General features: G+C 43.6%; 2 protein-coding genes and 2 long non-coding RNA genes across 4 annotated transcripts in view; all 4 read right to left on the bottom strand.

Annotated features, from left to right (window-relative positions):
* Positions 1-776, bottom strand: part of LOC140134269 (uncharacterized) — a 7,588-nt gene extending 6,812 nt beyond the window's left edge. The window contains exon 1 of the mRNA XM_072154849.1: positions 623-776. Within this exon, the coding sequence (XP_072010950.1) occupies positions 623-737 (115 nt within the window). The 5' untranslated portion in view covers positions 738-776. The remainder of the gene's footprint in view (positions 1-622) is intronic.
* A 14,223-nt stretch (positions 777-14,999) lies between these two features.
* Positions 15,000-49,395, bottom strand: LOC140133625 (uncharacterized). Its single transcript, XM_072154039.1, has 8 exons — positions 49,278-49,395; positions 45,554-45,598; positions 44,321-44,419; positions 44,046-44,223; positions 43,625-43,692; positions 41,773-42,709; positions 41,594-41,631; positions 15,000-15,690 (listed from the first exon to the last, which is right to left on the bottom strand). The coding sequence occupies exons 1-8, from the start codon at positions 49,390-49,392 to the stop codon at positions 15,605-15,607; spliced, it is 1,566 nt and encodes a 521-aa protein (XP_072010140.1). The 5' UTR covers positions 49,393-49,395; the 3' UTR covers positions 15,000-15,604.
* On the bottom strand, positions 18,181-19,046 carry LOC140134268 (uncharacterized). The gene is made up of 3 exons (XR_011856170.1): positions 18,962-19,046; positions 18,348-18,446; positions 18,181-18,250 (listed from the first exon to the last, which is right to left on the bottom strand). It is a non-coding gene; the product is annotated as an uncharacterized lncRNA (long non-coding RNA).
* Positions 49,396-54,775: 5,380 nt separating the features above from the next.
* LOC140134267 (uncharacterized) lies at positions 54,776-69,864 on the bottom strand. The gene is made up of 8 exons (XR_011856169.1): positions 69,650-69,864; positions 69,036-69,134; positions 68,381-68,938; positions 66,782-67,459; positions 65,121-65,237; positions 62,559-63,345; positions 61,210-61,273; positions 54,776-55,330 (listed from the first exon to the last, which is right to left on the bottom strand). It is a non-coding gene; the product is annotated as an uncharacterized lncRNA (long non-coding RNA).
* Between the last annotated feature and the right edge of the window lie 2,225 nt (positions 69,865-72,089).

The following is a 72,089-nucleotide window of genomic DNA, read 5'->3' as shown; positions in this document are numbered from 1 at the left end:
TAAGCATGAAGTAGGGTCATCTATCTCAGGATATTTCCTTCTATCACAAGTCTTATCTCTAAAATAAATTTTAATATAAATTTTAAGTAAATTTTAATATGACATTATCCAGGATGAAGGATCCAATATAAGAGTCATGGGGGTGGAGTAGTTACTGATCCTGGGATGAATAAGTTGTCCTGGCACTAACCCCATCAGCTCATATACAATATTTCCCAATCCCTCAATGCTTGCTGCCCTGGGGGATTGGTGGGAAATATTATGTATGAGCTGGTGGGGTAAGTGCCGGGGCTACTTATGTAGTGATATAAGAAAATATACCAATATAAAATATATGGGGCGGCTTAATTTTTACTTTAATGGGTTGTTAACTTATACAGGTATCAACTACCATTATATCAAAAATAATAAATGCAATAATAGCACCAATGATAAAATCCATATAGACGCTCTGACACAACAATTACGGATCCCTGGATAACGGACAATTACGGGTAACTGGTCTGTTTTAGCAAGTTTTTGCATTATCCATAAAATAACAATAATGGTGTGAAACCTAACTAACATTGTGTAGTTTTTAGCACTAACCCCACATTCAGTATATATCTGGTATAATATTTACCTCCATCGTGCGCAGCTTTGGGATTCTTCTGGCTGGGAATAGGGGCGCAGGTCACAGATGGTAGGAGGATGTTGATGATGAGCAAAAATTTTAACAGCATGTTGCCTGGATACATCTCTAAATCTGTCTACAAAATGTGCTTCTCCAAGCAAGACACAGAACCTCCCTCATTGTGACATCACAGAATATTCCAAGTCAAGTGGGTGGAGATTCAGATCTTACCACTGATTGGTTGGTTTCACAGTGGGCGGGGCTATGGTATCCCACATTTGATTGGCTGCTTTCAGGAAGAGCTGTTTTTAAAATTAAACCTTCAAATCACCTTCAAGAGATTCCGTCATCTTTGTATTTTTCTTTCAAGAAAAAAAACTAAAATTCTTTACTTTCTTTAGAAAGAGGGTTTGGAAAGGAACAACATTTTTGCAAAGTCAGTTAAAAGTAGAAAATTAGGCGCCGGTTTAATAGGGTTTGTCAGATAATTAAAGGGGTTTTCCAATGAATCAACCCCTACAATTATCTCTATGGAGCTGACGGAGATCGCCAGGCGCCTCTCTCAGCAATTTCCGTCGCTCCATTGAGATGAATGAAGCAGAACGCTCATGTGCGGCCGTCTGCTCTATTACTTTCCAGGAGTGACAAGAGGTACAGCTGAAGTAACTGTGACCCCATCGGACCCCTCATTTTCATGATCTGTGGGGTCTCATCACTGACACCTCCACCGATCAGCAAGTTAGGCCCTATCCTATGGGAAAACCTCTTTAAGGAAATTAGTGCCAGTTTAACAATAATAACTTGCAGGTATGTGAAAATATTCTCAAATTTTGATCAGTTTTCTTTTACAATGATCTCATTTACATGTTTATACTGTGCTTTAGAATACATACAATTTATGAAATAAGCGTCAAATCCGGTAGTGTTATCCACATAGGACCTAGATAATGACCTAGATATTTAGGAAATATATATAGATATATATATAATATATAGAGCCTTGTGAATGTATTCCGCCCCTTGAACTTTTCTACCTTTTTCCACATTTCAGGCTTCAAACATAAAGATATAAAATTATAATTTTTTGGTGAAGAATCAACAACAAGTGGGACACAATTGTGAAGTGAAACAAAATTTATTCCATATTTTAAACTTTTGTAAAAAAGAAACTGAAAAGTGAAATGTGCAATATTACTCGACCTTTACTTTCAGTGCAGCAAACTCCCTCCAGAAGTTCAGTCTCTGATCTCTGAATGATCCAGTGTCGTCCTAAATGACTGATGATGATGAATATAATCAGCGTCGGACTGGCCCACCGGAGTACCGGAGAATCCTCCGGTAGGCCCCGACGCTCCGATGCCTGTGGGTCGCGACGCTCCGATGACAGCGCGGCCCCAGCGCTCCGATGACAGCGCGGCCACGTCGCTCCGATGACAGCGCGGCCCCGGCGCTCCGATGACAGCGCGGCCCCGGCGCTCCGATGACAGCGCGGCCCCGGCGCTCCGATGACAGCGCGGCCCCGGCGCTTCTATGACAGCGCGGCCCCGGCGCTTCTATGACAGCGCGGCCCCGGCGCTTCTATGACAGCGCGGCCCTGGCGCTTCTATGACAGCGCGGCCCCGCGCGCCCGATGTCTGCTGCTGGTCTGGTGGGTCCCGGCATCCTGTGTTCCGGCGGTGATGTCACCGCATCCGCGCCGACACTCAGTGCGGCCTGTGTCTAATTGAGATGGCGAGTTCCCGCAGCTGCTGCATGGTAAGGCCCTCTGTGTGTGTCTGTCTATCCTGGGTCGGGGGGTAGGCCCTATTTCTATCCTGGGGTGGGGTGGTGGTGTGGTGGGATGAGGCCCTATTTCTATCCTGGGGTGAGGGATGAGGCCCTATTTCTATCCTGGGGTGGGAGATGAGGCCCTATTTCTATCCTGGGGTGGGGGGTGAGGCCCTATTTCTATCTTGGGGTGGGGGGTGAGGCCCTATTTCTATCTTGGGGTGGGGGGTGAGGCGCTATTTCTATCCTGGGGTGGGGGGTGAGGCCCTATTTCTATCCTGGGGTGAGGGATGAGGCCCTATTTCTATCCTGAGGTGGGAGAGAGGCCCTATTTCTATCCTGGGGTGGGGGGTGAGGCCCTATTTCTATCCTGGGGTGGGGGGTGAGGCCCTATTTCTATCCTGGGGTGGGGGGTGAGGCCCTATTTCTATCCTGGGGTGGGGGGTTTGGCCCTATTTCTATCCTGGGGTGGGGGGTGAGGCCCTATTTCTATCCTGGGGTGGGGGGTGAGGCCCTATTTCTATCCTGGGGTGGGGGGTGAGGCGCTATTTCTATCCTGGGGTGGGGGGTGAGGCGCTATTTCTATCCTGGGGTGGGGGGTGAGGCGCTATTTCTATCCTGGGGTGGGGGGTGAGGCGCTATTTCTATCCTGGGGTGGGGGGTGAGGCGCTATTTCTATCCTGGGGTGGGGGGTGAGGCGCTATTTCTATCCTGGGGTGGGGGGTGAGGCCCTATTTCTATCCTGGGGTGGGGGGTGAGGCCCTATTTCTATCCTGGGGTGGGGGGGTGAGGCCCTATTTCTATCCTGGGGTGGGGGGGTGAGGCCCTATTTCTATCCTGGGGTGGGGGGGTGAGGCCCTATTTCTATCCTGGGGTGGGGGGGTGAGGCCCTATTTCTATCCTGGGGTGGGGGGGTTTGGCCCTATTTCTATCCTGGGGTGGGGGGGTTTGGCCCTATTTCTATCCTGGGGTGGGGGGTTTGGCCCTATTTCTATCCTGGGGTGGGGGGTGAGGCCCTATTTCTATCCTGGGGTGGGGGGTGAGGCCCTATTTCTATCCTGGGGTGGGGGGTGAGGCCCTATTTCTATCCTGGGGTGGGGGGTGAGGCCCTATTTCTATCCTGGGGTGGGGGGTGAGGCCCTATTTCTATCCTGGGATGGGGGGTGAGGCCCTATTTCTATCCTGGGGTGGGGGGTGAGGCCCTATTTCTATCCTGGGGTGGGGGGTGAGGCCCTATTTCTATCCTGGGATGGGGGGAGGCCCTGTCTCTATACTGGCTACTGGAGGGACTGGGTATTACCCCTAAACTCACAATGCTGCAGCATTTCTCCTGTGCTGTGACTGTCCTGAGGAGAAAATAAAACTTTTACTTAAAGAGCTACAGCCGCAGTACACATACATACATACATACACAGAGCTACAGCCGCAGTACACATACATACATACATGGAGCTACAGTCGCAGTACACATACATACATACATACACAGAGCTACAGCCGCAGTACACATACATACATACATGGAGCTACAGCCGCAGTACACATACATACAAACATGGAGCTACAGCCGCAGTACACACGCATACATACATGGAGCTACAGCTGCAGCACAGAGCCATACATGGAGCTACAGGGGCAGTACACAGCCATACATGGAGCTACAGGGGCAGTACACAGCCATACATGGAGCTACAGTCCCAGTACACAGCCATACATGGAGCTACAGCCGCAGTACACAGCCATACATGGAGCTACAGTCGCAGTACACATACATACATACATACACAGAGCTACAGCCGCAGTACACATACATACATACATGGAGCTACAGCCGCAGTACACATACATACAAACATGGAGCTACAGCCGCAGTACACACGCATACATACATGGAGCTACAGCTGCAGCACAGAGCCATACATGGAGCTACAGGGGCAGTACACAGCCATACATGGAGCTACAGGGGCAGTACACAGCCATACACGGAGCCACAGCCGCAGTACACAGCCATACATGGAGCTACAGCCGCAGTACACAGCCATACACGGAGCTACAGCCGCAGTACACAGCCATGCATGGAGCTACAGCCACAGTACACAGCCATACATGGAGCTACAGCCACAATACACAGCCATACATGGACCTACAGCCGCAGTACACAGCCATACATGGAGCTACAGGCACAGTACACAGCCATACATGGAGCTACAGCCGCAGTACACAGCCATGCATGGAGCTACAGCCACAGTACACAGCCATACATGGAGCAACTGCCACAGTACACAGCCATACATGGAGCTACAGCCGCAGTACACAGCCATACATGGAGCTACAGCTGCAGTACACAGCCATACATGGAGCTACAGCCACAATACACAGCCATACATGGAGCTACAGGCACAGTACACAGCCATACATGGAGATAGAGCCGGAGTACACAGCCATACATGGAGCTACAGCCACAGTACACAGCCATACACGGAGCTACAGCCACAGTACACAGCCATGCATGGAGCTACAGCCGCAGTACACAGCCATACACGGAGCTACAGCCGCAGTACACAGCCATACACGGAGCTACAGCCACAGTACACAGCCATGCATGGAGCTCCAGCCACAGTACACAGCCATACATGGTGCTCCAGCCACAGTACACAGCCATACATGGAGCTACAAGCCCCAGTACACAGCCATACATGGAGCTACAGCCACAGTACACAGCCATACATGGAGCTACAGCCACAATACACAGCCATACATGGACCTACAGCCGCAGTACACAGCCATACATGGAGCTACAGGCACAGTACACAGCCATACATGGAGCTACAGCCGCAGTACACAGCCATACATGGAGCTACAGCCGGAGTACACAGCCATACATGGAGCTACAGCTGCAGTACACAGCCATACATGGAGCTACAGCCGCAGTACACAGCCATACATGGAGCTACAGCCGCAGTACACAGCCATACATGGAGCTACAGCCCCAGTACACAGCCATACACGGAGCTACAGCCGCAGTACACAGCCATACACGGAGCTACAGCCGCAGTACACAGCCATACACGGAGCTACAGCCGCAGTACACAGCCATACACGGAGCTACAGCCGCAGTACACAGCCATACACGGAGCTACAGCCGCAGTACACAGCCATACATGGAGCTACAGCCGCAGTACACAGCCATACATGGAGCTACAGCCGCAGTACACAGCCATACATGGAGCTACAGCTGCAGTACACAGCCATACATGGAGCTACAGCTGCAGTACACAGCCATACATGGAGCTACAGCCGCAGTACACAGCCATACATGGAGCTACAGCCGCAGTACACAGCCATACATGGAGCTACAGCCGCAGTACACAGCCATACATGGAGCTACAGCCGCAGTACACAGCCATACATGGAGCTACAGCCGCAGTACACAGCCATACATGGAGCTACAGCCGCAGTACACAGCCATACATGGAGCTACAGCCGCAGTACACAGCCATACATGGAGCTACAGCCGCAGTACACTGTAATTTAATAAGATGTTTTCCCAGCGATGATTGGACACAGTTAGTGTGCATTCACACTGCGGTGGGCCCCCTCCCCAAATTTTCTCTGGTGGGCCCAAGGTACACCAGTCCGACACTGAATATAATCCTCCTGTGTGTAATCAGGTCTCTGTATAAATCCACCTGCTCTGTGATAGTCTCAGGGTTCTGCATCATGAAGACTAAGGGTACATTCACACGGCCGTATGCATTTTCTATCCTGTATTTACAGCTGTATTCTGGTCGCAAATACAGGCTGTATGACATCTGTATGACGCCTGTATGTAACCCGTATTTTCACAGTATTCTGTAAAAAATACAGTGGCTTGCAAATGATGTCACTTACTTGGCCAAGCCCAAATTTCATCAGCTGACAAGCCCAGACTACATTTTTTCTTTACTGAGAGTGAGGTTAGATTCCATTGTGGAATATATAACTGGATATATAGATGTACATGCTTGTATCATCTATACATGCATATTTGCAGGTATACAGCATAGAAGTAGCAGTACTGTGTCCCCATATATACAGGATTGGAGTGGTAGTACTGTGTCCCCATATATACAGGATAGGAGTAGTAGTACTGTGTCCCCCTCCCACTTGGCAACGGGCATGTCCCCATTCCCCCCTAGACAACGAGCATGTCCCCCCTTGGCAACGAGCATGTCCCCCCTTGGCAACGAACATGTCCCCCCTTGGCAACAAGCATGGTCCCCACTCCCCTTGGCAACGAACATGCTCCCCCTAGGCAACAAGCATGTCTCCCCTAGACAACGAGCATGTCCCCCCTTGGCAACGAGCATGTCCCCCCTTGGCAACGAGCATGTCCCCCTTGGCAACGAGCATGGTCCCCACTCCCCTTGGCAACGAGCATGCCCCCCCCTAGGCAACGAGCATTTCCCCCCTAGACAACGAGCATGTCCCCCTGAGACAACGAGCATGTCTCCCCTTGGCAACGAGCATGGTCCCCCCCTAGACAACGAGCATGTCCCCCTTAGACATAATTCCAGGACCATGCATTCTGTGGACTACTTCGGATTCGTAGGACCAAATAAATTGGTCAACGAAAATTCTGACCGAAAAAATTGACGTGGGTTCCCCTCTATTGTCCAAATTTGCTAAAATAAGATGGCAAACACTAAGGCCAGCCCTTAGTAATGAGCTCCGTCATCTAGACAGCACCACTACTATGGCAAATTATAGAGTCTTGCGAAGAAAAAAATCCACACTTTAACACTAATAACAAAAAGAAAGTTTCATTGAAAAGAAAATGCGGACACAACCTCGTTGACCATTTTATTTGTCAAAATAATGGCAGTCATCGACGCAATCCTATGAATCCGAAGTAGTCCACAGCATACATGGTCCTGCAAGACAAAAAAACAAACATACACACAAAAAAAGGGTATGTTGCCAAGGGGGCATGCTCGTTGCCAAGGGGGGCATGCTCGTTATCTAGGGGGAGACGGACATGCTCGGGGGTAGGGAACATGCTTGTTGCCAAGGGGGACATGCTCGTTGCCAAGGGGGGCATGCTCGTTATCTAGGGGGAGATGGACATGCTCGGGGGTAGGGAACATGCTCGTTGCCAAGGGGGATATGCTCGTTGCCAAGGGGGACCAATACAGTCAGTCCCTGGGTTACATACAAGATTGTTCTGTAGGTTTAAATTGAATTTGTATGTAAGTCGAAACTGTAGACTTGTAACCCCAGTCAAAATATTTTTGGTCTCTGTGACAATAGAATTTTAAAAATGTTGGGTTGTCATAAGAACCAGGATTATCAATAAATCTTCATTGTAGACACCTGTGATATCTGTTATAGCTGATTATTGTAGCCTAAGGTTAAAGTACAAGAAATTACCAATATCCAGAGGTCAGTTTATATCAAGGGGATGTCTGTAAGTTGGGTGTTCTTAAGTAGGGGACCGCCTGTATATACATAAAAACGTGTGTGTGTAAATATATATATTATACACACATCAGTTGGTGCTGGCACAGATCGCGGCATTTGCCAGTGCAGGGGACAAAAACGACTGCGGCACCTAATTCCGCCAAAAAGTTATTAGTGCCTGAATATGGCAAAATGAAGAATTTTATTTTCTTCTACATTTTTCCACATGTATTAAAACAAAATAAAACCTTTAGTATCCTGATTGTAGCAACGCAAAGAATAAAGGTGCACCATGCCCACAAGAAAATGGCGCAAATGGGTTTTTTCACCAATTTGACTGCATTTGGATTTTTGTTCCTGCTTCCCAGTACACGGCATGGGATATTAAATACCATTGCTATGAAGTGCAGTTTGTTACACAGAAAACAAGCCATCGCACAGCTCTTTACATGAAAAAATAAAAAAGTTAGGGATTTTTGAAGGAGGGAAGTGAAAAATGAAAACATAAAAAATGACAAAAGGCCATGTCATTAAGGGGTTAAAATCTCCTAAAACCTATATAAATGTTGGATCCCAGCGCACATACCAATCCAAAGAATAAAGGGGAGGTGTCAGCTTGAGAGAATAGTGAAATCTGAAAATCCAATAGAGAATGTGGGGCATGCATTTTTTCCTCAATTACTCTGCATTTTTATAAACTAGTTTATGCATGGAATACTAAATGGCTTGCACACTCTTTACACATCTTTGCACACCTTTCACACCCTTGCACACCCTTTATGCATCTTTTCACACACTTGCACACTCTTTCACACCCCTTTCACACCCCATGCACACTCTTTCACACCCCATGCACACTCTTTCACACCCCATGCACACCCCTTTCACACCCCATGCACACCCCTTTCACACCCCATGCACACTCTTTCACACCCCTTTTACACCCCATGCACACTCTTTCACACCCCATGCACACCCCTTTCACACCCCATGCACACCCCTTTCACACCCCATGCACACCCCTTTCACACCCCATGCACACTCTTTCACACCCCTTTTACACCCCATGCACACTCTTTCACACCCCTTTCACACCCCATGCACACACCTTTCACACCCCATGCACACCCCTTTCACACCCCATGCACACTCTTTCACACCCCTTTTACACCCCATGCACACTCTTTCACACCCCTTTCACACCCCATGCACACTCTTTCACACCCCATGCACACTCTTTCACACCCTATGCACTCTTTCATACCCTTTCATACACTTGGACACCCTTTGAACTTACATTTCACAGGCTCCTGCTCTGCACACTCTTCAGACACTCAGCTGACAGCAGTGCTGAGGTCACGTTCTGCAGCGGTCACGTGATCGAGTCTCCACGGCAACCCACGGCATAGTGAACGGATCCCTTCAGGCATCGTAAGCAGCCCCGATATATTACAATTCCATACACTTCTATTGGAATGGCCGCATCGCAAATCTGTCCAAAAATAGGACATGTTCTATATTTTGCGATGCGGCCATCTGGTCTGATCACGATGCGGTGAGACAACGTTTGCTCACCGCATCACTATCAGGAGCAATATAGGTCTATGGGGGGCTGTGATCTGGTCGCAAATCATGCGACCAGATCACTGTCCCCCTCACAGTCGTGTGAATGAGGCCTAAGGCAGCTCCGTGATACTGTTGTGGAGAAGTTTAAAGACGGATTTGGACCAGCCACTTAGAGGGAACCTGTCAGCAGAAATTGACCTAATAACATCCTGATCATGATTCTGTGGTGACCCAGTGTGGGGACATCATCCAGAAAATCTACTTTGAAGTGAGATATAAATTGGTTGTATAAAGTCAAGGATGCAGAGATTTTAACACTGAAGTGAAGCTCTCTCTTCCTCAGAAACCCTCCTTTACTGCAATTAATGGCTCTGCATTCAGAGATGTAAACATCTGCAAAGAGTTTGTATGTTCCCTCCGTGTTTACCTGGGTTTTCTCCGGGTCCTCCAGTTTCCTCCCACACTCCAAAACATACTGGTAAGTTAATTAGATTGTGATCCCCATTGGGGACAGGGACTGATCTACCAAGCTCTGTACAAGGAGTACAGGAATTATTATTATCACTAACCAGATCTCCTGAAGTCTGATGCGGGATGTCAATCACAGAAGAGCAGTGGTGTACCAACCGTGGTTGCAGCGTCTCAATGGCGACCCCGGTCGGTACGCCACTGGCAGTCGGGCAGGGGCCTCCGTCCATCCGGACAGGATGCTCGATGCGGTCAGAAGCGGCCGCTCGAGCACTATTACTGGAGCGATGTGGCCGGAAGACAACCCCGGCGCACATTGCTCCATGAACTAGGATGCGCGGCCTCGTGATGACGTCATCATGCTGCCGCGCACCCCTTCCTTTCTGGCTGCGGGTGGAAGACAAGCTGCGGGATCCGCTGCCAGAGGTGAGTACAGGGTTTTTTTTAAAGGGGCTTATTGTATAAAATCATTAATTTGATCTAATAACGCATTGTGCGGCGGGGGGATTGGGCAAGAATATGTTATAATTAATTGTGGGGGGAGGGGCAGAATATGTAATAATTTATTGTGGGGGGGGGCAGAATAGGAAATAATTCATTGTGGGCGGGCAGTATATGTAATAATTCATTGTGGGGGGCAGAATATGTAATAATTCATTGTGGGGGGAGAGAATATTAAACAATTAATGGTGGGGGGCAGAATATGTAATAATCACTGAAATGTCGGTTAGCAGAAAGGGTTTTGAGGGGTTTTTTTTTAGGTATAATTGGGGAGGGGCCCATTAGGAATTTTGTCCCGGGGCTCAGTTACTCCACTGCAGAAGAGGAGGAGTTAAGATCTTCCCACCAATGACTTAAGTGTAAATCTTTCCTCCTCCATGACTTTATACAATCAATATACTGCAATATATGACTGCCTCTGTATCAGACTGTGACTGTCTCTGACTGTAACTTTGTCTATGGAGAGATTTATCAGAAGTGTCTGAGAGCAGAACTGCTCTATTTCCCCATGGCAACCAATCAGAGCTCAGCTTTCATTTTCGCACAGCTGTTTATAAAATTACAGCTGAGCTCTGATTGGTTTCTATGGGCAACTAGCACAGTTTTACCTCAGGCATTTCTGATAACTCTGCCCCTATCTCTGTCTTTATCCTTCTTACCTCACACATAAGCATCTTATACTCATTGCCTATAGTAACCAATCACAGCTCAGAGCTCAGATTAATCACCTATAACAGAATAACAACCAATCACAGCTCAGCTTCTAACTGCCAAAGCAGCAGCAGACAATGTCCTGCATATGATGATTAATAAGTGTATTTTGGAAAGTGTAGGGTAAAGATTTTTTGCTCAAAACTGAGTCTATGATGTTTCCTGAGTCACAGAGAGCGGCTGTGCTAAATTTGCTGATTGTAAATGCGACGGTGCAGATTCCTTTTTACGGACATACAAACACACATACACTCGGGCCAGTGTGTACCCCACTAGTACATAACTCCATGGAGACATGTTTGTGACCCCCCACGAGATGTCTACTTGTAGGCCCAAGAACTCCTCTTGAAGTGTGAAGCATCTTCCATAGTGTAAAACAATATAAAAAATATTCACACTTAACTTCTCCCTGGTGTTGTGGTTTATAGGGAATCACCCATTTCTCTTGCCATTTGTAAAGACCCGGCTCAGTATCATGTATATTAGCTCTGGGATCGCCATCTCCTAGGCTACACAAACACTTTTTGGCACATCGTAGTCCACTCCAGACAAGTTGGGTGCAACTGGCCGCAACCAGTTTTATTAACTTCTTTGAAGCAGGAGAAATGGCAAAACAAAATAAAGTCCTAGGCCGTCTGGCCACTAACTATACAGTACAGTAGTTTCCTCACTATTAAGAAACTGTACCTACTGTACAGCTTCCCAACCACAGCATACAGCAATTGGCAACTCACATAACATTTCCCAGGAGCAGAGAGAGAGAGCAACATCTCAGGGTGCGGTCACACGTCACATTTAACGCATGCATTAAAAAACGCATTGCAAAAGTTGAAGAGAGATTTGCCTAATTAAACAGCTGTTAACACTTGTGTTTACAAAACACAACAGTTAACAAATTATTAACGCATGCGTTAACGCACGAGTTAACAAAAGTGTTAACATTAGCATTTTGTATAACATTTGCATAAATGTGGTCTATATACGTCACTTATTCCCATGGTTAGTCGCACTGCCTCATCTCTACGGGGCTCCACAGTTCATAGAAACAAAGAAGAAAAAATTTAAAAAAATATTTTTTTAAAAAATGAATGAAAAGCATAAAATAAACATAGAAGTCCAAGTTTTCCTTGAGTGCCGAGTTCCTCACAAAAGTGAATTCAAGTGAAGTCATTATGTGATCTAAAAACTGAAATAGACAAATATTAGAGTTACTTATATACCACATCTGGTATACACCATCCATATTAGCCTTAGGACCTCAAATAATTTTAGAGAATTGTATTAAGCGAAAAATCCACATTAAGACCCAAAGCTATCCAACCTTTTTATCATTCTTTATGCTTCATGTCGAAAAAAGTGTTTGTACACAGGTAAATGTTTGTGTCCCTTTCTAATCGTATAACAATGTTGGTTTATACGTGTACGGAATTCCAGAGTAGTCTCCTCCACATATAGTTGGGATCAGACAGTAGATGTTCTCCTTAAGGAGAGATTGCCAATTAAGGCCACCTTAAAGCCGTGTGGAGTCTTAAAGCCATAGATGCTCCACTAGGGAATTCTGGGAATAGATATACTGGTTTGGCTTAATCCCACACCATTTTGTTTAAGACTTCTTGTAGGTCATACTTGGTGTTAAGGGGCTGCCTTACAAGGTAGCAAAATTAGGCATTGTTTTACATTTATCACCTTGGAAAACATATTTGCATATTTCCCACATATAGTTGGGGGCAGGGACACTGAAGCACATAGATTACATGGTTAAATTCACAGGTAAGGAAAAAACAAATATCAAACTCACCACCCGTGATTGGGTGTATAACCTTTGTTCCTTTCTTCATGTATGTGCAATTAATGCAGTTTACACACGGAAAACTGCCAAGCCTGGGTTTCCCTATGTGTGTCCGTACACCAATTTTGAAGGACCTAAGTCACCTTTCACTAAAAGATCTATTAAATTCTGTGGTCGTCTCTATCACCACAGAGGTGGTTGTGCAAATTCTGAAATGTTGTTGTGACAACTTTGTAAAAGGGGCCAATGTTTCCTTATAATTTTTTGAACATTTTGACTACTTTCCGGGTAGGTACTCACTAATGGTATTCTTTTCACTCCTGTCTCCTGTGTGTTAGTTCGTAAAAGTTGTTCTCTTGGTAAAGTTAAAACTTTTTCTTTATGTTTCTCTAGTAACTTTCTGGGATAATTCATCTTTCTAAACTTCTCACACATAGTATCCAAAGCATTTTCTACTGTATTTTCATCACTTACGATACTTTTCACACGCATCAGTTGACTTTTTGGTAAACTGTTCGATTTTTCTCGGATGTCCACTCTGAAAACAAGCAAAATATTTTTATCTGTGAGTTTAGAAAAAACATTAGTCACAAATTCATTATTTCTGAGTTCAACCAACACATCCGTGAGGTCCATCTCATTAAGAACATCAAAAGCTTTTTATTCAATTTCTGTCCCTTTCCAAATTACAAACACGTCATCTATGTAACGCCACCACTCCAGTACTTGACTGAAGTGGGGAGTCACATAGATCTTTTTTTCTTCAAAAATGTGCATGTAAATATTGGCGTACGTTGGGGCTACATGAGACCCCATCGCCGTACCCAGTGACTGCATAAAAAAATGGTCACGAAACAGAAAGTAGTTGTTTTTTAAAGTTAGTTCCAGTAATATAACCAAAAATTTCTTACATTCCCGCGAATACATAGAGTCATCCAACACAAGGTAACAGCTTCTATGCTTCTCTCATGATCTATTGAAGTGTAGACTATTTATATCAAAAGATACAAGAATTACATGTTCTTCAGGATCAATCACTAATTTGTTGAGAAAATCTTTAGTGTCTGTAATGTATAATGTTGCTGCTGTAGCGAAATTTCATAAAATTGTATCCAAAAAGATGGCTATGTATCCAGTTTACCCCAGAAACTATTGGTCTGCCCGGTGGGTCAACCAATGACTTATGAATTTTTGGTAACATGTATATAATTGGGGTTCTCGGCTCGTCCACTGTCAAAAACCATCTTATATCCTCATTGATGATATCTCCCAAAACTGCATCATCAAGAATAATCTTAATTTTCCTGACTGTATCAAAATTTGGGTCCCCGTTTAGCCTCTTATACACTCTAGGGTCACTCAATTGTCTCTATATCTCTGCCAGATATTTGTGGGTGTCCATGATCACAATGTAAGATGATTCTACAGTCAAATCTTTATCATTAGCCAGATGGTGAATTGCTTGCAATTCTGTCGTTCTCATATTTGGATGTTTTAGTCCTCCCAATTCAGTCTTACATTTCTACAATTCCACATCTTTTTTAGTATCCGTAATGAATGCTTCAATAGCAGGTGAACCCACTGTATTGTCTGTCCAGAGAACCAGTATTTTGATTTAATATTTCTAAAAAAGCTAAATAAATCAACCTCTAGTTCAAACCAATTGGTTGTGGCTTTGGGACCAAAAGTCAATCCTTTTTGTAATCCATTCATTTGTGTTTCAGTAAGAGATTTGGAAGATATATTTACCACTGTTATCTTTCATCCTGGTCCCTCTCACATTCAGCGTTTACAAAGATTTTTCAGATTTTCCTTCCTCCCCATCTGATGCGCCTTCTGCTAATCCTGAGGGGTCTGGGGGATCTCCTAAAAACAAAGGTGTAGACTTCTCTACACTATCGTGAGTATGTATATCTCCTTTATCAAATTTTTTGTCAAACTTCTTTTTCTTAGTAACATTAGTATAAATCTTTTAGAGGCTGAGTGCCAAAAAAATGGAAAAAACTGCTTTCAATGCCATTTGTGTCCTGAGGACAACAAATCAGTAGAGAGAAAGAGGAAAATTCAGATTGTTATTGTAACTTCCCACCAGGGTCCCCCAAACAGGAAGAATCATGGGGCTCTGTATGTCACCCTTGGATCCGATGCCACAGGTTCGCTAGCTCTGATCTATACTGTATATAGATGTTGCATGATACCACCTACCTTCCCCTATATATCACCTCTGTGGAGCACTCCTGGAAAATTACGGTGGCCACACAAAATATTGTCTTTGGCCACAATTTAGCATTTATCAGTTCTCTATGAATTCACTTTTGTTTCCAGCGGTTTAGACATTATTGACTGTGTGTTTTCGAGGGCGCAGCAAATTCCCAATGTTATAGAAGCTGTTATACAAGTGTCGGACTGGAGAGCTCAGGACCCATCAGTAAATCTTGTCATGGGGGCCACAATTGGACTCCTACATGCAAATATTACCCGATACCCAATCACATTTGTGAGAGAATTAACTATCTGTTGTCTTGCATGTGCCCTAGTCATGATATTCCCCCACATCGAGGTGGATATACTAAGAGGCTCCTCCCACATATGCAGCAAGGAAGGATTTTTTTCCCCTTATCCTGCCTTTCATCATTTTTTACGATGAGGTAAATAGCCTTCCTCTGGATCCACATTCTACTCTTTTCTGATGTCTAAATCTATGTATATCCTGTAGTACATAACACTTCATATACCAGATGTATATAATGTTATACATCATCGGAGAAGGAGGCTCGGGAATTGGATGGACTTGGTTCAGGCTCTTTGGGACGTGGAGGTGCAGATGTTTTTAGGTCTGAAAAAGAAACAAGAATAGCTGCTCATTTCATGGAGATTAATTCTTCCTTATTCGAATGTCAGCCTAGAGCTGGAGACCCATAGAATATTAGGAACTGTTATTTACAGTAGATGCCCAATACTATGTGATCAATGTCAGATGCTTCTTTAATAAAATGCATATAATCAGTAGAATTGTTCTGCTTATTGTGGCTATAAAAAGAAAAGCAAAATTCTCTAGAATTCGGGTTTCACATGGAGGCGATGAGTCTCCTAATAATCTTACAAGAATTAGGATTTCATGTCAAATCTGTAATTATTTAGCCAATTTCCTAATTTTTGACGAAACATATAAGGCATCTAACAAAGTTAGGAGAAGGTATTGTGGGGCATCAGTGCTGTTTATGGAGCGGCTCTTCAATTCTTTTAACAGGTTGGCTTTAGCTCGGCTGGCTCTCTGAACAACATAAGGTGGAATGGGAGGACGAGGAGTGGGAGTAGATGCAGGAAATGGAAGAGGTGGAGGTGGTGGTTGGGAAGGGGTAGGAGTGGAAGGAGGCGGGGGGAGTAGATACAGAAGGAGGAAAATGTGGAGGTGGTGATTGGGGAGGACTAGGAGTGGTAGGTGGTGGAGGAGAAGGGGGAGGAGGAGAAGGGAGAGGAAGAGAAGATTGAGGAGGAGGGGGAGTAGGAGCAGAAGGAGGAAATGGTGGAAATAGTGATTAGGGAGGAGGGATGAGAGGAGGAGGGATAAGAGGAGGAGGGATAAGAGGAGGAGGGATAAGAGTAGAATAGGAGGTGAAGTATGAGGCTCAGGAGGAGGGGGAGTAGGAGCAGGAAGAGGAGGAGGGGGAGTAGGATCAGGAAGAGGAGGAGGGGGAGTAGGATCAGGAAGAGGAGTAGGTGGTTTTTGGGGAGGAGTAGGAGTGGGAAGAGGTGGAGCTAGAGGGGGAGGAGGGAAGGAGGTCCAGTAGGAGGGGAAGTGGGAGGAGGTGCAGGAGGGGAAGTGGGAGGAGGTGCAGAAGGAGAAGAGGAGGAGGAGTAGGCAAAGGTGGAGCGCAATGTCTTTCCATTTGATCTGCAAAAGAAAAAAATCTCTGAGAAAAGCTGTTGATTCTATCTAGCCTTTGGGTTGAAGAAACATAAGATTATGGAATTTCATAGAAAGTGATTCTGGATAACATTTTCAGAATAAATGCTCTAAGAACTTACCAGCAGAAGGCTTTTGTTTGGGTTGAGCAGAAACTTTTTTTTCTTGTTCTGAAAAAAGTAAACATTTATGAAAACATATCTATGGACAGTGATACTTTAGGGCAGAATTGTTTCATAATTTGCACCAAAAAGTCTAAAAGTTTCATACAACATTTATCAAGAGCTTTATACAGTTTTACAGCTAGTCCAAAGGGCTGTGGCTTAAATGACATATATCACCAGGATGAAGAATAGCAAAACCCTGACATTCTGGTGTGCATCCCCCCCCCCCCCCAAAAAAAAATAAATAAAATTATGGAGCCCCGAGCCCTTCAGGCTCATTTGCATAATTTTAAAGACATTTGTCCTTAAAAACCAGGGCATGAGAAGCTAAAAGAAAAGATCCTGCTAGAAGTGGCACACACCAGCATGTAAGTGAGCTTAGTGTTGTATAATCTTCATCCTGGTGGTAGATGCCCTTTAACAAACTTTTGGTCAGTGACTCACATAGAATTGAATGGAGACCATAAAGGTGTATGACCTTCTTTCATTTCATTCTTATAACAGTTACATCAATCAGTATCTGCCTCAGTATGGAGCCTGGGGGGGGGGGGGGCTGTATCTAGTCTAGAGACAGGTGAACATCACATGATTGTGAAATCAAAACCCCTACAAAAGCCACATCACTTAAAATCCCCATTACCAGGCCGAAGGTCGGAGGAGGTGACTATTTTCTTCAGGACTGATCTTAGTGGAATGGGGAAAGGAGGTTTTCATGAGGTTGTACTTACCAATGATCTCAGCTTTTTCCTTGTCATGTATTCCTATTTATATGGCTCCCTCTTTCTTTTGTTTCTCCTTTCTTTAGAACTGTAAAAATAGAGGTTAAACACTTAATAAATAAAACTGCAAAATGTAATTAAGCCTCACGTTTCTTTATATGTGTTTTGTATTTATATCTATTAAACATTGTTACATTTATATTTCGTGTCTGTGGCAACTAGTAGTTATATCATGATATATCTTAAAGGGGTTGTCCCACAAACCAAGTTAGGTCTTATCCACAGGATAGAGCCTAACTGGCTGATCAGTGGGGGTCTCACGATATAACAAGAACGAAGGGTCCGATGGGGTCCCCGGTACCTCAGTAGGATATCCACTATTTATAGCTATGTGCGGCATTGGCAATAAAATCATTATTCACAATTCTTATTTTTTCCTGTAATAGATAATACTGCATATTATTATGATGGCGACAAGTATGATGGAAACTGTGCAGATTATTAATTTGATGTTAAAAAGAACTGATGTTAAGGAACTGATGGCATAGAATAGGAATGATGTTAATATGATCTTAAAAGTCTTCTCTGGGCTGATGTTCTTCTCCGCTAGAACAGATAAAAAACATAAATTATCAATAAACTATCAATAAACTTTGTGTCTGTGTGAAATGTATTGACGATGCAATTCTAGTAGGTGACTTACATCCACAATCCACTCTCTTACAGGGCTCTGATCTTATCCAGCAAATTTCACTTTTGTTTGGACATCCCCTCGTCTTATAAATTGTCCGCGTTCCAATTCCTGAAAAATAATTCACCAGTTATTTGTGAGAAGGTTTTGTAATCTATTGATTCGCATTACATTCATTTAGAAAAGATCAGGAAGATCAAATGTTATTTGTTGAAACTACTAACATATACATGATGTACAGGGTGGGCCATTTATATGGAAACACTGAAATAAAATAAAAAATACCAAAGTATTAAAGAAACGCCCACCCGTCTTGTATATACAGCGCTGGGAATAGGGACTGGTTGGCGCGGGCAGCCACCTCAGCCAGCCGGAAGCTGAGTGTAGCGCGGCTTCCGTTCCCCCGTTTACATGGGGCACAGACCGGAGAATTGAGTTTGGGGATGACATAATGGGAGGCCACATAGGACGTTACCAGTAAAACATGAAGAAACATCCATTTTATTTTATAGGACTTTATGTGTATTTCCCTAATAAATAGAGTGTCATATAATTACTGGGGTCGTATTTGAGATCCTTATTAGTCCCTTATACTGGATGTGATAGTTCTGTACTGAGTGACTTACCACAGGTGGCAGAGCAGGGGCTCATAAGAATATCCGATTTGATGCCTAGAAAGTAAAAAGAGATGTTAAAGAACAACCGCTCTGACCAAATAAGTATCTCCATGTCTTCCCTGTATGTCCTGTGAGCATTGTCCTGTTTGTATTGTTAGCACTAACCCTATATTCAGTGTATCTGGTAATGCCCTAACCTGCATTGTACACCGATCCCGGATCATATCTGCGGGTACGGATACGAGAACCATCCACAGATGCTGAGATTCAGAATTAGAAGAAATCTCAACAGCATTTTCTCCTGGAGATTTGTCGCTTACATCACTCAGTGGGGCACATGGATCATGTTTCCTTGTGATACATGTTTAGTTTTTCCTGTCCTCACAGGCACAACTTTTGGCTTCTTTTTGATACTTTTTGTTGCAAATGTCTCTTTTCAAATGGACACAAGCCGTGTGAATGAACAATGGAGAAAGAGCAGAGAAACAGAGGACGGCGCCTCGGGTGATACTTTCCAACAATGATGAGAAGTAAACCTGCCCCTATCTGGGGTGCTCGCCTGTCGGTGTCTTGTCGTAAGGCAGATTACCCCAATTTAGGAGTCCTGAAGGTAGAAGATGGTCCTTTTATCCGGAACAAGTTGGATCCTGGTATAGTACAGCAGCCACTAGCCAATATTTGGCAAAAGTTGTTGAGCTATTTACTAAGGATATTTACCAACTAACGGAAAGTACTGGTCGTAAACCTTCGAGGTCATGCCCCGTGTGACCTCTTACAAGATCCTTCCTTTGCATCTGCCCTTGACCAGGTGCAGATTTGCGCCTTAAAAGTAGCGAAATTAGGGATAAGTGAAAAGTTGCACAGAATATCTTAAAAATAAAGATACATAAGACACTGCACAAGGTGTAGACTAAGGTGCACTTGAAAAATCTACATATAAATCCACCTGCTCTGTGATAGTCTCAGGGTTCTGCATCATGAAGACTAAGGCAGATCCGTGATACTGTTGTGGAGAAATTAAAGCCGGATTTGAACCTGTCAGCAGAAATTGACCTAATAACCCACTACCAGTATGTTGCAAAGCAGCTGAACACCTTCCAGTTCATGTTTCTGTGGTGACCCAGTGTGGTGACATCAGCCACAAAATCTACTTTGAAGTGAGATATAAATTGGTTGTATAAATTCAGGGATGCAGAGATTTTAACACTGAAGTGAAGCTCTCTCTTCCTCAGAAACACTCCATTACTGCAATTGATGGTTCTACATTCAGAGACGTCAACATCTGCAAAGAGTTTGTATGTTCTCTCCGTGATTGCGTAAGTTTCCACTGGATCCTCCGGTTTCCTCCCACATTCCAAAACATACTGGTAGGTTGATTAGATTATGAGCTCCCATGGGGACAGGGATCGATTTGGCAGGTTCTGTGCATCGCTGCATAATCTGTGTGCGCTATATAAATAAAGGAATTATTATAATTACTAACCAGATCTCCTGAAGTCAGAAGAGGAGGAGTAAAGATCTTCCCACCATGACTTCAGTGTAAGACTCTCCTCCTCCATGACTTTATACAAACAATTTACTGCAAGGTGACTGCCTCTGTATCTGACTGTGACTGTTTCTGACTGTCACTAGTTGCCCATGGCAACCAACCAGAGGTCAGCTTTCATTTTTGCACAGCTGGTTATAAAATGACAGCTGATCTCTGATTGGTTTCCATGAGCAACTGGAACAGTTTTACCTCAGGCATTTTTGATAACTCTGCCCCTATCTCTGTCTCTATCCATCTTTCCTCATACATAAGCGTCTTATACTCATTGCCTATAGTAACCAATCACAGCTCAGAGCTCACTTAGCGCTCTGCGCCGTACTAGTACGGAGCTGGCTCCCACGATTAGAGCGCAGCGCAGTACAAGTATGGTGACATCGCAATGATATGCGGGTGACGGAGGCAGGAGAACCTCCTGCCGACGACACCCAACAAATCGGATCGGTCCCGCCCAACGATCGCTACTTTGCAGCTTTTTTTTTCCTCCAGGAGAACCATTTTGGTTTGGTATTGCTGGAGAGAGGAGCAGAGCATTACTATTCACACCAAAACACTATTTTCCTATCTGACCCCTATCTGTCCCCTCCTGCGTCCTGAGTGTTCATACTTGTCTTCTGTTTTTTCCATCTCCTTTCTGTCCCTTCTGAACCCACACGCACTTATCACTGCGCTGTGTTAGCGTTGTTCTGCACTGGACGCACTTTTCAGTGCGCTGTGTGAATAGCGCTGCACAGTATCTTTAGCGGTAGCTAGGAGCATTTGTAGCGCTTTTTTTCGCGGTGCACACAGGTTTCTTTTTGGTGCCTGGAATTATTTTTTTCCAGAGCGCCGTAGGAGTACCTGTAGTTGGGTGCAGTTATCTATTTTTTGCGTGTGCCATCTGTGCAACTTGTCCGTGTGGTTTGGTGCGCATTATTTCATATTTTTTGCGTGCCGTCTAGACGTTTTATCTGTGTATTGGGTGCACAACCTCTACAAGGGCTCAGAGCTGTGGATTTTTTAAAGTTTTTTTTGATGAGCTGTTGCATTTAATTGTAGTCCACACCAATCTCTACACTGCACAGCATATTGTCAAAAAAAAACCTCTACATTTTATGCACAACCCTACAGGTGGACCCCTGTCACTGCAACAGAGATGGAGAAGTATTGGGGCATAATACTTCTTATGGGGATTGTAAAGATGTCCGCAATCAGGGACTACTGGAGCACAGACATTCTGTACCACACCCCGATGTTCCGCATGGCGATGAGCAGGATGCGCTCTGAAGCCATCCATAAGTTTATGCACTACACTGACAACACACAGTGCCCACCCAGAGGTGACCCCAGTTATGATTATGTTTATTTAAGGTCAGCCCCATGTTAGATCATGTTAGTGCCCAGTTTGCCCAGGCATATACCCCCGCCAAACATGTGAGCATAGACGAGTCCCTGCTACACTTTAAAGGGAGACTGGATATAATGATTAATAAGTGTATTTTGGAAAGTGCAGGGTAAAAATTTTTGCTCAAAAATGAGTCTATGATGTTTCCTGAGTCACAGAGAGCGGCCGTGCAAAATTAGCTGACTGTAAACGCGACGGTGAGGATTCCTTTTGCAGAAATAAATACATATATACACTGAGCTTTATATATTAGATCTAAAGCCCAGTGTGTACCCCATTAGTACATGACTCCATGGAGACATGTTTGTGACCCCCACGAGATGTCTACTTGTAGGCCCCAAGAACTCCCCTTGAAGTGTGAAGCATCTTCCATAGTGTAAAACAATATAAAGAATATTCACACTTAAGTTCTGACTCGTGTTGTAATTATTTATAAAGACCCGGCCCAGTATCATGTATTCTCCATATATATATATATATATATAGTAAGAGGACAAGTGGTAAAATCCAGTCCAGTGTTTGCCACTTATCAAAAAGGCAGCAGGAGCTGCTCAGGTGAGAGGAGCTGTGTATGCAGGGTCGGACTGCAGTACCTTGGGCCCACCAGAGGAAATCGTTTTTGGGGCCCACCCTCTTTTTTTACTACAAAGAATACCAGACTACTAATAGAATTGTTAAATACACTGATAGCATTGTACAGTATTTTATACGTTGAGGCAGATTTACCAGATGAGTCTGAGAGCAGAACTATTCTAGTTGCTCATGGCAACCAATCAGAGCTAAGCATTCATTTTCTCACAGCAGCTTATAAAAAGAAACCTCAGCTCTGATTGGGTGCCCAGAGTCATGGTAAAAGACAATTATGTATATAAAGATATTTATTGTACCTATGTATCTTTTTTTGCACTCAACCATGGGGCCTTTTTGATTGATTTGATGTATTTGTTTGTTACTTGTACACATACATATCCTCTTATTTTTGCATTTATATAATCACGTGCATTGTATTTATTTATTTTTTCACTTTTGCCAGATTTGACCACTCTTTTTATATATATGCGTTCCAATTGCGTTTCTCCAATTCCTTTTGGCTCATGAGGTCATTCTTTCACATACATATCAAATGTTCTGGCGCAGGCATCCATTCTTTGAGCTATTCCATCTCAGTATACATACAGGGACTGGGATCACAACGCTGGACCGGGGCACCAGAGCGGGTAAGTCTTTACAGCCATCCCACTTCACTGGTAAAAAAAATATATACATATATACATCCATGTCACCCTGCACCCCCACATTACATCCATGTCACCCTGCACAGCACATTCCCCCCTGCACTCCCCCCATTACATGTGTCACACTGTACCCCACACTGTGTACATATCACACTGCACCCCACACTGTATACATATCACACTGCATCCCACTGCAGTGGGAGGGGGGGAAGTGTGGGGGTGCAGGGGGAGGGGGGAAAGTGTGGGGGTGCAGTTGGAGGGGGGGAGTGTGGGGGTGCAGGGGGAGGGGGTAAGTGTGGGGGTGCAGTGGAAGGGGGAAAGTTTGGGGGTGCAGTGGAAGGGGGAGGGGGAAAGTGTGTGGGTGCAGGGGAGGGGGGAAATTGTGTGGGGGTGCTGGGGGAGGGGGAAGGTGTGGGGGTGCAGTGGGAGGTGTGGGGGTGCAGTGGAAGGGGGGAAGTGTGGGGGTGCAGTGGGAGGGGGGAAAGTGTGGGGGTGCAGTGGGAGGGGGGACAGTGTGGGGGTGCAGTGGGAGGGGGACAGTGTGGGGGGTGCAGTGGGAGGGGGGTTGTGGGGTGAAGTCAGTGTTGGACAGGAGTACTTTGGGCCCACCAGAGAATATTTTGGGGGGCCCAGCCTTCATGTAACGAGAAAGAATACCTGTGCAAAATCGTAAATGACCTTCAACAGTATTAATACCATTTTGGCAGATTTATTAAAAGCATCTAACATATGACAGTGCAGTGTACTATATAAATCATTGCCAAACCCAATCTCTACATAACTGCAGCATCCAGCCAAGCTCACTATATAACTACAGGGCCAGAACCAAGCTCACTACATAACTGCAGCATCCAGCCAAGCTCACCATGTAAATACAGGGCCAGAACCAAGCTCAGTACATACCTGCAGCATCCAGCAAGCTCACTATATAAATAGGGGGCCAGAACCAAGCTCAGTACATACCTGCAGCATCCAGCAAGCTCACTATATAAATAGGGGGCCAGAACCAGGCTCAGTACATACCTGCAGCATCCAGCCAAGCTCACTATATAAATACAGGGCAAGAACTAAGCTCAATACATACCTGCGGCATCCAGCAAGCTCACTATATAAATAGGGGGCCAGAACCAAGCTCAGTACATACCTGCAGCATCCAGCCAAGCTCACTATATAAATAGGGGGCCAGAATCAAGCTCAGTACATACCTGCAGCATCCAGCAAGCTCACTATATAAATAGGGGACCAGAACCAAGCTCAGTACATACCTGCAGCATCCAGCAAGCTCACTATATAAATAGGGGGCCAGAACTCAGCTATGTACACAGCGGCAGCACCACAGACAAGTTCATTATACAAATACAGCACCAAAATATGCAAATATATTCATACAAACAATATACAACATAATTGCATTGCCAGAAAAAAAAGCTTAGTTGGGACAGCACAAGTGACATACCGGTCCTGCAATCCCTAGGTAGGGACCATGTGGTTATAAATTCACTAACCTGTTAAAATGAGGGCCAGACCTAAGTACAAAATCTAAAGGGAGCTAAAAAATAGTGGCCACTGCTGCAAATCGTGACTATATAACAATTAGATACTATGGCCCAGATACTGTGGGGCTCATTTACTTACATTCCCGCTGTACTTCACTGAAAGTGCATTGCCCGTGTATAATGCTGCGTGCGGTGATTCGCTAAGATCGTGCACCCGATATCCTGCATGTGTCGCTTCCCCGCTCAGGTCCCTGAGTTCACCTTCTTCTTCCTGGTGCATGTAAGTGCTTGTGCTTGTGACACAATCTTAAAGTTAAATCTCGCGCTCAGTCTGAATCAGTCGGATCGTCCGACGCCCCAGCTCCCTAATTTGCGTCGCATGGAAGCATCGCAGCCGCGCCAAAATCTGATCGCGTGCAACACAATCCCAGCGCAGACACTTATTAATACCTGTGCAAGCCCTGAAATCCCTGAAAAAGGTGAACAGTCCGAGGAAAGTGAGCAGCGCGACCCTTAGTGAATAAGCCCCTGTGTAGGATAACTGGTGCCATCTGCCTCCGTGCAGTTTCCACGTTCTTTCTAGTGCAAAGTCTGACAGAAAACTGGTGGAAACGCTTTAATAAATGAGGCCCAATATTGGTGGATAAAGCGCTGCTCTGTCACAGAACAGTAATACACATGTGACATCGCTCCTGACACGTCGGCCTGAGGAATTACTTGTCTTCTACATGACGTAACAAATACAAATCACATTTTATTCTAATTCTGGATTGTGCTTGTGTTATTCCTCCTGTCACAGGTCGGGCTGGATACACAGGCTAAAGATCCAATCACTGGTGGCAATACATCCTATTGTATGGCGTTTTACTACTGTAGCTCCAAGTATTGTTATGTACTGCGGCTGTAACTCTCTCAGGGGGAGATTTATCATAAGTCTCTTAGAGCGGAACTGCTCTACTTGGCCATGGCAACCAATCAGAGCTCAGCTTTCATTTTTGTATACATAGTACATAACTCCTTGGAGACATGTTTGTGACCCCCAGGGGCGTTGCTAGGGTGGTAAAACATCCGGGGCACGGGCCCCAACATACACAACAAATACAGCTTCATAAAACACAGGAGAAATCCCTACCTGTTACCTCCAGTGCCAGGAGGCCATAAAGCCATAAAACATATATACAGGTGGTCCCCTACTCAAAAACACTCCCCTACTCATTCTGTCTGGGGTTACAATTATAAAATATACAGTTCCGACTTACATACAAGTTCAACTTAAGAACAAACCTACAGAACCTATTTTGTACGTCACCCTGTATATTTTATACACATATATTCTGGTTTACACACAATAAAGCTGACAATTACTGCCCCACCACAGTATAAGGCCCCATAATTTGCATTACACCCCCTCAGTGTGCCACCTACTTAATAATGTTCCCTAATCTTGAACTAACAAATAAGAATGCAATTTACACTTAGTAACTGTGGCCCCCCACTAATTAGCTCTGAACGTGGCCTAAACTAAATAATGCCCTGCCTAATCATGCGCACATAAAGAATCCCCTCACCTTAAACCTACACTAAGTAATGTCCACACAGCCCCCAATAAAAAAGTTCCCCAGAGCCCCCTGTAATGTTCCCCAGAGCCCTAACTAAGAATTCCCCCACGGCTAAATGCCGTCACAGCCCCGATGTCCCCCACAGCCCCCAATAATGTCCCCTATGCCCCCCTCAATGTCATCACAGCCCCTTAGTAATGTTCCCAAAGCCCCCCCAATGTCGTCACTGTCCCTTGTAATGACTCCCACAGCTCCACTAATAAGTCCCCCACAGCACCCAGTAATGTCTCCAACAGCCCCCCCCAATGTCTTCACAGCCCTCCAGTAATGTTCCCAAAGCCCTCTAATGTCCTCCACAGTCCCCCAATGTCTTCGCAGCCCCCCAGTAATGTTCCTAAAATCCTCTATAATGTTCTCAACACAGCCCCCTAATGCCCTGACAGCCCCAATGTCCCCTACAGCCCCCAGTAATGTCTCCAATATCCCCTCAATAATGTTCCCAAAGCCCTCTTTAATGGTGCCTACAGCCCTCCCAATGTCTTCACAGCCCCCTGTAATGTCTCCAAAGCCCCTTGTTATGTTCCCCACAGCCCCCACAGCTCTCAGTAATGTCCCTAACAGCCCCTGCACCCCCAAAGTCTTCACAGCTCCTAGTAATGTCCCCAAAGCCCCCTGTAATGTCCCCCACATCCCAGTTAATGCCTTTGCAGCTCCCTGTAATGTCCCCCACATCCCCCCATGTCTTTGTAGCCCCTTGTAATGTCCCCCACATCCCCCCAATGTCTTCACAGTCCCCTTTAATGTCTCAAAACCCCCTGTTATGTTCCCCACAGCCCCCCCCAAAGTATTCACAGCCCCCCAGTAATGTCCCTAACAGCCCCCCCCCACTCCCAAAGTCTTCAGAGCCCTTAGTTATGTCTCTAAAACACCCTGTAATGTCCTCCACAGCACCCCTCCGCAATGTCTTTATAGTGGATTTACTGTCCCCCAAAGCCTGTAATGTCCCCCAAAGCCTGTAATGTGCCCCATCCACCTTGCATAATTAAAAAAAATAAACACTGCTACTCACCTCTGTGTCTCCCATGGCTGCTCTCCCTTCACTGCAGCACGGAGGCACGGTGACGTCATCACCCTGCGTCTCCTGCTCCCGGCAGCTTTAATGAGCTGCTTGCAGCAGGAGACGCTGGGTGATCGCGTCTCCTGCTCTCTGTAGTGGAGAACGGAGCCGGCGGCTCCTTCACCACTACAGTGCCGCCGGCTCCGTTCATCCGCTCTTCAGTGCTCATCGCTATCTACGTCCTGAGGACGTAGATAGCGATGAGCGTAAGGAAATGTGCCCGTACACCAGGACATTCGGGGCACAGGTCAAAAGATCCGGGGCACGGGCCCCGGATCTTTTGACCTAGCGACGCCCCTGGTGACCCCCCACAAGATGTCTACTTGTAGGCCCCAAGAACTCCTCTTGAAGTGTGCAGCATCTTCTATAGTGTAAAAATAATATAAAAAATATTCACACTTAAACTACAACACCAGTCAGAATTTATAGGGAATCACCCATTTCTCTTGCCATTTATAAAGGCCTTGCCCAGTTTCATGTATTTTCCAGGCAGCACTCTAGATCCAAACATCTAGATCCAAACATCTACCACCAGGATTAAGGACTGTATTTAAATGAACCTGATGGGCTCCAGGCTCCATAGGTGTTAATGGAGCCCGGAGCCCCTCAGGCTAATTTGCATACAGGCTTTTATCCCGGTGGTAGATGTCCTTTAACCCCTTAACGCTCTGCGCCGTAGCTCTACGGCGCAGAGGTATAAGGAGTGTATGAAGAGGGCTCACGGGCTGAGTCCTCTTCATACAAAGGTGGGGTTTTTTGCATATTGCATAAAACCCCCACCGCTAATAACCGCGGTCGGTGCTTGCACCGATCGCGGCTATTAACCCCTCCATTGCCGCCGGCAAAGTCACCGGCGGCATTCAAAAGACGGCGGCGCGCGAGCGCTGCCATCTTTTTTGCGATCGCCGCGCCCCCGAACGTCATCGGGGGGCAGCGATCGGTTGCCATGGTAGCCTCGGGTCTTCGTTTGACCCGAGACTATCTGGCATCTGCAGATTCGTTACAATGAGCCAGTGGCTCATTGTAATGAATGTGCTGCAAAAACGCCATATATTGCAATACAGAAGTATTGCAGTATATGGTAGCAGCGATCTGACCATCTAGGGTTAATGTACCCTAGATGGTCTAAAAAATAGTGATAAAAAAAGAAAAAAAAAAGTTTAAAAAATAAAAAAAATTTATAAAATATTAAAAATTCACCCCCCTTTCCCTAGAACTGATATAAAACATAATAAACAGTAAAAATCACAAACATATTAGGTATCGCCGCGTCCCAAAATGCCCGATCTATCAAAATATAAAAACAGTTACGGCCGGCGGTGACCTCCGAGACGGGAAATGGCGCCCAAATGTCCGAAATGCGACTTTTACACCTTTTTACATAACATAAAAAATGAAATAAAAAATGATCAAAATGTCGCACAGACCTCAAAATGGTAGCAATGAAAACGTCGCCTCATTTCGCAAAAAATGACCCCTCACACATTTCCGTGCACCAAAGAATGAAAAAGTCATTAGCGGCAGAAGATGGCAAAAAATTTTTTTTCTTTTTTGTACACATTCGTTTAAATTTTGAAAATGTATTAAAACACAATAAAACCTGAATAAATTTGGTATCACCGCGATCGCACCGAACCAAAGAATAAAGTAGGCGTGTTATTTGAAGCGAAGAGTGAAAGTCGTAAAAACTGAGCCCACAAGAAGTTTTTCTCAATTTTTCCACATTTGGAATTTTTTTTCAGCTTCGCAGTAAACGGCATGTTAAAATAAATAACATTACGGGAAAGTAAAATTTATTACGCACAAAATAAGCCCTCACACAGCTCTGTACACGTAAAAATGAAAAAGTTATGGATTTTTGAAGTTGGAGAGCGAGAAATGAGCCGAAAAACCCTCCGTCCTTAAGGGGTTAATAAGAGTGTGAAATGTTGTGCCGTAAAACTTTTGCTGCAATAAAATTCATCTTGGATTTGGACTTCTGGGGTATAACAGTGTGAAGTTGGTTTATACTCAAAATAACCTAAATAATGGCCAAATTGTGTTCAAAATGTCAATATTTTGTGTGTTCACTAGAGATGAGCAAGCACTAAAATGCTCGGGTACTCGTTATTCGAGACGAACTTTTCCCGATGCTCGAGTGCTCGTTTCGAGTAACGAGCCCCATTGAAGTCAATGGGAGACTCGAGCATTTTTCAAGGGGACCAAGGCTCTGCACAGGGAAGCTTGGCCAAACACCTGGGAACCTCAGAAAAGGATGGAAACACCACGGAAATGGACAGGAAACAGCAGGGGCAGCATGCATGGATGCCTCTGAGGCTGCCTAATCGCACCATTATGCCAAAACTATGGGCAACAGCATGGCCATGACAGAGTGACAGAATGAAGCTAGATAGCATCTAAAACATCCAATAATTGACCCTGACACTATAGGGGACGGCATGCAGAGGCAGCGGCAGCAGCGGCAGGCTAGAGAGTGTCATGGCGACATACCCTAAATGGACTCAGGCTTCCAACCAATGGGTGGCAGAGAGGAACCAAAGGAGGTGAGCAAGAAGCGCTCAAATAATATCGGTACATGATAAAAGTTTGCCAGTATATTTTGTGGATTACACAGCAGGGTGGCGACAAAGTTAACAAGTTTGATGTGGAAGCCATGAAAACAACCCAAAATTCTGCCTGACACAGCTCGTTTGATAAGGGGACCATGTATGGAGGCAGTGAACTAGTAGTACATTAAAGGTGCTGCAGTTAAAACTATGTTAGTTGGATCTTGGCATGGAGCTGGCGCTCCGCTGCCAGGCGAGCTTTCGCCAATCCAAGCCCCTGTCTCTAGGCTACTCCCCAAACAGCACTTCTAAGAACCTTTTGTATAAGATCAAGTGTAGTAGCGTTCTTATAAGTTTGGGATATGGCGGGTGAGGGGAATGTAAACAGATGCGCAAGAAGCGCTGAAATAATATCCGTAAATGAAAAAAGTTTGCCAGTATATTTTGTGGCTTACACAGCACGGTGGCGACAAAGTTAACAAGTTTGATGTGGAATGCCCTGTAATAGCTCTTGGGCGGTGTGCCTTTTATCACCTAGGCTCAGCAGTTTGAGCACCACCTGCTGTCACTTAGCGACGGCATTGCTGCTGTGCCTAGAGCTACCGACTGATGGCGCCATGCCCACGGATGGTAATTCGGAGGAGGAGGAGGTGGAGGAGGGGTGGGAGGAGGAGGAGGCATAGTAGGCCTGAAACACCTGGACCGAGGTAGGCCCCGCAATCCTCTGCGTCGGCAGTATATGACCAGCCCCAGGGTCAGACTCGGTCCCAGCCTGCACCAAGTTAAGTGTAGTAGCGTTCTTATAAGTTGGGAATATGGCGGGTGAGGGGAATGTAAACAGATGCGCAAGAAGCGCTGAAATAATATCCGTAAATGGTAAAAGTTTGCCAGTATATTTTGAGGATTACACAGCAGGGTGGCGACAAAGTTAACATGGAAGCCATGAAAACAATCCAAAATTCTGCCTGACACAGCTCATTTGATAAGGGGACCATGTATGAAGGCAGTGAACTAGTAGTAGATTAAAGGTGCTGCAGTTAAAACTATGTTAGTTGGATCTTGGCATGGAGCTGGCGCTCCGCTGCCAGGCGAGCTTTCGCCAATCCAAGCCCCTGTCTCTAGGCTACTCCCCAAACAGCACTTCTAAGAACCTTTTGTATAAGATCAAGTGTAGTAGCGTTCTTATAAGTTTAGGATATGGCGGGTGAGGGGAATGTAAACAGATGCGCAAGAAGCGCTGAAATAATATCCGTAAATGGTAAAAGTTTGCCAGTGTATTTTGTGGATAACACAGCAGGGTGGCGACAAAGTTAACAACTTTGATGTGGAATCCATGAAAACAACCCAAATTTCGGCCTGACACACCTCGTTTGATAAAGGGACGATGTATGGAGGCAGCTATATGGACGACTTTTGGAGGTAGCAATGGAGACAACGTGTGGAGGCTGCTATGGAGACAATTCAATTTGGATAGTGCCTGTATGTGGCAGTCCAAAAAAGTTTTCAAACCAGAGGAGCAGGTAGGTGGCCCTCCATAAAAATGGAATAGATTGAGTGCCTGTATGTGGCAGTCCAAAAAAGTTTTCAAACCAGAGGAGGAGGTAGGTGGCCCTCCATAAAAATGGAATAGATTGAGTGCCTGTATGTGGCAGTCCAAAAAAGTTTTCAAACCAGAGGAGCAGGTAGGTGGCCCTCCATAAAAATGGAATAGATTGAGTGCCTGTATGTGGCAGTCCAAAAAAGTTTTCAAACCAGAGGAGGAGGTAGGTGGCCCTCCATAAAAATGGAATAGATTGAGTGCCTGTATGTGGCAGTCCAAAAAAGTTTTCAAACCAGAGGAGCAGGTAGGTGGCCCTCCATAAAAATGGAATAGATTGAGTGCCTGTATGTGGCAGTCCAAAAAAGTTTTCAAACCAGAGGAGGAGGTAGGTGGCCCTCCATAAAAATGGAATAGATTGAGTGCCTGTATGTGGCAGTCCAAAAAAGTTTTCAAACCAGAGGAGCAGGTAGGTGGCCCTCCATAAAAATGGAATAGATTGAGTGCCTGTATGTGGCAGTCCAAAAAAGTTTTCAAACCAGAGGAGGAGGTAGGTGGCCCTCCATAAAAATGGAATAGATTGAGTGCCTGTATGTGGCAGTCCAAAAAAGTTTTCAAACCAGAGGAGCAGGTAGGTGGCCCTCCATAAAAATGGAATAGATTGAGTGCCTGTATGTGGCAGTCCAAAAAATAGTTTAAAACAGAGGACCGGGTCGGTGGCCCTCCATAAAAATTAAATGCATAAAGTACTATAGCTAGAGCCAGTGGGCCCTGTCAAAAAATAGCCAGTTTCCTCTGCTTTACTGTACAAAGAGGAGGAGAAGGAGGAAAATGAGGAGGAGGAGGAGTGGATAAATTATTCAGGTTGAGCTTCCTTCACCTGGTGGAGATTGGAAATTAGGAGAAATCCAGGCTTTATTCATCTTGATAAGCGTCAGCCTGTCAGCGCTGTCAGTCGACAGGCATGTACGCTTATCGGTGATGATGCCACCAGCTGCACTGAAAACCCGCTCGGACAAGACGCTAGCGGCAGGGCAGGCAAGAACCTCCAAGGCGTACAGCGCCAGTTCGTGCCACATGTCCAGCTTTGAAACCCAGTAGTTGTAGGGAGCTGTGTGATCATTTAGGACGATGGTATGGTCAGCTACGTACTCCCTCACCATCTTTCTGTAAAGATCAGCCCTACTCTGCCGAGACTGGGGACAGGTGACAGTGTCTTGCTGGGGTGACATAAAGCTGGCAAAAGCCTTGTAAAGCGTACCCTTGCCAGTGCTGGACAAGCTGCCTGCTCGCCTACTCTCCCTCGCTACTTGTCCCGCAGAACTACGCACTCTGCCGCTAGCGCTGTCAGAAGGGAAATACTGTTTCAGCTTGTGCACCAGGGCCTGCTGGTATTCATGCATTCTCACACTCCTTTCCTCTCCAGGGATGAGAGTGGAAAGATTTTGCTTGTACCGTGGGTCCAGGAGAGTGAACACCCAGTAATCGGTGCTGGAATAAATTCTTTGAACGCGAGGGTCACGAGATAGGAAGCCTAGCATGAAATCTGCCATATGCGCCAGAGTATCAACGCGTAAGAATTCACTCCCCTCACTGGCCTGACTGTCCATTTCCTCCTCGCCAACATTCTCCTCCTCTTCCTCCTCATCCTCCTCCACCTCCTCCGATATGCGCTGAGAAACAGACCTAAGGGTGCTTTGGCTATCAACAAGGGAATCTTCTTCCCCCGTCTCTTGTGAGGAGTGCAAAGCTTCCGACTTCATGCTGACCAGAGAGTTTTTCAACAGGCCAAGCAGCGGGATGGTGAGGCTGATGATGGCGGCATCGCCACTGACCATCTGTGTTGACTCCTCGAAGTTACTCAGCACCTGACAGATATCAGACATCCACGTCCACTCCTCATTGTAGACTTGAGGAAGCTGACTGACCTGACTACCAGTTCTGGTGGAAGTTGACATCTGGCAGTCTACAATCGCTCGGCGCTGCTGGTAAACTCTGGATAACATGGTCAGTGTTGAATTCCACCTCGTGGGCACGTCGCACAACAGTCGGTGAGCGGGCAGTTGGAGGCGGCGCTGCGCTGCCCTGAGAGTGGCAGCATCTGTGCTGGACTTCCTGAAATGCGCACAGATGCGGCGCACCTTCGTGAGCAAATCAGACAGATTGGGGTATGTCTTGAGGAAACGCTGAACTATCAGATTTAACACATGGGCCAGGCATGGCACATGTGTCAGTCTGCCGAGTTGCAGAGCTGCCACCAGGTTACGGCCGTTGTCACACACAACCATGCCTGGCTTCAGGTTCAGCGGTGCCAGCCACAGATCAGTCTGCGCCGTGATGCCCTGTAATAGTTCTTGGGCGGTGTGCCTTTTATCGCCTAGGCTCAGCAGTTTCAGCACCGCCTGCTGTCGCTTAGCGACGGCACTGCTGCTGTGCCTAGAGCTACCAACTGATGGCGCCATGCCCACGGATGGTCGTTCGGAGGAGGAGGTGGAGGAGGGGTGGGAGGAGGAGGAGGCATAGTAGGCCTGAAACACCTGGACCGAGGTAGGCCCCGCAATCCTCGGCGTCGGCAGTATATGACCAGCCGCAGGGTCAGACTCGGTCCCAGCCTCCACCAAGTTAACCCAATGTGCCGTCAGCGATATATAGTGGCCCTGCCCGGCAGCACTCGTCCACGTGTCCGTGGTCAGGTGGACCTTGTCAGAAACGGCATTGGTCAGGGCACGGATTATGTTGTCTGACACGTGCTGGTGCAGGGCTGGGACGGCACATCGGGAAAAGTAGTGGCGGCTGGGGACCGAATACCGAGGGGCGGCCGCCGCCATGAGGCTGCGAAAGGCCTCGGTCTCTACTAGCCTATAGGGCAGCATCTCCAGGCTTAGCAATCTGGAGATGTGCACATTAAGGGCTTGGGCGTGCGGGTGGGTTGCACTATATTTGCGTTTCCGCTCCAGCGTCTGGGGTATGGAGAGCTGAACGCTGGTGGATGCTGTGGAGGGTCGTGGAGGCGACGATGGGGTTTTTGTGGCAGGGTCCTGGGCAGGGGGCTGACTATCAGCTGACACAGGGGAAGGAGCAGTGGTGTGCACGGCCGGAGGTGAACGCGCTTGTTGCCACTGAGTGGGGTGTTTAGCATTCATATGCCTGCGCATACTGGTGGTAGTTAAGCTAGTAGTGGTGGAACCCCTGCTGATCCTGGTTTGGCAAATGTGGCACACCACAGTCCGTCGGTCATCCGGTGTTTCCTTAAAGAACCTCCAGACTTCTGAAAATCTAGCCCTCGCCGCAGGAGCCCTTGCCACGGGAGCTTCACTAGTTGACACATTTGGCGCTGATGCACCAGCTCTGGCCCTGCCTCTCCGTCTGGCCCCACCACTGCCTCTTCCAACCTGTTCTGGTCGAGGACTCTCCTCCGTCTCAGAAGCACTGTGTTCACCCGGCCTCTCAACCCAGCTTGGGTCTGTCACCTCATCATCCTCCGATCCCTCAGTCTGCTCCCCCCTCGGACTTCCTGCCCTGACAACAACTTCCCCACTGTCTGACAACCGTGTCTCCTCATCGTCGGACACCTCTTTACACACTTCTTCCAGTACGTCAACAAGGTCATCATCACCCACAGACTGCGACTGGTGGAAAACCTGGGCATCGGAAAATTGCTCATCAGCAACCGGACAAGTGGTTTGTGACTGTGGGAAGGGTCCAGAAAACAGTTCCTCAGAGTATGCCGGTTCAAATGGCAAATTTTGCTGGGAGGGGGCAGACTGGGGGGGAGGAGGCTGAGGTGCAGGAGCTGGAGGAGTGCCGATTTCGGTGACATGGGTGGACTGCGTGGAAGACTGACTGGTGGACAAATTGCTCGAAGCATTGTCGGCAATCCACGACATCACCTGTTCGCACTGTTCTGGCCTCAACAGTGCTCTACCACGAGTCCCAGTAACTTCAGACATGAACCTAGGGAGTGTAGCTCTGCGGCGTTCCCCTGCTCCCTCATAAGCAGGTGGTGTCTCACCCCGCCCAGGACCACGGCCTCTGACCCCTGCAGTAGTTGGACGCCCACGTCCCCGCCCTCGTCCTCTACCCCTAGCCCTCGGTTTAAAATTTTGAAAATGAGAGTTATAACTTTAATTTTTTTTTTAACTTTTTTTGTGTTTTTTTTTGTGTGTGTGTTTTTTAGTTTTTAAAACCAAACGATGCTATCCTATTGCTATGGCTATTTTCTAGCCAAGTATGAAAGCACAATACTATGCCAGATGAGATGACGCTGAGTTATGAAAAAAATAAACGTAAAATACAAAAGGAAATGGCAGACTGTGCCTAATTGAAATACAACCCTGGGCCCTAATAAATTTTCCCACTTCGGTCTTTGCGATGGATATGTGCGTCACTAAGCGCAAAACACAGTGGTCGCAAGTCTCACTACAAATTGCTCACAATTTGCTAGTAGATGCACTGCAGCAACTACAGCCACCAGCAGATCAACCAGAAATCAAATATATATAACGCTACTGTAGGCGTAAGTAAGACGTTTGGATTCTCCTATGGCTATTTTCTAGCCAAGTATTAAAGCACACTGCTATGCCAGATGAGATGACGCTGAGTTATGAAAAAAATAAACGTAAAATAAAAAAGGAAATGGCAGACTGTGCCTAATTGAAATACAACCCCGGGCCCTAATAAATTTTCCCACTTCGGTCTTTGCGATGGATATGTGCGTCACTAAGCGCAAAACACAGTGGTCGCAAGTCTCACTACAAATTGCTCACAATTTCCTAGTAGATGCACTGCAGCAACTACAGCCACCAGCAGATCAACCAGAAATCAAATATATATAACGCTACTGTAGGCGTAAGTAAGACGTTTGGATTCTCCTATGGCTATTTTCTAGCCAAGTATGAAAGCACACTACTATGCAAGATGAGATGACGCTGAGTTATGAAAAAAATAAACGTAAAATAAAAAAGGAAATGGCAGACTGTGCCTAATTGAAATACAACCCTGGGCCCTAATAAATTTTCCCACTTCGGTCTTTGCGATGGATATGTGCGTCACTAAGCGCAAAACACAGTGGTCGCAAGTCTCACTACAAATTGCTCACAATTTCCTAGTAGATGCACTGCAGCAACTACAGCCACCAGCAGATCAACCAGAAATCAAATATATATAACGCTACTGTAGGCGTAAGTAAGACGTTTGGATTCTCCTATGGCTATTTTCTAGCCAAGTATTAAAGCACACTACTATGCCAGATGAGATGACGCTGAGTTATGAAAAAAATAAACGTAAAATAAAAAAGGAAATGGCAGACTGTGCATAATTGAAATACAACCCCGGGCCCTAATAAATTTTCCCACTTCGGTCTTTGCGATGGATATGTGCGTCACTAAGCGCAAAACACAGTGGTCGCAAGTCTCACTACAAATTGCTCACAATTTCCTAGTAGATGCACTGCAGCAACTACAGCCACCAGCAGATCAACCAGAAATCAAATATATATAACGCTACTGTAGGCGTAAGTAAGACGTTTGGATTCTCCTATGGCTATTTTCTAGCCAAGTATTAAAGCACACTACTATGCAAGATGAGATGACGCTGAGTTATGAAAAAAATAAACGTAAAATAAAAAAGGAAATGGCAGACTGTGCCTAATTGAAATACAACCCCGGGCCCTAATAAATTTTCCCACTTCGGTCTTTGCGATGGATATGTGCGTCACTAAGCGCAAAACACAGTGGTCGCAAGTCTCACTACAAATTGCTCACAATTTCCTAGTAGATGCACTGCAGCAACTACAGCCACCAGCAGATCAACCAGAAATCAAATATATATAACGCTACTGTAGGCGTAAGTAAGACGTTTGGATTCTCCTATGGCTATTTTCTAGCCAAGTATGAAAGCACACTACTATGCAAGATGAGATGACACTGAGTTATTAAAAAAATAAACGTAAAATAAAAAGAAACTGGCAGACTGTGCCTAATTGAAATCAAAACCCTAATAAATTGTCCCACTTTGGTGTTTGAGGTGGATATGTGTGTCACTAAAAGCTAAACACAACGGTAGCAAGTCCCCCTGCTAATTCCTCACAATATGGTACTAGCTGCACTACTAGTGCCAGCAAGCCCAGCCACAAGCAAATAAAAAAAAAAAGTATAACGTTATTGTAGCCCTAAGAAGGGCTGTTGGGTTCTTGTAGAATCACTCCTGCCTAACAGTAAGCTAATAGAACACCCTAACGCTTTCCCTGACCAGCAGCAGCTCTCTCCCTAGCGGCATCCAGACAGAGAATGATCCGAGCAGCGCGGGCAGCGGCTAGTCTATCCCAGGGTCACCTGATCTGGCCAGCCAACCACTGCTATCTACGTGTAAGGGTACCACGTCATGCTGGGTGGAGTGCAGAGTCTCCTGGCTTGTGATTGGCTCTGTTTCTGGCCGCCAAAAAGCAAAACGGCGGGAGCTGCCATTTTCTCGAGCGGGCGAAATACTCGTCCGAGCAACGAGCAGTTACGAGTACGCTAATGCTCGATCGAGCATCAAGCTCGGACGAGTATGTTTGCTCATCTCTAGTGTTCACCATTATTTTCCAGCACTTTCTAAACTCGCTTGGACATGGGGTTCATGAATTTGCACCATTATACAAGCTTATACACTGATTTACATCAAAGTGTCATATCTTCAGTGCTATCCCATAAAAATTATATCCAAAAATGTGAGGGGTTTATATACAGACAGAGACGACCCGGTATCATTACTACTGACACATTACTGTAGGTACAATGCCTGGGGTGGCTGGCTAGTGCGGCGGCAGAGCAGCTGTGAGGGGGTTTAGTCAGTAAAGCGGGTGCAATGTGCCAACCTTACAGTTTATGGGGTAATAATAGTCTAAGAGGTGAGTGGTTCTGTGGCTGAGGCCTGGCTGGATGTCTGAGCAGCCTTATCCTGACATAGGGCTATGCCGTATCTATGACCTGTACACATGTTCAGCTATTACCATATATACTCGAGTATAAGCCTAGTTTTTCATCACAAAAAATGTGCTGAAAACCCAAACTCGGCTTATACTCGAGTAAAAAAAATATATTACCCCAGGTTTTTGTGGTAAAATTATTTTGTGCTTGGGGCCCATTTTTTACCATCAAAATCAATTTTTATGCATTTTTAACAAAATTTTACACTTTGAATCAAAATTTCATGAAGGTGCCAATGTCTTTAAATTTCTTAATGCAATTTAGAATATGGGGCCAGTGTCTGCTTTCAGATAAAATATGGTTTGATGAGGTTTAGTATAATTCTTTATGCTATAATGTTATATTTTTAGAGGTCAAAATTGTACAAATTGCTCAGGCCAATAACGCAACAAAATTTCCAGGAACATCTGGCAGGGAGAGGGTTAAAACGTTGTTAACACCAAATCGACATGAAATTCGCATTAGTGAAAAATCTAAGTTTTCCTTATGTGCGAATCGAATTCCACTTTGTCCAAAAGGATTTGCTCATCTCTAGTGTTAAGGATTTTATGTCACTGATTGGAAAGGTTTTTGTGTCACAGTGAATGAGGCCCCCCACACACGAGCGAGCGTGATACCTCCAACTCAAATCACACTAGCAGTGTATCCGGCCCCAACACTGAGCAACCGGAAATGACCTCAGCATCTCCAGTTCTGGTTGTAAGCGTTGGGTCTAGACCCAACAGAGAATTTGAGTTGTACATATCAGACTCGCTCGTGTGTGAGTGGCCCTAGACTATTTGTAAGTGAATTCGTACTGTAGTAACCATTCTGACCTGAAGGGGTTTTCCCATTGTAGCAAGTTAGACCCTATCCACAGTATAAAGCCTAACCTGCAGATCAGTGGGGGTCTCAGTGATGGGACTCCCACGGATTACAAGTCCAATGTACCCCCCATCGCACCGAGATGACCGGAGCAGCCAGTCGCACAGCAAACAGAGATTGCTGGATAGGGCCTAACATGCTACGATGGGTCAACCCCTTTAACTTTGCTCTGGCATTGTAGTTCATAGAGAAGTTCCCAGTACCGTCAGGGAATTCACACATTTTCCTTACCCTTTACATAGACCCTGCACATAATTACTTTAACTGTATAAAGCCGCTACACAGCCACTTCTGTTACTCTATACCAGGGATGGGGAATCTTTCAGAGGCTGAGTGCCAAAAAAATGGAAATTTAAGCCCTTATTGCTCGCTGCTTTGTCACAGCTTTCATTGCCGCAGGTGTCCTGAGGACATCAAATCAGTAGAGAGAAAGAGGAGAATTCAGATTGTTATTGTAGCTTCCCACCACGGTCCCCCAAACAGGAAGAATCATGGGGCTCTGTATGTCACCCTTGGATCCGATGCCATAGGTTCGCTAGCTCTGATCTATACTGTATGTAGATGCTGCATTATACCTCTTATCTTCCTCTATATATGACCCTTATATATCCCCTTATCTTGCCCAATCATTATCTTTTACTTTAGGGTAAATATTCTTTCCCCGGGATCCACATTCTACTCTATTCTGATGTATAAATCTATGTATATCCTGTAGTACAAAACATTTTATAACACATCATATACCAGATGTATATAATGTTACTAGATCACAGTGTCCTAGGTCATAAAAGCATTATAATAGAATAGAAATAAAAGAACACACAACGCAATGTTTGGTATTTACATATTTACATATATACATATTTACATATTTACAAATTTACATATTTATATATTTACATATTTACACACTATCTACATATTTACATATTTACATATTTACACACTATCTACATATTTACAAATTTACATATGTACACTATCTACATATTTACAAATTTACATATTTACACACTATCTACATATTTACATATTTACAGTATCTACATATTTACAAATTTACATATTTACACACTATCTACATATTTACAAATTTACATATTTACACTATCTACATATTTACACTATCTACATATTTATACATTTACATATTCACACACTATCTACATATTTACACATTTACATATTTACAAATTTACATATTTACACAGTATCTACATATTTACAAATTTACATATTTACACACTATCTACATATTTACAAATTTACATATTTACACAGTATCTACATATTTACATATGTACATATTTACAAATTTACATATTTACACACTATCTACATATTTACAAATGTACATATTTACATATTTACACACTACATATTTACATATCTACATATTTACATATCTACATATTTACACACTTTATACATATTTACAATTTTACATATTTACACGCTATCTACATATTTACACCCTATCTACATATTTACAAATTTACATATTTACACCCTATCTACATATTTACACATTTACACCCTATCTATCTACATATTTACACATTTACATATTTAAACCCTATCTACATATCTACATATTTACACACATATATACACACACACTATTTACATATATACACAGTCATGGCGGCAGGACGGCGGGCAGGAATAAAACTTTGGTTACGGCTGGCTGGGTGGGGCTTGGCTGGGACGGTTGGCGGCGGCTTATAATAGTTGGCGGCAGATTATTTGTTATGGAGGAGACGGATGACAGATGGTGACAGTTGTGGAGGCTCGGTGCTGGGGTGACGTATTGATGGCTGTTGAACAGAACAGATAAAATACACTTTAGGTAACTACATCCCTAATAGTTAGGACTTCACAGAAGACTGGAGAACACATAACCATAAGACGTCATAGGATGTTTCATTTCTGGGCTGTTTTACCTTTATAGCCCATTTCTTTCATATGCAAAAAGTTTATATATAACATAAATTTATTTAAAAAATCATAAAAACTTACTGAATGGGATCGGGGGGCTCCTAAAAGAGCCTCCCCGATCCCTCGGAGAAGGAGGCTCGGGAATTGGATGGTTCAGGCTCTTTTGGACTTGGAGGTGCAGATGGTTTTAGGTCTGAAAAAGAGACAATCTCTATAAGAATAGCTGCTCATTTCATGGACATGGACATTAATTCTTCATTATTCCAATGTCAGCCTAGAGCTGGAGACCCAGTACAGTAGATACCCAATACTATGTGATCAATGTCAGATGTTTCCTTTATACAATACATATAATCAGTAGAATTGTGCTGCTTATTGTGGCGATCAGTCCTTTATTAATCCCTACACAAGATTATGGGATAAAAGAAGTATTTCACATCTTTATACTTACTAGCGTTCAGGTTCTTCTCTTCTTCAAGATTTTCTTTTCTAAGTAAGGTTAGAGAAATAAAGATGTTACATAGGAATAATACACAAAATAGGATTTCATGTCACATCTTTAATTATTTAGTCAATTTCCTAGATTTCAACGAAACATATAAGGCATCTAACAAAGTTAGGAGAACTTACTGTGGGGCATCAGTTATGTTTTTATAGCGGCTCTTCAACTCTTTCAACAGGTTAGCTTTCGCTCGGCTGGCTCTCTGGGCAACATAAGGTGGAATGGGAGGACGAGGAGTGGGAGTAGATGTAGGAAATGGAAGAGGTGGAGGTGGTGGTTGGGAAGGGGTAGGAGTGGGAGGAGGCGGAGGAAGAGAAGGTGGAGAAGGAGGGTCAGGAGGAGGGGGAGTGGGAGGAGGGGGAGTAGCAACAGGAGGAGGTAAAGGCGGAGGTGGTGATTGGGGAGGACTAGGAGGGGTAGGAGGTGGAGGAGAAGGGGGAGGAAGAGAAGGTTTAGGAGGAGGGGGAGTGGGAGTAGGAGCAGAAGGAGGAAATGGTGGAGATAGTGAAGGAGGAGTGGGAGGAGGCGAATCTGGAGTGGGAGTGGGAGGAGGCGAATCTGGAGGAGGAGTGGGAGGGGGCGAATCTGGAGGTGGAGTATGAGGTTCAGGAGGGGAAAAAGGTGGTGTTTTGGAAAAAGTAGCAGTGGGAATTGGTGAAGCTATAGAGGGAGGAGGGGAAGGAGGTGGAGTAGGAGGGGAAGGAGGTGGAGTAGGAGGGGAAGTGGGAGTAGGTACAGAAGGAGAAAGAGTTGGAGATGGTGGTTGGAGAGAAGTAGGAAGAGGTGGAGCTAGAGGGGGAGGAGGGGAAGGAGGTGGAGTAGGAGGTTTAGGAGGAAGGGGAGTGGGAGTAGGTGCAGGAGGAAGAAGAGGTGGAAGTGGTGGTTGCGGAGGAGTCAAGGGAGGCAGAGGTGGGGATGGAGGAGGTGGGGGTGGAGGAGGCGGTGGAGGAGGCGGAGGTGGGGGTGGAGGAGGCAGTGGAGGAGGCGGAGGTGGGGGTGGAGGAGGCGGTGGAGGAGGCGGAGGTGGGGGTGGAGGAGGTGGAGCGGAATGTCTTTCTATTTCAACTGTAAAAGAAAAAAACTCTGTTGATTCTATTTAGCCTACTGGTTTAAGAAACATAAGATTATGGAATTTCATAGAAAGTAATTCTGGATAACATTTTCAGAATAAATGCTCTAAGGACTTCCCAGCAGAAGGTTTTTGTTTACCAGCAACTTTTTCTTCTTGTAAACATTTATGAAAACATATCTATGGACAGTGAGACTTTAGGGCAGAATTGTTTCATAATTTGCACTGAAAAGTCTAACTGTTTCATAGAGCATTTATCTAGAGCTTTATACAGTGTTACAGCTGGTCCAAAGGGCTGAGGCTTAAAGGACATGTACCACCAGGATGAAGAATAGCAGAACACTGACATACTGGTGTGCACCCCCCTGGTAAGATCTTCTCATCTTTTAGCTTCTTATGCCCTTCTTTTTACAAAATAAGGTGTGTAATTATGCAAATGAGCCTGAGGGCCCCAGGCTCCATTAACACCTATGTAGCCTGGAGCCCCTCGGGCTCATTTGCATAATAATTAATAGACAATTTCCTTAAAAATCAAGGCATGAGAAGCTAAAGAAAAAGATCCTGCTAGAAGTGGCACACACCAGCATGTAAGTGAGTTTGGTGTTGTATTTTCTTCATCCTGGTGGTACTTTTGGTCAGTGACTCACACAGAAGTTAATGGAGACCATAAAGTTGAATGACCTTCTCTCAATTCATTCTTATAACAGTTACATCAATCAGTATCTGCCTCAGTATGGAGCCTGGGGGGGGCTGTATCTAGTCTAGAGACAGGTGAAGATCCCATAATTGGGAAAGGAAAACCCCTACAAAAGCCACATCATTAAGAATCCCCATTACCAGGCCCAACGTCGGAGGAGGTGACTATTTTCTTCAGGAATGGGGAAAGGAGGTTTTCATGAGGTTGTACTTACCAATGGTCTCAGCTGTTTTCTTTTCATCTTTTCCTAATTCTATATCCTCTTTCTTTTGCTTCTCTTTTCTTTAAAATTGTAAAAATAGAAGTTAAACACTTAATAAGTAAAACTGGAAAATGTAATAAAGCCTCACATATTTCTTTATTCATGTTATGTATTTATATCTATTAAACATTGTTACATTTATATTTCGTGTCTGTGACAACTAGTAGTTATATCATGATATATCTTAAAGGGGTTGTCCCACAAACCAAGTTAGGTCTTATCCACAGGATAGAGCCTAACTGGCTGATCAGTGGGGGTCTCACAATATAACCAGAACGGAGGGTCCGATGGGGTCCCCGGTACCTCAGTTGGATATCCACTATTTATAGCTATGTGCGGCATTGGCAATAAAATCATTATTCACAATACTTACTTTTTCCTGATGTAATATATAATGCTGCATATTATGACGATGGTGACAAGTATGGTGGAAACTGTGCAGATTATTAATTTGATGTTAAAAAGAATTGATGTTAAGGAACTGATGGCATAGAATAGGAATGATGTTAATATGATCTTAAAATTCTTCTCTGGGCTGATGTTCTTCTCCGCTAGAACAGATAAAAAACATAAATTATCAATAAATTATCAATAAACTTTGTGTCTGTCTGAAATGTATTGACGATCCAATTCTAGTAGGTGACTTACATCCACAATCCACTCTCTTACAGGGCTCTGTTCTTATCAAGCAAATTTCCTTTTCCTTTGGGCATCCTCTTGTTTTATAAATTTCTCTTATTCCAATTCCTGAAAAATAATTGACCAGTTATTTGTGAGAAGGTTTTGTAATCTAACAATTCATATTAAATTCAAGTAGAAAAGATCAGGAAGAACAAATGTTATTTGTGGAAACTACTAACATATACATGATGTACAGGGTGGGCCATTTATGTGGAGACACCCAAATAAATTAAGACTTGGGTGATGGTATCAACTTCCTGTTTGTGGCACATTAGTATATGGGAGGGAGCAAACTTTTCAAGATGGGTGTTGACCATGGCGGCCATTTTGAATTCTGCCTTTTTTTTTTTAATGGGAAGAGGGCCACCAAGGTCTCCTTATCTGACCCCCTAAGACTTTTATCTTGTGGTCATCTGAAGGCAATTGTCTATGCTGTGAAGATTCAAGATGTGCAGCATCTGAAACAACAGCTACTGGAAGCCTGAGGTAGCATTTCCTCTGTGGTGTTGCTATCAGTGTGTCAAGAGTTAGAGAGGATGGTTGCATTGACAACCCAACACAATGGGGCAGCACTTTTTGTAAGTTGTCATAAACCGGTAAATAAGTTATGAAAGAATAAAGTTATGTTAAAACTAAACACATCATTGTTTTTATTGTGAAACTCTCATTAAGTTTGATGTGTTACATGACCCTCTTCCGATTGGAAAAAAATACAGTTGGATCCAAAATGGCTGACTTCAAAATGGCCATTCTCATGCAAAAACATTCCCATTTTATTTAGGTGTATCCATATAAATGGTCCATCCTGTGTTTGGTTCAATGATCTAATCCAGAACTAGGAGTATTTCTAGAGGTAAGTCTAGGGACACTCAGAACTATTCAGAGAACCAAAGAAACTCTGAAGGTATTAAAGTAACGCCCACCCGTCTTGTATATACAGCGCTGGGAATAGGGACTGGTTGGTGTGGGCAGCCACCTCAGCCAGCCGGAAGCTGAGGGTAGCGCGGCTTCCATACCCCCGATTACATGGGGCACGGACCGGAGGATTGGTGATGACATAATGGGAGGCCACATAGGACGTTACCAGTAAAACATGAAGTAATATGTATTATCCTAATAAAACCCCATTACTGGGGTCATATTGGAGGTCCTTATTAGTTCCTTATACTGGATGTGACAGTTCAGTACTGAGTGACTTACCACAGGTGACAGAGCAGGGGCTCATAAGGATGTCAGATTTCATGCCTAGAAAGTAAAAAGAGATGTTAAAGAACAACCGCTCTGACCAAATAAGTATCTCCATGTCTTCCCTATATGTCTTGTGAGCATTGTCCTGTTTGTATTGTTAGCACTAACCCTATATTCAGTGTATCTGGTAATGCCCTAACCTGCATTGTACACCGATCCCGGATCATATCTGCGGGTACAGATACGAGAACCATCCACAGATGCTGAGATTCAGAATTAGCAGAAATCTCAACAGCATTTTTTCCTGGAGATTTGTTGCTTATTGTAATTACATTGATCTTATCCAAAGGAAACCTCTCAGTGTAACATCACTCAGTGGGGCACATGGATCATGTCTCCTGTGATACACGTTTAGCTTTTCCTATTCTGGCAGGAGCAACTTTTGGTTTCTTTATGATACATTTTGTTGCATCATAACAGCAAAGAAAATGATTTTTCTAATTACATTGCTATCAACGTTACATTGACAAAATACATTTGTTAACAAGAAGTTAACACATGCACTAACATAGCGCTAACAAACATATTTAAAAAACATTGCGTTAAAGCATACGCGTTTTGTAAACGTCATGTTAACTGCAATGTAATTAGGCAAATCTGCTCTTCTCAAGTGTTGTAATGCATTAAAAGGGGTCTTCCCGTTTCAGCAAAGTTATGTTATTGTTTGTATTATAAAAAGTTATACAACTTTCCAATATACTTTCTGTATCAATTTCCTCACAGATTTCTAGATCTCTGCTTGCTGTCATTCTATAGAAAGCTTCTGCGTCTACTTCCAGTGGACAGAAATCTGACCATGGTCACACAGGTGCACGGCTCGTTATATCACAGAAAGTAATCAGATGTGGGTGATATATAATGACCCGTGCACCTGTGTGACCATGGTCAGATTTCTGTCCACTGGAAGTAGACGCAGAAGCTTTCTATAGAGTGACAGCAAGCAGAGATCTAGAAAACCATGAGGAATTGATACAGAAAGTATATTGGAAAGCTGCATAAATTTTTAGAATACAAACAATATAATTAATTTGCTGAAATGGGACAACCCCTTTAATGCACGTGTGACCTCTTACAAATTAAAATGGCGTCCATGAAAAAAGATCCTTCCTTTACACTCGCCCAGGACCAGGAGCAGATTTGCGGCTAGAAAGTCGCAAAAAAAGTGATAATTAACCCCTTAAAGGAAACCTATCACTTAGAATGGTAGGGGTAAGCTATAAGTACCGAGCACCAGCCCAGGGTGAGCTGGTGCCGGTACTTACTTTCGTTAGTGTTATAAACCGCGGTATCGCGGATTTAACACTTTATAAACTTTAGAGCAGAAGACGCTTCCGCGCTGCGTGCGCACGATCGTGCGAGCGCCTCCATAGGAAATAGCGGAGATGTTGCGCGCGCACGGTCGCCCCTTCTGCTCTAAAGTTTAAAAAGTGTTAAAACCGCGATACCGCGGTTTATAACACTAACGAAAGTAAGTACCGGCACCAGCTCACCCTGATCTGGTGCTCGGTACTTACAGCTTACCCCTGCCATTCTAAATGGTAGGTTTCCTTTAAGGACGCAGGGTTTTTTCGCTTATTTCTCGGTCTCCACCTTCAAAAATCCATAACTTTTTCATTTTTACGTGTACAGACCTGTTTGAGGGCTTATTTTGTGCGTAACAAATTTTACTTTCCCATAATGTTATTTATTTTAGCATGCCATGTACTGCGAAGCTGAAAAAAAATTCCAAATGTGGAAAAATTGAAAAAAAACCGCACGTGCGTCACGTTCTTGTGGGCTCAGTTTTTGCGACTTTGACTGTGCACTCAAAATAACAGTTCAGCTTTATTCTTTGGTTCGGTGCGATCGTGGTAATACCAAATTTATATAGGTTTTATTGTGTTTCAAAAATTAAACGAATGTGCACAAAAAAGAAAAAAAAATTTTTGCCATCTTCTGAAGCTTATAACTTTTTCATACTTTGGCGCACGGAGATGTGTGAGGGGTCATTTTTTGCGAAATGAGCCGGCGTTTTCATTGCTACCATTTTGAGGTCTGTGCGACATATTGGTCATTTTTTATTCCATTTTTTATGTGATGTAAAAAGGTGTAAAAGTCGCATTTCGGACATTTGGGCGCCATTTCCCGTCTCGGAGGTCACCGCCGGCCGTAACCGTTTTTATATTTTGATGGATCGGGCGTTTTTGGACTCGGCGATACCTAATGTGTCTGTGATTTTTACTGTTTATTATGTTTTATATCAGTTCTAGGGAAAGGGGGGTGATTTGAATTTTTAATATTTTATTAATTTTTTTTATTTTTTAAACTTTTTTTTTCACTATTTTTTAGACGATCTAGGGTACATTAACCCTAGATAGTCAGATCGTTCCTACCATATACTGCAATACTTCTGTATCGTAGTATATGGCATTTCTGCACACAATAAATTACAATGAGCCACAGGCTCATTGTAATGGATATGCAGAAGCCATGTATCCTCGGGTCAAACGAAGACCCGAGGCTACCATGGCAACCGATCGCCGCCCCCCGATGACGTTCGGGGGCGCGGCGATCGTAACAAAGGTGGCGGCGCCGCCGTCTTTTAAATACCGCCGGCGACTTTGTAAGCACCGACCGCGGTTATTAGCGGTGGGGGTTTTCTGCAATATGCAAAAACCCCCACCCTTGTATGAAGAGGACTCAGCCCGTGAGCCCTCTTCATACACTCCTTATACCTCTGCGCCGTAGAGCTACGGCGCAGAGCGTTAAGGGGTTAAGTGAAAAATAGCACAGGACATCTCGAAAATAAAGATACATAAGACACTGCTAAAGGTGCACTTGAAAGAAGACAGCAAAAGTCGCAGCGAAAAGTCGCAAAAATTGTAAAAGTTGCAAAAATTAGACAATTAAACTAGCAGAAATAAAGATACATGTCCCACAATGCTCCTACAGATTTAGTGACATCACAACTGGATTCTATCACCATTGTGACATCATCACCCGGGCAACAGAGTTCTGCATGTAGTGATGTCACAATGTAGTCCCCGGAACTGTCACTAAACATGAAGTAGGGTCATCTTTTTTAGGATATTTCCTTCTATCACAAGTCTTATCTCTAAAATAAATTTTAAATAAATTTTAATATGACATTATCCAGGATGAAGGATCCAATATAAGAGTCATGGGGGAGGAGTAGTTACTGATCCTGGGACGAATAAGTTGTCCTGACACTTCCTGGGACGAATAAGTTTTCCTGACACTAACCCCATCAGCTCATATACAATATTTCCCAATCCCTCAATGCTTGCTGCCCTGGGGGATTGGTGGGAAATATTATGTATGAGCTGGTGGGGTAAGTGCCGGGGCTACTTATGTAGTGATATAAGAAAATATACCACTATAAAAATATATGGTGCGGCTTCATTTTTACTTTTACGGGTTGTTAACTTATACAGGTATCAACTACCACTATATCAAAAATAATAAATCCAATAATAGCACCAATGATAAAGTCCATATAGACGCTCTGACACAACAATTACGGATCCCTGGATAACGGACAATTACGGATAACTGGTCTGTTTTAGTAAATTTTTGCATTATCCATAAAATAACAATTCTGGAGTGAAACTAAATTAACATTGTGCAGTTTTAAGCATTAACCCCACATTCAGCATATATCTGGTATAATATTTACCTCCATCGTGCGCAGCTTTGTGTTGCTTCTGGCTGGGAATAGGGGCGCAGGTCACAGATGGTAGGAGGATGTTAATGATTAGCAAAAATTTTAACAGCATGTTGCCTGGATACATCTCTAAATCTGTCTACAAAATGTGCTTCTTCAAGCAAGACACAGAACCTCCCTCATTGTGACATCACAGAATATTCCAAGTCAAGTGGGTGGAGATTCAGATCTTACCACTGATTGGTTGGTTTCACAGTGGGCGGGGCTATGGTATCCCACATATGATTGGCTGCTTTCAGGAATAGATATGGTATATTACTTCCTATTTGTCCATTTTAATTTCCTTGATGTTAATTGGCCAATATCTGTCTGTCGCTGGTATTGCTACTGGACTGCAATTAGCTACACATGCAGTGATGTTACAATGTAGACCACAAGAAATGTTTTTAAAATTAAAAATCACCTTCAAGAGATTCTGTCCTCTTTGTTTTTTTTCTTTCAAGAGAAAACATGAAAATTCTTTACTTTCTTTACGAAAAGGGTTTGGAAAGGGACAACATTTTTGCAAAGTCAGTATAACGTGGAAAATTAGGCACCGGTTTAAAGGAAACCTACCATTTCAAATGGTAGGTTTAAGCTGTAAACACCGAGCACCAGCTCAGGGTGAGCTGGTGCCGGTGCTTAGTTTCGTTAGTGTTAAAACCGCGGTATCGCGGTTTTAACACTTTTTAAACTTTATAGCAGAAGCCGCTTCGGCGCTGCGCGCGCACGATCGTGCGCGCGCCTACATAGGAAATGCCGCATGCGTTGCGCGCGCACGATCGTGCGCACGCAGCGCCGAAGCAGTATATGCTATAAAGTTTAAAAAGTGTTAAAACCGCGATACCGCGGTTTTAACACTAACGAAACTAAGCACCGGCACCAGCTCACCCTGAGCTGGTGCTCGGTGTTTACAGCTTAAACCTACCATTTGAAATGGTAGGTTTCCTTTAATAGGTTTTGTCAGATAATTAAAGGGGTTTTCCAATGAATCAACCCCTCCAATCATCTCTATGGAGCTGACGGTGATCGCCGAGTGCCACGCTCCGCAATTTCCGTCGCTCCATTGAGATGAATGAAGCAGAACGCTCATGTGAGGCCGTCTGCTCCATTACTCTCCAGCAGCGACACTGGTACAGCTGAAGTAACTGTCACCCCATCGGACCCCTCATTTTCATGATCTGTGGGGGTCTCATCACTGACACCTCCACCTATCAGCAAGTTAGGCCCTATCCTATGGGAAAACCTATTTAAGGAAATTAGTACCAGGTGCCAGTTTAACACTAATAACTTGCAGGTATATGAAAATATTCTCAAATTTTGATCAGTTTTCTTTTACAATGATCTCATTTACATGTTTATACTGGGCTTTAGAATACGTACAATTTATGAAATAAGCGTCACATACGGTAGTGTTATTTTACTCAACTCATGTTAGGATATATCCACATAGGACCTAGATAATGACCTAGATATTTAGGAAATATACACTCACCGGCCACTTTATTAGGTACACCTGTCCAACTGCTTGTTAACACTTAATTTCTAATCAGCCAATCTCATGGCGGCAACTCAGTGCATTTAGGCATGTAGACATGGTCAAGACAATCTCCTGCAGTTCAAACCGAGCATCAGTATGGGGAAGAAAGGTGATTTGAGGCCTTTTAACGTGGCATGGTTGTTGGTGCCAGAAGAGCTGGTCTGAGTATTTCAGAAACTGCTGATCTACTGGGATTTTCACGCACAACCATCTCTAGGGTTTACAGAGAATGGTCCGAAAAAGAAAAAACATCCAGTGAGCGGCAGTTCTGTGGGCGGAAATGCCTTTTTGATGCCAGAGGTCAGAGGAGAATGGGCAGACTGGTTCGAGCTGATAGAAAGGCAACAGTGACTCAAATCGCCACCCGTTACAACCAAGGTAGGCAGAAGAGCATCTCTGAACGCACAGTACGTCGAACTTTGAGGCAGATGGGCTACAGCAGCAGAAGACCACACCGGGTGCCACTCCTTTCAGCTAAGAACAGGAAACTGAGGCAACAATTTGCACAAGCTCATCGAAATTGAACAGTAGAAGATTGGAAAAACGTTGCCTGGTCTGATGAGTCTCGATTTCTGCTGCGACATTCGGATGGTAGGGTCAGAATTTGGCATCAACAACATGAAAGCATGGATCCATCCTGCCTATCAACGGTTCAGGCTGGTGGTGGTGGTGTCATGGTGTGGGGGATATTTTCTTGGCACTCTTTGGGCCCCTTGGTACCAATTGAGCATCGTTGCAACGCCACAGCCTACCTGAGTATTGTTGCTGACCATGTCCATCCCTTTATGAGCACAATGTACCCTGTAACATCTGATGGCTACTTTCAGCAGGATAATGCGCCATGTCATAAAGCTGGAATCATCTCAGACTGGTTTCTTGAACATGACAATGAGTTCACTGTACTCAAATGGCCTCCACAGTCACCAGATCTCAATCCAATAGAGCATCTTTGGGATGTGGTGGAACGGGAGATTCGCATCATGGATGTGCAGCCGAAAAATCTGCGGCAACTGTGTGATGCCATCATGTCAATATGGACCAAAATCTCTGAGGAATGCTTCCAGCACCTTGTTGAATCTATGCCACGAAGAATTGAGTCAGTTCTGAAGGCAAAAGGGGGTCCAACCCGATACTAGCATAGTGTACCTAATAAAGTGGCCGGTGAGTGTATATAGATATATATATAATATATAGAACCTTGTGAATGTGTTCCGCCCCTTGAACTTTTCTACCTTTTTCCACATTTCAGGCTTTAAACATAAAGATATAAAATTATAATTTTTTTGGTGAAGAACAAACTACAAGTGGGACACAATTGTGAAGTAAAACGAAATTTATTCCATATGTTAAACTTTTGTAAAAAAAGAAACTGAAAAGTGAAACATGCAATATTACTCGGCCTTTACTTTCAGTGCAGCAAACTCCCTCCAGAAGTTCAGATTTCTGAATGATCCAGTGTCGTCCTAATCAGACATTGATGATGATGAATATAATCCCCCTGTGTGTAATCAGGTCTCTGTATAAATCCACCTGCTCTGTGATAGTCTCAGGGTTCTGCATCATGAAAACTTAGGCCGGCGCCACACAGGGCGCTTTGTCTGCGCTTGCAAATGCAAACGCAGACAAAGTCGCGCCCACCGGGGCGGGCCTCGGCCCGATCGCATAGCGTTTCTATGGAAACGCCTGCGATCGGGAATGAGCCGCCGGTGTTTCGCGTTAAATTAACGCAAAACACCGGCGGCTCGTTCCCGATCGCAGGCGTTTCCATAGAAACGCCGATGCGATTGGGCCGAGGCCCGCCCCGGTGGGCGCGACTTTGTCTGCGTTTGCGCCGGCCTAAGGCAGCTCCGTGATACTGTTGTGGAGAAGTTTAAAGCCTGATTTGGACCGGCCACTTAGAGGGAACCTGTCAGCAGAAAGTGACCTAATAAAATCCAGATCATGTTTCTGTGGTGACCCAGTGTGGTGACATCATCCAGAAAATCTACTTTGAAGTGAGATATGAATTGGTTGTATAAAGTCAAGGATACAAAGATTTAAACACTGAAGTGAAGCTCTCTCTTCCTCAGAAACCCTCCTTTACTGCAATTAATGGCTCTGCATTCAGAGACGTCAACATCTGCAAAGAGTTTGTATGCTCTCTCCCTGTTTGCGTGGGCTTCCTCCAGGTCCTCCGGTTTCCTCCCACACTCAAAAACATACTGGTAATGTCAGGACTCGCAAATTGTACTGAATGGATCAGGTTTCAGGCTTTTTGCTGGAAAGCCACACCCAGAGCTGCCTGTGATTGACAGCTGCATTTCTGATCCTGGGAAAGCTGGGTGTGCCTCTGAACTCGTTTTGCCTGCAGCTGCGGTTTGAGTGATGGACGGCTGAGCCAGTCAGTGCTGGAGGCCGTGTCCATTACTGCTTTATATTCTGCCCAGCCCTTCATTTGGGGCTGGTTATTGCAGTCTGTGTATCTAGTGCTCTTGCTATTGTGTTTCTGGTTATTCTGTGTACTGACTTCTGCTTTGCCTACTGACCATTCTATTTGCTATACGTATCTGTACCTTTGCCGCCATCTTGGTTTTGACCCGGTTTGTTTGACTCCGCTTGTCTGTCTGTATCTGTTGTTTGTCCCTTAGTACCGTTTATCTCCTAGTGTGACCCCACCTTCCTGTTCTGTCTTGTGTCAGTTTCTGTTACCAGTGTGAACACTGGTCTATTCCTGTATTCCGGTTACCTGTCCGCTCCCCCATCCAGCAGCTGCCAGACAAAGTAGGTTTCCCTGTCATCTTGTAGGGTCACTAAGGGACCATCAGTTAGGTTCCTGATAGTGGGTTCGCCCTTACCAGGGCAGTTTATCTGCTTTAGGCAGGGCCTTAGCCTGCAGGGACGTCGCAGGGTGAGTTCGCCACCACTTACCTAGTCTGACAGCTAGCGCCAACCTGGTTGTGGTTGCGTGATTGCAGGACAGGTGCTGACAGGTAGGTTGATTAGATTGTGAGCCCCACTGGGGACAGGGACAGATCTGGCAAGTTCTGTACAGCGCTGCATAATCTGTGTGCGCTATATAAATTAAGGAATTATTATTATCAGAAGTGTCTGAGAGCGGAACTGCTCTAGTTCCCCACGGCAACCAATCAGAGCTCAGCTTTCATTTTCCCACAGCTGATGGTTTCCATGGGCAACTGGAACAGTTGTACCTCAGGCATTTCTGATAAATCACCTCCTTTCTCTGTCTTTATCCTTCTTACCTCACACATAAGCATCTTATACTCATTGCCTATAGTAACCAATCACAGCTCAGAGCCCCAAATAATCACCTATAGCAGAATAACAACCAATCACGGCTCAGCTTCTAACTGCCACAGCAGCAGCAGACAATGTCCTGCATATGATGATTAATAAGTGTATATTGGAAAGTGCAGGGTAAAAATTTTTGCTCAAAACTGAGTCTATGATATTTCCTGAGTCACAGAGAGCGGCTGTGCTAAATTTGCTGATTGTAAACGCGACGGTGCAGATTCCTTTTTACGGACATACAAACACACATACACTGGGGCCAGTGTGTACCCCATTAGTAAATAACTCCATGGAGACATGTTTGTGACCCCCACGTGATGTCTACTTGTAGGCCCAAGAACTCCTCTTGAAGTGTGAAGCATCTTCCATAGTGTAAAACAATATAAAAAATATTCACACTTAACTTCTCCCTGGTGTTGTGGTTTATAGGGAATCACCCATTTCTCTTGCCATTTGTAAAGACCCGGCTCAGTATCATGTATATTAGCTCTGGGATCGCCATCTCCTAGGCTACACAAACACTTTTTGGCACATCGTAGTCCACTCCAGATAAGTTGGGTGCAATTGGCCGCAACCAGTTTTATTAACTTCTTTGAAGCAGGAACAATGGCAAAACAAAATAATACAGAAATAAAGTCCTAGGCCGTCTGGCCACTAACTATACAGTACAGTAGTTTCCTCACTATTAAGAAACTGTACCTACTGTACAGCTTCCCAACCACAGCATACAGCAATTGGCAACTCACATTACGTTTCCCAGGAGCAGAGAGAGAGAGCAACATCTCAGGGTGCGGTCACACGTCACATTTAACGCATGCATTAAAAAACGCATTGCAAAAGCTGAAGAGAGATTTGCCTAATTAAACAGCTGTTAACACTTGTGTTTACAAAACACAACAGTTAACAAATTATTAACGCATGTGTTAACGCACGAGTTAACAAAAGTGTTAACATTAGCATTTTGTATAACATTTGCATAAATGTGGTCTATATACGTCACTTATTCCCATGGTTAGTCGCACTGCCTCATCTCTACGGGGCTCCACAGTTCATAGAAACAAAGAAGAAAAAATTTAAAAAAATATTTTTTTAAAAAATGAATGAAAAGCATAAAATAAACATAGAAGTCCAAGTTTTCCTTGAGTGCCGAGTTCCTCACAAAAGTGAATTCAAGTGAAGTCATTATGTGATCTAAAAACTGAAATAGACAAATATTAGAGTTACTTATATACCACATCTGGTATACACCATCCATATTAGCCTTAGGACCTCAAATAATTTTAGAGAATTGTATTAAGCGAAAAATCCACATTAAGACCCAAAGCTATCCAACCTTTTTATCATTCTTTATGCTTCATGTCGAAAAAAGTGTTTGTACACAGGTAAATCTTTGTGTCCCTTTCTAATCGTATAACAATGTTGGTTTATACGTGTACGAAATTCCAGAGTAGTCTCCTCCACATATAGTTGGGGTCAGACAGTAGGTGTTCTCCTTAAGGAGAGATTGCCAATTAAGGCCACCTTAAAGCCGTGTGGAGTCTTAACCCCTTCCCGACATTTGACGTAATAGTACTGCATCGCGGGAGGTGCGTTCCCGCAAAATGCAGTACTATTACGTCAAGCTTCTGGCCCCGGCTCCTGAACGGAGCCGGGGCCAGAAGCTGCGGGTGTCGGCTATATGTTATAGCTGACACCCGCCTCTAACACCCGCGATCGGAGATTTCTCCGATCGCGGGTGTTAACCCCTAACACGCCGCGGTCGCGCTGACCGCGGCGTGTCAGAGGCATTTAAACCTATTTAAATGCGAATCGGACCCCCCCGCGGCGCTTACCGGGGGGGTCCGCTCCTCCGATCGCAGCCCCGGGACTGCCGGTGCCCGGGGCTGCGCGATCCTCCTCTCGGTGCCGGGTCCGTGCCTCCTGGCAGGACCCGGCTGTAAGACACTGGGCATGCGCAGCATGCTCAGTGTCTTACATTACACAGTGCAATACATCTGTATTGCACTGTGTAACCTGTAAAAAAAAGCTTGAACAAGTGATCAGAAGATCACTTGTTCAAGCTTAGATGTCATTACCTGTAAAAAAAGGAAAAATAAATAAATAAAGGTTTTTTACAGTAAAAATAAATAATAAAAGAAAGTGAAAGTCCCCCCAAACACCACATTTCCCTTTACACAAGTAATAAAGTATAAAAAACACTAAATCACGAAAAAACCCCACTTATTTGGTATCGCCGCGTCCGTTACAATCTGTACAATAAATCCTAATCATAATTGGACACGCTCGATGAATGTGGAAAAAAAAAAAACCCCAAAACGTGCCAAAAATTAAAACTTTTTATCAAATTGCTTTACAAAAAATGTTCTAAAAAGTGATCCGAAAAAGTTACAAGCACCAAAATGATACCGATAAAAAGAGCAACTTGTCACGCAAAAAATAAGCTTACAACCAGCTCCGTAAACCAAAAAGTACTATAATTATGCCACTATAAAAATGGCAATACTAAAACAAATGAAATTTTTTCTATTCTAGTTTTCCTTCAATAAAATTGGACAAATATAAATAAAACTATATAAATGAGGTATCACCGTAATCATAGTGATCCGTAGAATAAAGATAATATATTATTGTTATGCTACAGTGAACAACCCCCAAAAAAATGCTAAAAATCCAAAACAAGAATTGATGATTTTATTTTCCTCCACACGTAAAAAGTTAATAAAATTTCTTCAATAAGCTAAAAACCCACTAAAATTAAGGTTTTTTTTACAGTGCATCTCGTCTCGCAAAAAATAAGCCCTTATTTGTCTAAATTGCTTAAAAAAATAAATAAAGATTGTATAGCCTATTCCCAACGAGCATTGTTATAGAACGGTGCAGCGGGTAGTGACTTGCCAACACCGGTCAGGGTAAGACGGCGGCTGTTCACTGATCGGGGTAAGACGGCGGCTGTTCCTGACAGCCATCCATCCTGCCCCATGGACCAGAAGGGTTACGTCCCCCCCACACACCCCCAGTTTATTATCGCTGCTATTGGTTCATCGATTCAGACAAGCCAATAGCAGCGAATTTACTTATGACGTCAGTAATACCGGTCACCATGTCTGTAGACACGGTGATCGGGGCAGAGTGGCGGCTGTTCCTGACAGCCACCAATTTTGCCTTGCGGTCCAGAGGGGTTTTGTTGCCCCCCTCTGTCCATGTTTGCCGCTATTTGCTGGTCGATATGGTCCAGCCAAAAGCAGCAATATTCGTCACAATGGGCATCGCTAGGGTGAATAAGAGCAACACTTGGCGATAATTTCCCATCGAAAAACCAAGATATGGTACAAAAGCGCTGGCCGTGTACATTGTACAGATTACGCTGTACAACTCTTACGAGCTGTTCCAATGTGCACGTCCTGCCGTATCATTTCTCTGTTTTCAAGAGGAAGATATTAGGAAACTAATATTGGGACAAGAAGGACGGGGCCCCATTACCTCTGGTTTAGATGTTCCTGTGTTTTGCCAGGACAGAATTTTCCCGGTGAATTCTGCTGCTTGTAAAGGTAGGACTCAATAAAGAGTCTGTTCCAAAAGAGAAGTTAGGATGGACACTACATACTACTAAGAGACCTGCGACACCTCCAGAGTGACAAAAGTTTAGTTGGTCCCCTGGTATATTCTACCTCCTTATACACTAGACATTCACAATTTACGCCCAACCTGTTGTGAATTAATTTCGGTAAAATGAATAATTGTAACAACTGTTATGTCCCGTTGCTCCCTATAACCCTCCATTATTTCATAAGGGGCGCCACATAACGGGCACTGAACTTTCCAGAAATAATTGCAATTTCCATCTTGGACTCCATTGCACATCATATTTGGAAACCACGTATATGTTCAAAATGCTCATTTCACCACGTGTATTACACTACACCACATATTACACCTTGCTATATTCCCCAAGGGGTGTACATTCAACAATTATGGTCACTTTTCGGGTTTTCCTCTGTTTTGGTACCACTACGGCTCTCCAAATGTATCCTGACACATGTGAAGGATTTCTTACAAATTTGGCCTCTAAAAGACAAACATCCCTCTTTTACTCTACTGTGCGCCCATAAAGTATTTTATATGCACATGTGGGGTACTTCTACACTCGGGAGAAATAGTTTTACACCTTTTTTGGGGTTATTTAATATATTATCCCTTGTGGCTTACATAAATTAGGGGTAAAGTGACATTTATAGGAAAATTTTCACCTTTTTAATGATTCGGGCCTAATTGGATCATTCACCTGTAGGGGCAAATACATATATTACACATTGCAAAATTCTCTAAGGGGTGTGCATTCAAAGATTAGGGTCACTTTTCGGATTCTTATCTGTTTTATACCGCTAGGGTTCTCCAAATGCATGTCAAACATTTCTGTCAAATTTGGCTTCTAAAAGGCAAACATTCCCCTTTCCTTTTACTGTGCGCCCATACAACATTTTATATACACATGTGGGGTACTTCTACACTCGAGAGAAATAGGTTTACACATTTTGGGGGGTTATTACATTTTTTTATCCCTTGTGGCTATATAAAATTAGGAGTAAAATGACCTTTATAAGAAAATGTTCACCTTTTATCTATTTAAGTCCTAATTAAATCAAACACCTTTACAGACAAATACACATATTACACCTTGCTAAATTCTCTAAGGGGTGTGCTTTCCAAAATGGTGACACTTGTTGGGGTTCCCCTCTGTTTTGGTACCACTACGGCTCTCTAAATGCATCCTGACACATGTAAAGGATGTCTGTCAAATTTGGCTTCTAAAAGGCCAACGCCCCTCTTTCCCTTCTGAGCTTCACTGCGTACCCATACAACATTTTATTTGCATGTGTGGGGCAATTTTATACTCGGGAGAAATGCTAGTACACATTTTTGGGGGTTGTTTCATCTTTAATGCCTTATGGGATACAAAAATTAGCCGTAAAAGTGACTTTTTTGGGAAAATGTTCATCTTTTTCCTTTTAGGGACCTAATTGAAGCAAACACCTGTAGGGGTAAATACACATATTACACCTTTCTGAATTCTCCAAAGGGTGAACTTTCCAAAATGGTGACACTTGTTGGGGTTCCCCTCTGTTTTGGTACCACTAGGGCTCTCCAAATGCATCCTGACACATGTAAAGGATGATTGTCAAATCTGGCTTCTAAAAGGCCAAAGCCCCTCTTTCCCTTCTGAGCCCTACTGTGCACCCATACAACACTTTATATGCAAAAGTGGTGCAGTTCTGTGCTTAGGAGAAATAGTTTTACACATTTATGGGGTTGTTTCATCTTTTATCCCTTGTGGCTTACAAAAATTTGGGGTAAAAGTGACTTTTTTGAGAAAATTTTCACCTTTTTTCCCTTTTGGGGCCTAATTGAATCAAACACCTGTTGGGGAAAATACACAAATTACAAGTTGCTAAACTCTCCAAGGGGTGTACTTTCCAAAATGGTGTCTCATGTTGGGGCTTTCCTCTGTTTTGGTACCACTATGGCTCTCCAAATGCATCCTGACACATGTAAACTTTTTCAGCCATATTTACCCTGCAAAAACGAAACAACGCTCTTTCCATTCCAAGTGCCCCCCTGTGCCCATACAGCAGGGTACAGTGACAAAATGGGTGTTGGCATACTCAAGAGGAATTGCCCTCAACATTGTAAAATGCATTTTCCTTTTTAACCCATTGTGAAGGTGCAAATTTTAGTGTTCAATGAATCTATAGTAAGATAAAATTACATTTCTCTAATTTCACTTTCATTTATCTTTCACGCTCATGAAACGCTCAAAGGGTTAACAAAATTCCCAAAGGTTGTTTTGAATATTTTGAGGGGTGTAGTTTCTAAAATGGTGTCATTTGTGGGGGGTTTCTGTCATGTGGGCCTTATAAAGTCACTTCTAACTAAATTGACCCTCCAAAAGTAGGTTTTGATGATTTTCGTGAAAATCTGAAAAATTGCACCTAAAGTTATAAGCCGCCTGACATCCAAAATAAAGGAAAAGATGTTTGAAAAATGATGCCAAGTTAAAGCAGACATATGGAAAATGTTAGTTATCAAGTTATTTTAGTGATATGACCAACTTTCCAAAAAGTAGAAAATTTTGAATTTGGAAAACATTGTTTTTTTCAAAATTTTTGCCAAATTTCCATTTATTTCATAAATAAATACTAAATATATTTATTAAATTTCTCAACCAGCATGAAGTACAATGTGTCACGAAAAAACAATCTCAAAATCAACTGGATATGTTAAAGCGTTCCAAAGTTATAACCACTTAAATAGACACATGTCAGATTTTAAAAAATGGTCCGTGTCAGGAAGGTGAAAAGTGGCTTCAGCGTTAAGGGGTTAAAGCCATAGATGCTCCACTAGGGAATTCTGGGAATAGATATACTGGTTTGGCTTAATCCCACACCATTTTGTTTAAGACTTCTTGTAGGTCATACTTGGTGTTAAGGGGGCTGCCTTACAAGGTAGCAAAATTAGGCATTGTTTTACATTTATCACCTTGGAAACATATTTGCATATTTCCCACATATAGTTGGGGGCAGGGACACTGAAGCACATAGATTACATGGTTAAATTCACAGGTAAGGAAAAAAACAAATATCAAACTCACCACCCGTGATTGGGTGTATAAACTTTGTTCCTTTCTTCATGTATGTGCAATTAATGCAGTTTACACACAGAAAACTGCCAAGCCTGGGTTTCCCTATGTGTGTCCGTACACCAATTTTTGAAGGACCTAAGTCACCTTTCACTAAAATTCTGTGGTCGTCTAAATTCTGAAATGTTGTTGTGACAACTTTGTAAAAGGGGCCAATGTTTCCTTATAATTTTTTGAACATTTTGACTACTTTCCGGATAGGTACTCACTAATGGTATTCTTTTCACTCCTGTCTCCTGTGTGTTAGTTCGTAAAAGTTGTTCTCTTGGTAAGGTTAAAACTTTTTCTTTATGTTTCTCTAGTAACTTTCTGGGATAATTCCTCTTTCTAAACTTCTCACACATAGTATCCAAAGCATTTTCTACTTTATTTTCATCACTTACGATACTTTTCACACGCATCAGTTGACTTTTTGGTAAACTGTTCAGTTTTTCTCAGATGTTCAATCTGAAAATCAAGCAAAATATTTTTATCTGTGAGTTTAGAAAAAACATTAGTCACAAATTCATTATTTCTGAGTTCAACCAACACATCCAAGAATTGTCATTCTTGTCGTGAATGTTCCATAGAAAATTTTACCATGAGGTCCATCTCATTAAGAACATCAAAAAGCTTTTTATTCAATTTCTGTCCCTTTCCAAATTACAAACACGTCATCTATGTAACGCCACCACTCCAGTACTTGACTGAAGTGGGGAGTCACATAGATCTTTTTTTCTTCAAAAATGTGCATGTAAATATTGGCGTATGTTGGGGCTACATGAGACCCCATCGCCGTACCCAGTGACTGCATAAAAAAATGGTCACGAAACAGAAAGTAGTTGTTTTTTAAAGTTAGTTCCAGTAATATAACCAAAAATTTCTTACATTCCCGCGAATACATAGAGTCATCCAACACAAGGTAACAGCTTCTATGCTTCTCTCATGATCTATTGAAGTGTAGACTATTTATATCAAAAGATACAAGAATTACATGTTCTTCAGGATCAATCACTAATTTGTTGAGAAAATCTGTAGTGTCTGTAATGTATAATGTTGCTGCTGTAGCGAAATTTCATAAAATTGTATCCAAAAAGATTGCTATGTATCCAGTTTACCCCAGAAACTATTGGTCTGCCCGGTGGGTCAACCAATGACTTGTGAATTTTTGGTAACATGTATATAATTGGGGTTCTCGGCTCATCCACTGTCAAAAACCATCTTATATCCTCATTGATGATATCTCAAGAATAATCTTAATTTTCCTGTCCGTATCAAACTTTGGGTCCCCATTTAGTCGCTTATACTCTAGGGTCACTCAATTGTCTCTCTATCTCTGTCAGATATTTGTGGCTGTCCATGATCACAATGGCCCCACCTTTGTCGGCTGATTCTACAGTTAAATCTTTATCATTAGTCAGATGGTGAATTGCTTGGATGTTTTAGTCCATCCAATTCAGTTCTACATTTCAACAATTCCACATCTTTTTTGGTAGCCGTAATGAATGCTTCAATAGCAGGTGAATCCGCAACAGGAATAAACAGACTCTTGTTACTCAATTACAAGTCTTTTAAACATAACTCCATTTCCTTACGGGATCCCTGTATTGTCTGTCCAGAGAATCAGTATTTTAATTTAATATTCCTAAAAAAGCTAAATAAATCAAACTCTAGTTCAAACCAATTGGTTGTGGCTTTGAGACAAAAAGTCATTTATTTGTGTTTCAGTCAAGGATTTGGAAGATATATTTACCACTATGTTACTATGTCACTATGTTTCATACTTTCTTCTTGGTTCCTCTCACATTCAGCGTTTACAAAGATTTTGCAGATTTTCCTTCCTCCCCATCTGATGCGCCTTCTGCCGATCCTGAGGGGCCTGGGGGATCTCCTAAAAAATAAAGACTTCTCTACACTATCGTGAGTATGTATATCTCCTTTATTAAATTTTTTGTCAAACTTCTTCTTTTTCTTAGTAACATTAGTATAACTTCGATCCATATTGTGCCAGTTATAAACTTGACCCTTCTTATAATCCTCCAAATCTCTATACCATTGTCCTCTTTTCACTTCCTCTTGCTCTGTATGTAACCTAGCACATTATTGTTTACACTTTTGATAAATTTATAGAAGTCTTGTTCTGTCAATAGAGGTTGTAAAATTCCATCTAACTCTTCTATGTGCTCATCAATGTCCACAATTTCTTGTTGTAGATATTCCATATTCAACAAAATTACTTCCAACGAATATGTATTTGAAATTTTCTGCAACGTATCACAAAAAAATTACTCTGTGGGGAACAGATTAGGTTTTAAGGTAGACCTCATACCTCTTGGTATTCTTTTGCTTTTTTTAGTACTCATTAAGGGTCTCTCCTTCCCTTCTCCCCTTCAAATCTGAAGTTGATGGTTTGTTCAGGAAGGTCGCCTCCCCATCTACTACTTCAAGGATCCTCTGGATATCCTGGTTGCTGTAACCACTAAACTCCGGAACAAAGGTTTCTTTCTCAGAAAAGCCTAAAACAAAATTTCTGTGCAAAGCTGAAAACAACAAAATATAAATAATCAATCTAGATGTAGATGTATAAATGTCCCATTGTCGAGTTGAACATATCAGACTCGCTCATGTGTGAGTGGCCTTAGACTATTTGTAACTTGAAGGGGCTGTCCCACTGTAGTAAGTTAGGCCCTATCCACAGTATAAAGCCTAAGCTGCTGATCAGTGGCGGTAACAGTGATGGGACTCCAAAGGATCACAAGTCCAATGTACCCCCCCCCTGTCGCACCTTGAGATGACCGGAGCAGCCAGTAGCGCATTTGTGGGCTGCCCCATTCGTCAGCTAACAGATTGCTGGATAGAACCTAACATGCAACGATGGGTCAACCTCTGGCATTGTAGTTCATATTAAAGTTCCCAGTACCGTCAGGGGATTCACCCATTACCTTTTATAAAGACCCTACACACAATCTATATAACTGCTCTATATAAAGAAGCAGCACACTGCCATGTATTTCCCTGTATGAAGCCGCTACACAGCCATTTCTCTTTCAGAGGCTGATTGCCAAAAAAATGGAAATTTAAGCACTTGATGCTCGCTGCTTTGTCACAGCTTTCAATGCCGCTGGTGCCCTGAGGACATCAAATCAGTAGAGAGAAAGAGGAGAATTCAGATTGTTATTGTAACTTCCCACCAGGGTCCCCCAAACAGGAAGAATCATGGGGCTCTGTATGTCACCCTTGGATCCGATGCCATAGGTTCGCTAGCTCTGCTCTATACTGTATGTAGATCCTGCATTATACCTCTTATCTTCCTCTATTTATCACCTCTATGGAGCACTCCTGGAAAATTATGGTGGCCACACAACATATTGTCTTTGGGCACAATTTAGCCTTTATCAGTTCTCTATGAACTCACTTTTGTTTTGTTTTTATTGACTGTGTGTTTTTGAGGGCGCAGCAAATTCACAAGGTTATAGAAGCTGTTATACAAGTGCCGGACTGGAGTGCCTTGGACCCATCAGTAAATCTTGTCATGGGGGCCACAATTGGACTCCTACATGCAAATATTACTCGATCCCAATCACTTTTGTGAGAGAATTTGTTGTCTTGCATGTGCCCTAGTCATGACATTCCCCCACATCGAGGTGGATATATACTTTATCCTGCCCTTCATCGTCTTTTACATGGAGGTAAATATTCTTCCTCTGGATCCATATTCTACTCTTTTCTGATGTCTAAATCTATGTAAATCCTGTAGCACAAAACATTTTGTAACACATCATATATCAGATTTATATAATGTTACTGGATCACAGTGTCCTAGGTCATAAAAGCTTTATAATAGAAATAAGAGAACACTGGCGGCAGGGCGGGCAGGAATGAAACTTTGGTTGCGGCTGGTGGGGCTGGGACGGCATATAGAGGCGGCGGCTTATAATAATTGGCAGAAAATTATTTCTTATGGAGGAGACAGTTGACAGACGGTGGAAGTTTTGGAGGATCAGTTCTTGAAGGACATAATGAGACACCAGCTTATATTATTTGGCGGCAAATTATGTCCTGTGGAGGTGACCAATGACAGATGGTAACAGTTGTGGAGGCTCAGTGCTGGAAGGATATATTGATGGCTGTTGAACAGAACACATAAAATACACTTTAGGTAACTACATCCCTGATAGTTAGGACTTCACAGAAGACTGGAGAACATGTAACCATAGACGTTATAAGATGCTTCATTTATTCACTGTTTTACCTATATAGCCCATTTCTTTCATATGCAAAACAAAATTTATTTTAAAAAATCATAAAAACTTACTGAATGAGATCGGGGGCTCCTAAACGAGCCTCCCCGATCCCTCGGAGAAGGAGGCTGGGGAATTTGTTGGCTTTGGTTGAGGCTCTTTGGGACTTGGAGGTGCACATGTTTCTAGGTCTGAAAAAGATACAAGAATAGCTGCTCATTTCATGGAGATTAATTCTTCCTTATTCCAATGTCAGCCTAGAGCTGGAGACCCATAGAATATTAGGAACTGTTATTTACAGTAGATGCCCAATACTATGTGATCAATGTCAGATGCTTCTTTAATACAATGCATATAATCAGTAGAATTGTTCTGCTTATTGTGGCTGTAAAAAGAAAAGCTAAATTCTCTAGAATCCGGGTTTCACATGGAGGCGATGAGTCTCCTAATAATCTTTCAAGACTTAGGCCTCTTGCACACTAGCGTTGCGTTTCACGTGCGTGTGCAATGCGTGAAAAACTGACGTTTTTGCTGCGTTTTTGTTGCATTTTTCCTTGGAGTAATTTGCGTTTTTTTTGCGTTTTCGGCGCATTTTTGACGCGCGATTCAATGGGAGACTCGAGCATATTTCAAAGGGACCATGGTTTGGGATTAAAATGTGTTATTTAATTGAAAAATAATGTCTTCTGATAATTTGCAAACATCGGCGATCTATTCTTCACTGTTCCGCGCGTATATTATCTCCCGACAATTTAGCAGATGTGAAGAACAGTGAAGAATAGAATAAAATCATTGTACACAGTGAACACAGTGACCACAGGATCATTTAAGATAAAAACACAATGCAGAACACAGTGCAGAATAGATTACAGATGTTCGGCACATCTGCTTACTTGTCGGGAGATACGCGCGGAACGGCGCGAACAAAATAGCATGTGAAGAACAATATATATGTGTGTAAAGAACACATTGCAGATGTTTCCATACATCTGCAATGTATTCTTCACACATATATATTGTTCTTCACATGCTATTTTGTTCGCACCGTTCCGCGCGTATCTCCCGACAAGTAAGCAGATGTGCCGAACATCTGTAATCTATTCTGCACTGTGTTCTGCATTGTGTTTTTATCTTAAATGATCCTGTGGTCACTGTGTTCACTGTGTACAATGATTTTATTCTATTCTTCACTGTTCTTCATTGTGTTTTTTTAATTAAATGCTCGATCGCGAGCAGGGGAAATAATGTTATTCTGGTCACCTAGCAACCCTTACGTTTAAAACGCATTGCACTCGCATTGCACTTGCAATGATTGCGAGTGCAATGCGTTCTTGATGCATCTCCATAGACTTGAATGGGGCGTGAAAAACGCGCGTGACCCGCAAAAATAGAGCATGCTGCGATTTTGACGCGCGTGCAAACGAACGCAAGCACGCGCGTTAAAAACCACGCTAATGGAGAAAGACCCATTGAATACAATGGGACAGAGTGCAATGCGAGTTCTGAGCGTCAAATGCACGCGCAGAACTCGCGCGTGAAAAACGCCAGTGGAGAAGGGGCCTTAGAGTGTTTTTCTTCTTCAAGATTTTCTTTTCTAAGTAAGGTAAGAGAAATAAAGATGTTACATAGGAATAATACACAAAATAGTTTTTCATGTCAAATCTGTAATTATTTAGTCAATTTGCTAATTTTCGACGAAACATATAAGGCATCTAACAAAGTTAGGAGCACTTACTGTGGGGCATCAGTGATGTTTCTGGAACGGCTCTTCAATTCTTTTAACAGGTTGGCCTTAGCTCGGCTGGCTCTCTGGGCAACATAAGGTGGAATGGGAGGACGAGGAGTAGGAGTAGATGTAGGAAATGGAAGAGGTGGAGGTGGTGGTTGGGAAGGGGTAGGAGTGGGAGGAGGCGGAGGAAGAGAAGGTGGAGAAGGAGGGTCAGGAGGAGGGGGAGTGGGCGGAGGGGGAGTGGGAGTAGAAACAGGAGGAGGAAAAGGTGGAGGTGGTGATTGGGGAGGACTAGGAGTGGTAGGAGGTGGAGGAGAAGGGGGAAAAAGAGAAGGTTGGGGAGAGGAAGAGAAGGTTGTGGAGGAGGGGTTTGGGAATAGGAGCAGGTGGAGGAAATGGTGGAGATAGTGGTTGGGGAGGAGGAGGGATGGGAGGAGGAATAGGAGGCTCAGGAGGAAGGGGAGTAGGTGCAGGAGGAGGTGGAGGTGGTGTTTGGGGAGGAGTAGGAGTGGGAAGAGGTGGAGCTAGTGGGGAGGAGGGAAGGAGGTCCAGTAGGAGGTCTAGCAGGAGGGGAAGTGGGAGTAGGTGCAGAAGGAGAAAGAAGGGGAGGAGTAGGCAGAGGGGGAGGAGGAGGCAGAAGTGCTGGAAGAGGCAGAGGTGGAGCGGAATGTTTTTCCACTCTATCTGTAAAAGAAAAAAAATCTCTGAGAAAAGCTGTTGATTCTATCTAGCCTTTGGGTTGAAGAAACATAAGATTATGGAATTTCATAGAAAGTGATTCTGGATAACATTTTCAAAATAAATGCTCTAAGAACTTTCCAGCAGAAGGCGTATGTTAGGGTTGAGCAGCAACTTTTTTTCTTGTTCTGAAAAAAAGTAAGCATTTATGAAAACATATCTATGAATAGTGAGACTTGAGGGCAGATTTGTTTCATAATTTGCACCAAAAAGTCTAAATGTTTCATACAGCATTTATTAAGAGCTTTATACAGTTTTACAGCTGGTCCAAAGGGCTGTGGCTTAAAGGACATGTACCACCAGGATGAAGTATAGCAAAACGCTAACATACTGGTGTGCATCCCCTGATAAGATCTTTTCTTCTTTTAGCCTTGTTTTTACAAAAAAAAAATAAAATAAAATTATGGAGCCCCTCAGGCTCATTTGCATATTTTTTAAAGACATTTGTCCTTAAAAACCAGGGCATGAGAAACTAAAAGAAAAGATCCTGCTAGGGGTGGCACATGCCAGCATGTAAGTGTGCTTGGTGTTGTATTATCTTCATCCTGGTGGTAGATGCCCTTTAACAAACTTTTGGTCAGTGACTCACATAGTAGTTAATGGAGACCATAAAGTTGAATGACCTTCTCTCAATTCATTCTTATAACAGTTACATCAATCAGTATCTGCCTCAGTATGGAGCCTGGGGGGGGCTGTATCTAGTCTAGAGACAGGTGAAGATCCCATAATTGGGAAAGGAAAGCCCCTACAAAAGCCACATCATTAAGAATCCCCATTACCAGGCCGATGGTCAGAGGAGGTGACTATTTTCTTCACGACTGATCTTAGTGGAATGGGGAAATGAGGTTTTCATGAGGTTGTACTTACCAATGATCTCAGCTTTTTCCTTTTCATCTCTTCCTAATTCTATATCATCTTTCTTTTGCTTCTCCTTTCTTTGGAATTGTAAAAATAGAAGTTAAACACTTAATAAGTAAAACTGCAAAATTTAATTAAGCCTCACATTTCTTTATATGTGTTTTGTATTTATATCTATTAAACATTGTTACGTTTATATTTAGTGTCATAGGGGTTGTCCCACAAACCAAGTAAGGTCCTATCCACAGGATAGAGCCTAACTGGCTGATCAGTGGGGGTCTCACAATATAACATGAACAAGGTCCCGATGGGGTCCCCGGTACCTCAGTCGGATATCCACTTTTTATAGCTATGTGCAGCATTGGCAATAAAATCATTATTCACAATACTTTTTCCTGATATAATAGATAATACTATAAATTATTATGATGGCGAGGAGTATGATGGAAACTGTGCAGATTATTAGTTTGATGTTAAAAAGAACTGATGTTAAACTACTGATGGCATAGAATAGGAATGATGTTAAAATATTCTTTAAAGTCTTCTCTGGGCTGATGTTCTTCTCCGCTAGAACAGATAAAAAACATAAATTATCAATAAACTATCAATAAACTTTGTGTCTGTCTGAAATGTATTGACGATGCAATTCTAGTAGGTGACTTACATCCACAATCCACTCTCTTACAGGGCTCTGATCTTATCAAGCATATCTCCTTTTTGTTTGGGCATCCTCTTGTCTTCCAAATTTCTCTTGTTCCAATTCCTGAAAAATAATTGACCAGTTATTTGTGAGAAGGTTTTGTAATCTATTGATTCGCATTACATTCATTTAGAAAAGATCAGGAAGAGCAAATGTTATTTGTTGAAACTACTAACATATACATGATGTACCGGGTGCGCCATTTATATGGAGACACCGAAATAAAATAAAAAATACCAAAGTATTAAAGAAACGCCCATCCATCTTGCATATACAATGCTGGGAATAGGGACTGATTGGCGTGGGCAGCCACCTCAGCCAGCCGGAAGCTGAGTGTAGCGCGGCTTCCGTTCCCCCGTTTACATGGGGCACAGACCGGAGAATTGAGTTTGGTGATGACATAATGGGAGGCCACATAGGACGTTACCAGTAAAACATGAAGAAACATCCATTTTATTTTATGGGAGTTTATGTGTATTACCCTAATAAACAGAGTCTCATATAATTACTGGGGTCGTATTTGAGGTCCTTATTAGTTCCTTATACTGGATGTGACAGTTCTGTACTGAGTGACTTACCACAGGTGGCAGAGCAGGGGCTCATAAGTATATCTGATTTGATGCCTAGAAAGTAAAAAGAGATGTTAAAGAACAACCGCTCTGACCAAATAAGTATCTCCATGTCTTCCCTATATGTCCTGTGAGCATTGTCCTGTTTGTCTTGTTAGCACTAACCCTATATTCAGTGTATCTGGTAATGCCCTAACCTGCATTGTACACCGATCCCGGATCATATCTGCGGGTACGGATACGAGAACCATCCACAGATGCCGAGATTCAGAATTAGCAGAAATCTCAACAGCATTTTCTCCTGGAGATTTGTCGCTTACATCACTCAGTGGGGCACATGGATCATGTTTCCTTGTGATACATGTTTAGTTTTTCCTGTCCTCACAGGCACAACTTTTGGCTTCTTTTTGATACTTTTTGTTGCAAATGTCTCTTTTCAAATGGACACAAGCCATGTGAATGAACAATGGAGAAAAAGCAGAGAAACAGAGGACGGCGCCTCGGGTGATACTTTCCAACAATGATGAGAAGTAAACCTGCCCCTATCTGGGGTGCTCGCCTGTCGGTGTCTTGTCGTAAGGCAGATTACCCCAATTTAGGAGTCCTGAAGGTAGGAGATGGTCCTTTTATCCGGAACAAGTTGGATCCTGGTATAGTACAGCAGCCACTAGCCAAAAAAGGTATCCCAAAATGTCCCAAAAATATGGGACTTGGGACCAAATATACAGGAAAAAAGAGCAAAAATATTTGGCAAAAGTTGTTGAGCTATCTACTACGGATATTTACCAACTAACGGAAAGTACTGGTCGTAAACCTTCGAGGTCATGCCCCATGTGACCTCTTACAAGATCCTTCCTTTGCATCTGCCCTTGACCAGGTGCAGATTTGCGCCTTAAAAGTAGCGACATTAGGGATAAGTGAAAAGTCGCACGGAGCATCTGGAAAATAAAGATACATAAGACACTGCACAAGGTGTAGACTAAGGTGCACTTGAAAAATCTACATATAAATCCACCTGCTCTGTGATAGTCTCCGGGTTCTGCATCATGAAGACTAAGGCAGATCCGTGATACTGTTGTGGAGAAATTAAAGCCGGATTTGGACCGGCCACTTAGAGGGAACCTGTCAGCAGAAATTGACCTAATAACCCACTACCAGTATGTTGCCAAGCAGCTGAACACCTTCCAGTTCATGTTTCTGTGGTGACCCAGTGTGGTGACATCAATCAGAAATACTACTTTGAAGTGAGATATAAATTGGTCGTATAAATTCAGGGATGCAGAGATTCTAACACTGAAGTGAAGCTCTCTCTTCCTCAGAAACCCTCCTTTACTGCAATTGATGGTTCTACATTCAGGGACGTCAACATCTGCAAAGAGTTTATATGTTCTCTCCGTGATTGCGTAAGTTTCCACTGGATCCTCCAGTTTCCTCCCACATTCCAAAACATACTGGTAGGTTGATTAGATTATGAGCTCCCATGGGGACAGGGATTGATTTGGTAGGTTCTGTGCATCGCTGCATAATCTGTGTGCGCTATATAAATAAAGAAATTATTATAATTACTAACCAGATCTCCTGAAGTCTGATGAGGGAGGTCAATCACAGAAGAGGAGGAGTTAAGATCTTCCCACCGTGACTTCATTGTAAGACTCTCCTCCTCCATGACTTTATACAATCAATTTACTGCAAGGTGACTGCCTCTATATCTGACTGTGACTGTTTCTGACTGTCACTAGTTGCCCATGGCAACCAACCAGAGCTCAGCTTTCATTTTTGCACAGCTGGTTATAAAATTACAGCTGATCTCCGATTGGTTTCCATGAGCAACTGGAACAGTTTTACCTCAGGCATTTTTGATAACTCTGCCCCTATCTCTGTCTCTATCCATCTTACCTCATACATAAGCATCTTATACTCGTTGCCTATAGTAACCAATCACAGCTCAGAGCTCACTTAGCACTCTGCGCCGTACTAGTACGGAGCTGGCTCCCACGATTAGAGCGCAGCGCAGTACAAGTATGGTGACATCGCAATGATATGCGGGTGACGGAGGCAGGAGAACCGACGACACCCAACAAATCGGATCGGTCCCGCCCAACTATCGCTACTTTGCAGCTTTTTTTTTCCTCCAGGAGAACCATTTTGGTTTGGTATTGCTGGAGAGAGGAGCAGAGCGTTACGATTCGCACCAAAACACTATTTTCCTATCTGATCCCTATTGACCCCTATCTGTTCCCTCCTGCGTCCTGTGTGTTCACACTTGTCTTCTGTTTTTTCCATCTCCTTTCTGTCCCTTCTGAACCCACACGCACTTTTCACTGCGCTGTGTTAGCGTTGTTCTGCACTGGATGCACTTTTCAGTGCGCTGTGTGAATAGCGCTGCACAGTATCTTTAGCGGTAGCTAGGAGCATTTGTAGAGCATTTTTTGCGGTGCACACAGGTTTC

Source organism: Engystomops pustulosus, chromosome 5 (assembly GCF_040894005.1).
Source record: "Engystomops pustulosus chromosome 5, aEngPut4.maternal, whole genome shotgun sequence".
Taxonomy (NCBI): domain Eukaryota; kingdom Metazoa; phylum Chordata; class Amphibia; order Anura; family Leptodactylidae; genus Engystomops; species Engystomops pustulosus.
The sequence above is the reverse complement of the archived record's forward strand: the minus strand, read 5'-3'. Positions and strand labels throughout refer to the sequence as shown.

Excerpts from the sequence above, each read along its gene's own strand:
- LOC140133625 (XM_072154039.1), bottom strand. The coding sequence starts at position 49,392 with ATGTATCCAGGCAACATGCTGTTAAAATTTTTGCTAATCATTAACATC. Across the intron at positions 43,693-44,045 it reads ATATATTACATCAGGAAAAA|AAAAGAGAAGCAAAAGAAAG; the intron begins GTAAGTATTGTG and ends ACAATTTTAAAG. Across the intron at positions 41,632-41,772 it reads AACATAACTGATGCCCCACA|AAAAGAAAATCTTGAAGAAG; the intron begins GTAAGTTCTCCT and ends AACCTTACTTAG.